The following is a 70763-nucleotide window of genomic DNA, read 5'->3' as shown; positions in this document are numbered from 1 at the left end:
ATTTATAATAGTGAGGAAAACATGCTCTCATGCACATTGCTCCGGTCAAGAATTGGATGAACCAGTGAATCGGTGGAGGGGATTACTTGTTAGTATGATAATTATAATTATATCTCGTTCGCAAAGCAAAAGAGAAGTCGACAGTCCTGCTCTTTACGAAGAAATAAAACTCTCCGATTCGGGTGACATGAGAAATATATAAGGATATTCAGCCGCTCTTGCTATGAAAAGCATTTGTCACATTTTAATCCATATAAATAATTATTAAATTCATAATAGAAGAGAACTAAAATTCAAACGTGGAATGGGGCGTTGGAGGAATTTTCCTGGTAATTTCTTGAATGTGTCACTTGTACGTTTTATATTTTAGTTCAGACGTCGAATGTCTGTGAGTTGCTAAGCAGACGACAACTACTTTTGCTTTATCAGTTTCGTTTCGACCTTAACTTAGATGATTGATAAGTCCTTCAAGCATCTTTCAGTTTTTAAATATCAATATCATCGAATCATAATTTTTTTCTTTACTCAATATGTATCAATTTTACCATATCATTTTAACAAACCTAATTTTTATAAGTTGACTCTCAAAATTGTGAATATATTCAAACAAATATAAAAATAAGTGAAAATTATGTATATGTTGTGTATACATTTTTTTTAGAGACAATGTCAAAACTCAACAAAGAGCGAACAATTAAAATACGACAACATGTCGCATTATATTTTGACATTAATTTTAGCAACCTATTAAATTTTATATTAGGTTGGATTTAATATACAAAACAAAAATGTGGGAATCATAACATATAAATATATCTGCATGATACACAATGGCAATGAAATTTCATGGTATAGATTTTACTAAGATTTGAAGATGTGTAATAGAAGCCATGAAGTCGATAATTAAGCTTTTACTGCAGGAACATGGATCAATATTGTTGCATATAAGTATGACGAATATCGTGCCAGTATCGACTTTGACACTACCTCCACCGCTAAATCTTCTGATCACAGGAACTTTCTCTATTAAAACAGAATTTAGTTGCTTAGAATGAGAATCACATTTGTCAAGCATTTTATAAGTGATGCGCTCGAAATTAGAAACTAACACTGGCAGACAAGTAAAACTCGGGTGTACAGTATCTAAAAGAAAACTTTGATAAGATTGTAAATCGGGTCTAGATCTTAAACATACGTATTTTAGTAGCATATGTTGGGCGACAAAATTATCTCATTCTATGATTTTTTACGGATTATCATTTGTATGTTCTCAACCAGTTATCTTGGAAATTAGTGTGAAAAACAACGTGCACAAGGATGATCATGTCTCTTGGTGGTGCAGTCACCACCTGGATAACCGTCAGGAACGCATTCATACAGAACTTGGAAACTCATTACAAGCCCCTATATTATCCTTCATGTACGGGGCAACTCGACACGAGTAATGCTAAAGAACCTAAATTCAGTATTCTTCCCAAATGATGTGGCGTTGATGACATGTCAGTTTGAGATGTTTTAATTGGAGAGATTATTGTGAATTTCTGCAATTATATTATGTAATGTAGTAATCAGGAGTATAATTAGATATTTCGCTGGTATTTTGATTAGTAGAATTTGCTCTGATGAGGTCATTTAATATACATGAATAGATAAGCTAATATGAAGTATTAGCAATGGAATGCAATAAGCATTCCTTGATGATTTCAGCCTTCTCTTCATTCTTATTCCCTTCTCCCCTCAACCTCTGCAGATAAAGTTTTTTACTAAAAAAACGAAAGGAAAAAAACGGAGTTCGGAGAAGAAAAAAGAGGAAGAACGTAGTTAACAGAAGCTGTCGTCGACAAGCTCACAGAACTCGGAGAAATCAATAAGCCCGTCCCTGTTTCGATCATAAATTTTAATCATCTTCCGACATTCAGTTTCCGAGAATTCTTTTAAGCCCAGCCTCTTGAGGACTCTGGCTAACTCATTTTGGTCTATATAGCCATCACTATTCTCATCAAACAAATCAAAAGCTTGCTTGACTTCCCCTAGGCTTGGCTCATTCGCATTGAACATATTTGCGATATCATGTGAAGTAAATATTTCTGGTAACTTCATGTCACAATTTGGCTCCCAGGAAAGTCCTAATCTTTTAATTACCATCTCAACTTCTTCACGTAATATCCACTTGGTGTCTTGATGATCATGATCCTCGTCTTTAGAGCGAGGATTCAAGATCATTTTTCGGACCTGGGAATTAGTCCCCTTGGCGGAATAACATTTCCACCTGACAGAGAGGAAGTCTAGTGAGGGCTGAACTACAGACGAATAGAAGTCGTCGTATAGTTCTATTAAACAACATAGAACCATAAACAATACGCCAATGCTGACAAGCGATGTGAGGCTAGCTGACTTGATTCCCATCAAGATTATCCCCCCAACCGAAACTGGATCACTCATGTTTGTTAAATGCTGGTTCGAGAAAGGAGAGCTGTACAAAAGTGAGTGAGCTAAGAATGAGTATACAGAACTCTTTGTGCTAATGTAAGAGATGTGGATTATGGTATTGCATTGTAGCATTTATATATAGATGTAGGAGTTGTTAAATGGCTTTTGAAACGTTATTTAAAGCTCCATGAAAATGCATAGCAAATCAGACAGTCAGAGTTGCATAAAGCATCTAGCTTTCTCTTTAAGCCGCACATATTAGTACTATATCTTCTTTGTGAAGCAAGCAGAAGTCTACGGTCCCTGTTTTTTATGAAGAAATCAATACTGATCAAATATTTTCGGGTATTTCAAAGTCGGGCAGACATATTTTTTGGGTATAAATCAGTAGTTTACTTAACAAAATAAGATAAATTAAATGTTTGATCTTTGTATATAGGAGTACTAAAAAAAAGAACTAAATCCAAGCAAGAAATGGGACAGTCTGCAGAATTTTCCTGGCAATTTCGTGTATGTGTCACTTGTAGATTTTAAACTTAGCTCTACATCAGATGTCTAGGAATTTCTCTGCCCATAATTGCTTCTTTTTACCAATTCCACCAAAAACAAAATTTATAGATAAATATGTATATTTTTCACCATTTCAATGGTACAAAACTCTTGTCTGAAATTAGAGTCAGTCTCGCTATATAGTGACATGCAGTAAGATTCCACATCATCTGTTAGTATATTAAAATAATATGTTTTATTTATAATAATAATAACATGTCATTTTTAAAATATAGTCAGTATAGCCAGTAATATCGAGACGAAATGTGTTACATCTAATTTAGTGAACATCATTGGAGATATTGCTTTTATAATTGTAATTTTCCATTTAATATACAAAACAAAAATGTTGCTGTCACAAAGTGAATATACCCGCATGGCGCATGCTGCACAATTACAAGGAAGCTTCATGGTAAAGAATATGATATTGTCATGTCATCTTTGTGTTCTCTCGAAGAGAAAGGGATCAGTGTGTAATCCGTGTATAGCATTGACATTAACTCCGTTGAGTCTTCCATTTCGCATTGCTGGATGAGGTAACAATGATGCTGTAATGCTAAAGGCCTAGATTCCATTTCCATTTATATGAAACTCATATGAAACATACCAGTAACTAATTGGCCAAAGAACCTAATCACCTTTTTCCCACAGACAAAATGAATTGAGTCGACGAAACAATAACTTTGGGTGTTTATATGTCATCGGATATAAATTAATCTATAGCAGTTTTTCAAGTCCAGCATGAAACAATTCATACCTTCACCGCTCTTAATGCAAGTTGCAATCTGTATTAGTCTTCTGCTTATGCATTCGATGAAATTTTCAGGATGAAGATATGCCTTCTTATTTACAGAGTTTTTGACAAATGTTTAATAAATAGTCTATGATGAAATGAACTCGGCCTTTTTTGAAAGATAATTTAAGAGAAATGAAATGCATCAGACAGGTGTGTATGTTTATAACCTAGATAGTGCTTTGTAGCAGAAGAACTGAATGTAATACTACTGTGCTGCTGTATACTTGAATTTGTGGTTGTCCAGGTTGGCATATGAATCTCTGTGAACTATCTGTATATGGCAAGGTCGTCGACTGCAAGACGATGAGCTGTAGAGTTCAGTAAAGGATTGCTGTTGTAGTTGTTTGTAGTAAAAGAGCCGTAATTGTTATGAGTAGATTTATCGAAATGATTCTGCAAAACAGCATCCAGTTAGCATTCTAGTTGTTATATGAGTCTGGTGAAAAATTAATCTGGACCATGACCATGATCAGTTTTATTTATGTATCACATCATGTAAAGATTTCCAACTTACTATCCCAAGTATTTAAACGTTAAAAACACAAAGTAGGTTTATCCTCAGACGAGCTGCCTAAATCGTGCTGATACGGGAATGTTGTGTACCTAATGGTTAAATGTTGATCAGAACGACTTTAAGATTATTGATATGATTGCCAGTACATTTTCTACTTGGCTCATACGTCAAATGTCTAGGAGTCGCTCTGCCCATAATCTTTTTATCGCTTGCCACACAATTACAAGGAAATTTCATGGTATAGAATGTAATAAGATCTAAAAGAGAAGACCAGCAAGTCACTAAGCTTTTATCGGATCCCATGCATGTCAACTTTTTGTTTTCTCAAAGTAAAGAACCAGATTGGTGTGTATTTCGGTGTATAGCATAACATTACTTGTGTGCTTCAGCATTGACATCAACTTCATTTAGAGGGCGTTTGGTTTATGGTTAATGAGCCCGGTTACAGGAATCGGAACCTCGAACCCATCTGTTGGTGTTTAGATTAGCAATTTTGTGCCTCGTTTTATTGTCATCCCTTCCTCATTCTGCTATTGGCTACATGAAGAGTTATAAAAGTATGACTTGGACAGAGATACATTGAACTGCCTAACATCATTTGGATTGAGTTCCTGTCCTTGTGATCATATTTCGATATTAAGGTCTTCGATTTCCATATATCTAATACTCATAAGAAATATACCAGTAACTAATCGGTGAATGAACTTTATAACCATTTTTGCCACAGACAAGAATGAATTGAGACAACGAAACAATAAATTTTGGGTATGCAATTGCATCCGTATGAGTCATTTATTCATTGGATGTTACATTTACGCATGTGAATTACTCACCAATCTCTACTAGTGTCAGACTAATTTCCATACTGTCATAGTATAATCCAATCTAAGTAGATAGCAGCATACTTACATCTAGAAAATGTAAACTAATACAAGCTTCTGAGCAGACCAGGACACAGATTAAGTATCTGAGAAGGTCTTTTTACATATATTTGCAACAAGCCTCTAAAGAAGTGTATGATTATATGCTATGATCTCTCCACATATGTTATCAGATATAAATCAATCTTTGGGCAGTTTTACAAGTCCGGCATGGAACGATACCTTCACTGTTTTTAAATTTTAATGCAAGTTGCAATGTCAGTAGGTATTCTGCTTATGCATTCGATGACATGTTTATACTGAAGATATATGTTTTTATTCTTCTGATCTTTCATCTATGTGCCTAGAACAGAACAATATTGGAATAGCACATTTTAGGAATTATAAGATTATGACTGTATCCTCCTGATAAGCTGGATTTTGGTTCACATTTTAGGAATTATAAGATTATGACTGTATACCGAGACATCTAATTTAACCAAACAGTCCATGATAAAATGAACTTGACCTCCTTGAAGGATCACTAGATAGAAATAACATGCATCAGACAGGTGTGGTATGTTCATCTTGTGCAGTTGTGCTGTTAAGTACTTGAATTTGTGGTTCCAGGCCGGCATTTGAATCTTGGTGAACTATCTATATATCGCAATGTTGTCGACGACAAGATGATAACTTGTAGAATTCAGTACAGTAAAACCTTACTGTTGAAGTTGTTCATAGTAAAAACAACAGCAAATTCATGAATGCTGATCTTTTGAAATGGTTCTGCAATATAGCATACTTATTTTCCCAACATTCCGGAGCCCTGTCTAGACTCTACTGATACGGGAATGTTGTGCACACTTAGCAGGCTCTTAATCAGAAAGACCTTAAAAGTCAAAATATTAGAACATCATAATTCACTGATGAGTGATTATAATAACCTATCATTAACCTAAATGAATACAAGTGATTTGTACTTGAAGGAATTGACTTTGTGCCCATGGTGTAGCCAAAATGGATTACTTGTCATCAACCAACCATTATGTTCCCTTTCTGCCCATGTAAGTGTCTCTCCACCATTAGGCCCAAGTAAAAAAAGCAGTTCAATTGGATTCTCAACTGACTTTTACTCAAATAATTCTTTAACTTATACTTTCACAGCCACTTTTTCTTCCAATAACTTTTTAAACACTTATTATTCCCACAACCCACAAAGGAAGAAAATATCTACTTGCATGATTAATTTGATTGACCTTAAAAACATGGTCAACAAATAAGTTTGACCAGATTAGTTGTATATTGGAGTTGTTGAATTGATAGGGAAATGTACGTGTCAAATAAATATATAAGTGATGAGTTTGAGAAGAATGTTTTGTCCCCTTGTTTATCGAAATTTTATTGTAGAAATTTGCTAATGGTTAAGTGGTGGGCTCATGAGATAAACCATAGTCCTGGTTTACTAGAAAAGATGCAACTGATAGATTGATATTTACAAGTATTCAGAAGCATGCTTTATTTCTAAAAGAAAAAAGAGGAAAAAGCGAGTGGGTGATTTCTTATTGCTGTAGCCTTGTAGGTGGCTATCTTCTCTGATAAATAATACTTGGGCGGTCAGGATGAGCGACAATTAATGAATTTAAGATTCAGCTCAACTAAATTTTTTAAGATAGCAGAACCGTAGCATGACATAAAACAAAACATAAAATTGTCATTAAATTGATTAAATTTTAATTCCCTCTGTCTAGCAGGTTCTTTATGACACTTTTTAACACACATTTTGAGACTCCTACAAAATATTGTTTCGTAAAAAAAATTAAAATATTTTTTCCTGAATAAAAATTTGATGTTTAGATTGTTTATTAAAAATAATAAAAAAAACGTTATGAATTATATTTCATAGGACCCCAAAGTACGTGCAAACAGTGAACGTAAACAACCTGACAACGATGGACTATATAATATAATATACCATAGGATTATTTTTATTTTATTTCTTGGCAGTGGGGTAAATATACCATCGGACTTCACTGATAGCTTATGGCTTATGCTGTTATACATGAGAAATTGAGAAGAGGATAACAAAAAAATCCACAACAATGGGCTCTCTCATTTCCATGCAAGGTGACATGTGGTCCTCCAGAGGCTATAAATCCACGGCTGCAAATGATCTACAATTAAAATAGATGTGCTAAAGGAAAAGATGTATATCCACATACAATGACAGTCAAGATTATTCCTCTGTTGCTCAACACACAAACAAAGCTACAAATCCTGATATTTCTTTTAAAGTGTGGCCAAGATTTACTCTTATTCAACTTGAACATATTCCAACCAACTCTGAAGCTACACCCCATGGATGATAAAGCAGAGTTTTGGCATTTGCATTGAAGTGGGTAGCTTTTTGCCTTTTTCAAAGGGCAAAAAAGATGGAAAAGTGGAAGAAAATGAAATGGAAAAACAGATGCAAAACACTGAGTCAATTTCATGACCTACCCATATCACAATTGGAGAAGCAACTAGTTGTGGCTCATATTGTTCATCACAACAAAATATCTATGGTGTTTCTTCCCTCTTTCAACATGGTACACATATTGTTAGTCCAAGAATCAAGATGAGAAAGTTTTGCAGAATATATCTAAGTAGATTCACATGGGACAACAGTTTTTGTTTCTATTGGATCAACTGGTTAAATCTCATTCTTGAGAATCCTAATTGAATAACATAGAAATTTTCAGTAGAGCCATTAACGGAACTTGATATTGAGAAAATGATATAGTCTGCAGTCCCAAAAATAGGCTTCCGGGTGAAGGAAATGATCAGGTTCGGACCCCTCCTAACAGCATAAGGTTTCATCAAAAGACATATAATATGATCGTTACTATTGAAAGGTCTCTGGTATCTTCAGTCTCTGCTGGTGTAACATTTTTCATAACAGACTATTAGCCCCTGGAAGACGAACAAGAACAACGCCCTACCTTTTAAAGTTTCTGAACATGTAATGGTTGCATTTCTGTTTATACAAGTAACATGCTTTCGAATTCTTAAGAAATACTAAAACAAGACATGGGTACTATAACACAGATATTCATTATTGATCATTTCATCAAGGAAACTGAATTTTACATCATTGAACATCTGGAACATGGAGCTTAAAAAATTTGTAGCTCTTGTTACTCCTAGTGTCAGTAAGTTTTGACACGCGCACACAAAGTTTAGTTTAGACATAGTCTTCTGAGATATGTACATCAAAAACTAAAAAAGTAGAATACTCACCAAAGTAGAGAAGGTTATTTTTTGTATTAAACAGGAAACATGAGCTGATTTCCTCCGCAACCTGCAGGAACCACTTGCTACGCTCCACAGCATAAATTTAAAAAAAATCTTCTGCAGTAGATTTTTGTGTGCTGGGCCTTGATATCAGCGTTTATCTTCATTGATGGACGTAATTATCTCTGAACAAATCCACCGGACTGATACAGACATATGTGTATACTGATGACAACATTGTTTAAACATGCAAGATTAGACCCTCTCTTGGAATCTGAGGGACCTTGACATAGCTGCAGGGTTAGCATTTAAAATTGGCGATGGTTTAAGTACGTTATTCTTTTCATCTTTCTTTGGTTGAAAGGCTTTGCTAATAGAGTCATTCTTTATTCCAAGACTAGCAAATATTGAACCCTTTGCTGTTTCATCAAGGTCATCAATCCTCAAACTTTTTGGAACTAAAACAGATCTTTCAGAATCATTCTGTTTGCAGTGTTCACTGTCTTCAACATTGATTGGTCTGAGCAAATCACCTTCCCTAGAATGCTTTCCTAATACTTGTGATTTTGAATCATAAATTGAAGCATCTTGGTGTGCTACCTGAGGTGGAGGCTGCAACCAAGGGATACTCCAAGAAGCTGGGACATTATAATTCCAGTAAGGTGTTGGATAGTATGGAAATGGAACTCCAGGAGGGTATATGGCTTGCATGGGAACTGTAGAGTTCCAGGGACAAGGCCAAGGTAGCGTCGGATGAAATGGAACTTGAGTGGGGAAACCTTGGATACCATGTACCTCCGGCTCTGCAGTTCCATCTTTCTTCCGTTCCATGTTTGAGTTCAATTTTTTGTTGGAAGATCTACTGGAGCAATCATCAACATGTTCTCCTCCTTTACAAGGGATTGCAACTCCTGGTTTCTGAAGCCCATTTTGTATACTGTTTGGAACCTTCTTCTCGGCAATAAAAACAGAAGACATGGATTCACCGAGGGATGAGTCTGCACCAAATGAGAGGACCGTTTCATTATTTTTTATTGCACCATTGTGTATTCCATTTGAAGGATCAATTCCAGCTGCACGGAGTGCTACAGATACAGTCATATGACGACAGTGTGAATCAGAACTCTTGTTCTTGCGACGACCAGCACCGACAGGCATGTTCCTCATTGTTCCTCCAGCAGTCCAGTATCTCTGGCAGCTCTTACAAAAGTGTCGGGGTTGGCTAACATTGTAATTGTTGTAATAACAAAACTTTGTGTCCATGCTGTTACATCGAGGACAAGGAAGAATCTTGTCTGGCTTCTTCAACGTCTTCTCTTGAGTGTCAGTTGCATCACTCTGCTCATTATCTGTATTTGGAGGTTTTAATGTTGCATTTTCTTCATTTATTGAGGGGGTTTTAGGGCTGTCACCTCCCCCTGTCGATCCTTTTGACTCATTTGTGATTGGCGATGCTTCTTTGTCTTGTGATTTTTCCTCACCTTTTTCTTCAACGAGAGCCTGGAATTCAGCAAGAATCAACATTAGTGGCCATAAAACTTGTTCTGAATCATACAGTAGCAAGAGTATGACACAATTGACAACTCACATGATTATTTTCTACTAGCTCGTAGCCGACCAGAACATTTAGCCATAATACCTACGACCTACCCTCGGACCTAACAAGACAATAGACAATTAGACATCCTTTTCTATCTAATAACTCACTTCGGACAAATTAAAGTTTTAAGATCTTCAATTTCTCAGACTGTATAACAATATTGATTATCCATCTTCACTAAAACAACTACTCTACTCTGTGGAGAATAGTGTAGTAGCAAGGTCAGCAAACAATCTATCATGATTTTGAGTGAGAGTAACAAGTAAATCCAGTTTCGTACAAGGATATCATTATCAATCTAACTTTGAACCTCCCAAAACAATGAACTCTGCAATTAAAAAGTTTGTGAACATAAAAACCACAAGATGTGAACAATTGGATATGACAACTAATGAAGAGAAAAATCAATTCAAACTATGTAACAACTACCAAGAACATCAATTCATAAGTTCCAACCAATTCATTTAATTTCACAATTCAACACTTACAACTTATGTAGTCCTCTAATATTCATCAAATTCAAACCAAAAAAAAACCCATAAACCCAAGTAAACTAATCTAGAATCAAGCCAAAAAATTGACTTTTATCAAATCAGCCAATCCAAGAAGATAAATCACATAACAAAACCAATAAAGAAATGTTACAACTACAAAACCCACTTAAAAAATCATACCTTTTCCCCATCTGATCCATCTTCCCCTCCCAAGCTCCCACCTTTACCCTCCCCTGACCGAACCCCGCCGGAATCTTGGCCGGAGCCGGCCGGAACTTTCTCAGCCTCCGTCAACACAATCTTTTTCCCAAACAGCTTAATACCCAGATCCTTCTCCTCCCCCATGTCTCCGAAAATATCTCCGAAAAAATCGCCGAAAAAATCTCGCCGGAAAATTATGACGGCGTGAGCCTATTATATAAAATATATATAAGTACTGTATATATAGAGAGGGAGAGATTTGTGTAAGTCTTTGCTGGCAGTGAGGGGAAGTAAGAAAATGATCCACTTGGAATCAATAAAAAGCACCACTACAAATGTGGATCCCACGTCAGCACAAGAGGGTTTTTTCTGAGCCACAAGTTTTTCGAGGTCTTTTTATGTGAGTTTACTTGTTTGCCCTTAGATGCTTTGTAAATATAAACTCATGGTGACAACTAGGTAGCTTTATACAGGTGGAGAGATTTGATTGGGTGGAGCGAGGGTATAATTGTACTTTAGGGGTTATATCCAGATCTTGAAAAAGGTGATTGGAGTATCTGGTATCCAATAGCTTTGCTATCATCTCCAGCCTGGCAGGATTCTGTTACACTGGATCACTGCTCTCTTTTTTCTCAATTTTTTAAAATTTTAACATTATAACCAAAAAAAATGGTACTCACTTTACCCTCTTAGATTCTTATCAGGCATTTTAAAAATTTTATAATTCATTTCCTCTCAAACAAAATTTAATATTTAACAATTTTTTATATATATTTTAAAATATGTGTCAGGTAATAAAAAGAATTGTGAAAGAAGTGAAAGGTACAACAGAAGTATTTGATAATATTCAAACCTTCGACATGAGAATAATATAATAACACCCATTATTGTTCATGCACGAACGTATTTAATCAAAGCATTTTGACGAATTTAATTTATTTTCTAAAATATAATTAAATTTTAGTAATTGTACATGAATTTGTTTTTATATTTGTTTTTATACTAGCTAATATAAGTTAAAAAGAGTAAAAAGGTGAAAAGAGGAAGAGTTTATAAATATAATGTGCAATATCAAAGTACTTATGAAAATATTATTATGTTTAAAGTTAAATTTTTGACTAATATGAAAGATTTAAAGAATTAATTTTCTTTTAAATAAGTTTAAACAGCTCACTATGAAGGTTCTTGGTCTCATAAATATATCAATATGACTATTCATGTTATTTTAAAAAAATCTCAATATATTTTGCAATTTTATTTAAATTATTATAAATAATAATACTTAAATAATAAATAAATATAAGGAGTTTACTAATACTTCCTTCGTTTCAAAATATATATCCACTTTAGAAGAAAAAAAATTGCTTCAAAATACTTGTCCACTTCAACTTTCAATACAAATTTATATTTACAAAATCAACTTTCCTTCACATATTTCAAATTTATATCTCCAAGATCAACTATATACTCCGTCCGTCTCCCTCAATTGTTTACATTGGAGGGGGACACGAAGACCAAGACAATGTATGAAAAATGAGTGAAATTAGATGAAAAGTGGGTAAAGTGGTGGGACTCATCAATATTTAATAGTAGATTTGAGATAATGGAGGAAAGTAATGAGTGTAATAGTAGTTTTTGTTGTTAAACATGAGATAGTGGGGGAAAATAGTGGGTGTAATGATGGAAAAAACTTACTATTTATTGTAGCGTAAAGAAATGAGAAGGACATCCCAAAATAGTAACTGTACAGAAATGAGAGGGACATCCCAAAATAGTAACCGTAAAGAAATGAGAGGGACAGGGAGTAGGGCCGCTCATGGGTTGTCCAACCCGTTCAAACCAACCCAACCCAACCTTGAACTAGGCCGACTAACCCGACCCATTCCAAACCATGGGTTAATTGGGTTGATTTTTGGTTGAGCTGTTTATAATGGGTTGGGTCGAAATATAATTTTTAAAAACCTTAAACCAACCCAACCCGGTCAAAATATATCTTTAACACTCCGATAGAATATTTTTGGTTGCTCACGGAACTATATTTACTTATTTGATGATAGACAGTGAGTGTAGTGCAATGTGCAGAAACAATTAGAAATAAAGTTTTGTAATTCAAAATCAAACGACTCACATTGCTAGTTCTTATGATTATATATCATGGCGGAAACATTATTTTTAATAGTTATTAGTGTATTAAGATTCAGTTGTCCACCTTAGTATGGAGAGAATATCTGCACTGTAAAAGCACCTGATATTTTGTATCGGTGCAATGTTCTATGTTATTGCTAATTGTACACAAAAATGGTGCAAAACATATTTTGGATTATGCTTATCTTGCAAATTTTTCAACCCGATCAACCCTACCCTAACCAACCCAACCCGTCATACAATTAGTAGGGTTGAGTTTCTAATTCTTTTTATGATTAATGGGTTAAATTTTTGTAACCCGTACTAAATGGGTTGGGTCGCTTGAATGGCCGAAACCGGCTCAATCCAGCCCATGTGCAGCCCTAACAGGGAGTACCACATATTAGGTTCAATTAATGTTTTTAATACACCTCTTTGTTCTCACAGTCTAATTTTTTTAAACTATGTGATTTTTTGAAAGTGGACACATAATTTGAAACGGAGGGAGTATCACTAAAACTAATTATCTATATTATTTTTAAAAAAGTGCAGCCATTGAAAAAACTTTATACTTGATGCAAATGAGAAAAGAAAAAAGTTTATAGGAGGTAATAAAAATTAGGAAAATTACTCAAAATATTACTTTCTTAAAAGTGTGTTTTAAGAATAATACCATATTAAATTTTATTTTCAAAATTTTTATTTTTCAAGTTTTATTTTTAAAAATATTAATTATAATTTTGACACTTCATAAGATATTATATAACACTTCTTTTAGAATATTATATTCATTAGAGATGAGCATTCAATCATGAGTTGAGATTAAAACTGAACTAAAATAATTGAAAATCAAAATATCATAAATTTAAGAATTGAGTCAGATCAATAAAAAAATTATTTGATTCGGTTCTATTTATAACTGATTCTCTTTATATTATATATATATATATATATATATATATATATATATATAAGTTCTATGGAGTACAAAAAAAATTGGAGTATTGGAGTACAAAGTTTGATAAAATGTAATCTAGTCATCTAAATTTCATTTTTTTTGTCCAATAATATTTGTAAATATTTGACAACCTGCCCATTATGTTCTGCAATATAACATCGTGATCAAATGGTAGAATAATTACTTTTATAAATCATAGGACTCTATGTTCTGCAATATAACTAATAAGCAGAACAATAATCTTAATACTTGTTAAAGTTGAAAGATATTAATAATTAATGGACAATTATGTGCAATACAACTTATAAATGATAGATTATATCAAAATTTAGATAATCAAAGATATTATATAGTATCAAACTAAAAAATTATGATTTGTACTCCAATACTCCAATGTTTTTATGTACTCCATAGAACTTAAGTCTATATATATATTATTATAATATATACATATATATGCGTAATATTTAATAATTTTAATCACATACATGACTAATTATATCAAAATTTTTATTAAAATAAATATATATTTTAAGAAAATACTCATACATGATATGGATCATAAATTAGTATATGTAGTGGTACTAAATTATATTAACAACTTTTAAATTATAAGGTCGATGCACGCTTTAATATATGTAGGGGTGGCAATATTGTACCCGACCCGACAACCCGACACGAATTCGACCCACAAAATACGAATTCGGGTTGGGGTTTTTCGGGTTCGGGTCGAATTCGGGTTGACCCAAAATCAACCCAGAAAAAACGGGTCATTTTCGGGTTGAATCCGGGTTACCCGAAATTACCCGAAAATTAATATATAATATAAATATTATATATATTCATATTATTTATATTATTTTTATTAAATTTATTAGTTAAATTTAATAAAAAATTATTTAATTTAATAAAAATTAATTTATTTAAATTAAAATAATATTTATTTTATTATTAAAAAATATTTTTATTAATAAATATTAATTTTCGGGTCGAGTTCGGGTTAACCGCGGGTAGTGCGGGTCGGGTTCGGGTTGGGTATTCTGACCCATTAAAATTTTGGGTGGGGTTCGAGTTGGATAAATTTTTTGACCCGCGGCTGTCAACCCGACCCGAAACCCGAAATTGCCAGCGCTAAATATATGTGAGAAATCAACGCTGATAAGTTCATTTGGAAAACCAGACTTTTTATGAGACATGTGTGGTTAGCGCTAATGGTGTCTTAACTTATCATTTCTCGACACGCATCTTGAACAATTGGACACGCTTTCATCTACCCTTGGGTAAAAGTATGAGATATTTTGTTAGTGCTGGCATCGTCTTTCGATGGCTCCCTCTCATTTCTAACCAATTTATTCAACCACTTTTCAAAACTAACCAGTTTTTTTTCGAGCTTTCAAAACTAACCAGTCTAAATGAGGCGAGAAAGAGCGACCCGAACGAAAACGATTTCTCCAACAGGGGTCGCGCTTTGAAAAAGCGACCCAAGCTTGAAAATCCCCCCTTGGGTCGCGTTTTCAAAGAGCTACCCAAGCTTGAAAATCCCCCCTTGGGGTCGCATTTTCAAAGAGCTACCCAAGCTCTTTGATATGTGCCCCATTTCTTTGAAACAACCCTAATTATAATATAATAATTTTTTTTTAAATAATATAATATTTTTATAATATTATATTATATAATGATATAATATAAAAAAATCATAAAATTCTTATACATTATTTGTGATATATTTTTTTTAAAAATAAAATCATTAATCGGATAATTCTTATACATTATTTGTGATATTATATTTTATATTATTATATTATGTAATGATATAATATAATATTATAGATTGTGATATTATATTTTTTAATTTAATTTAATTCGGAAATATTTTTTCCTTTATCTAATTTTTACCTAATGTTTATTTATTTACCTAATATTTATAGTTTATTAATTATTTATCTAATATTTAAAGTTTTATTTACCTAATATTAAAATGTGATGCAGAGAATTATTTTTTGAGGAGTGTGCAAATAATTTTGATTGTATGGTCACATCTAAGGCAGTAGGTTTTTTAGCTTTTTATTACAAAACATTGATTTAACACTGGACAAAGCTGTCAACTTCATTGAAATCATTCAATAATTCAATAAGCCAGCCTGTTGTTACTGCTCAAATATTCATTTTTTTGCTGAGAGGACGTTTTTCTGCAAATCCATTAAGTAGAGAAAGCAATCTGCATCAAATATTCAAGCCTGTTTTCACTGCTGAAAGATAACTTCTTTTGTGAGAGGACGATTCTGCAAATCCATTATTTGGAAAAATCAAATGCATCCACTATTGATGCATGTTTTTACTGCTGAAAGAATGACTTTTTTGGTGAGAGGACGATTCTGCAAATCCATTAAGTGAAGAAAGCAAATGCATCCACTGTTCAAGCACAGTGTTTTCTTTTGAATTGTGTCCTTATAAGCAGCATTTTGTGTTCTTCATTATGCACCAAAACCAAATCAGAAAAACAAACACTACATTGGCATGATACATACAATTTTAATTTATTATTTATAAATTAAATTTTTTCACACCATTTAGAATATTATTTCAAAGGGCGACCCATATTATTTATATTATAATATTTTATAATATAATTTATATAATGATATAATATAAAAATATTTTATATTATATAGTGATACATTATTTGTGATATTATATTTTATATTATTATATTATGTAATGATATAATATAATATTATAGATTGTAATATTATATTTTTTAATTTAATTTAATTCGGAAATATTTTTTCCTTTATCTAATTTTTACCTAATATTTTTTTATTTACCTAATATTTATAGTTTATTAATTATTTATCTAATATTTAAAGTTTTATTTACCTAATATTAAAATGTGATGCAGATAATTATTTTTTGAGGAGTGTGCAAATAATTTTGATTGTATGGTCACATCTAAGGCAGTAGGTTTTTTAGCTTTTTATTACAAAACATTGATTTAACACTGGACAAAGCTGCCAACTTCATTGAAATCATTCAATAATTCAATAAGCCAGCCTGTTGTTACTGCTCAAATATTAACTTTTTTGCTGAGAGGACGTTTTTCTGCAAATCCATTAAGTAGAGAAAGCAATCTGCATCAAATATTCAAGCCTGTTTTCACTGCTGAAAGATAACTTCTTTTGTGAGAGGACGATTCTGCAAATCCATTATTTGGAAAAATCAAATGCATCCACTATTCATGCATGTTTTTACTGCTGAAAGAATGACTTTTTTGGTGAGAGGACGATTCTGCAAATCCATTAAGTGAAGAAAGCAAATGCATCCACTGTTCAAGCACAGTGTTTTCTTTTGAATTGTGTCCTTATAAGCAGCATTTTGTGTTCTTCATTATGCACCAAAACCAAATCAGAAAAACAAACACTACAAACTCTCCCTCATATTATCAATCTGCCTTGTGAGAAAATCCTAGCCGAACACGAAAATCATAAAAAAACACACACTTCAAAAACAAAGATGGACGGATACGTAAACGTTAATTTCTTCTGGGGAGGTGAAATCATAAAACAAGATAACGATGTTCTCTACACCTTAGATCCGAAAGAAATGATGTATGTGAAATTGAGCAGCTCACTTGAAGAACTACGAGATATGGTGTTCGGGTTGATGCATATAAGTAGGCATCATTGGGATGTCAAGCTTAGTGTGAAATATCCTCGAATCGGGGTTAGTAACCTCGTTTCGGGGTTCTTTGTGAAGTCTGTTAAATCGGACGACGATGTTCGTAGGATGTTAAGTATCCCCGAGAGATTTCACTTGGGTGGAGACGTATCATTGTTTATCGAGGCCGAGAGTATTGCTCAACCCAGCCAACACTATGGAGGCGAGTATGGGGGAACTATGGACAAACCGGACAAACTGCTGCAGGTGGCCAAGTTTCAAATTATGTTGAAAACTACGGTGGGAGTTTTGGAGGCGATTATGGGGGAAACTATGGACAAAACCAGGGCATGCAAGGGTGGTCTAGCGGCTACAACTACGGGACGATTGGAGAGTATGGTGGTGGCTCGAGTAATACAGGTCGTTTTGTTGTTGAAGAGGTTGTGGACGAGGACGATTTGAGTGGTAGACAGTCATCACCGGCTCGTCAAACCCCGAAAAGAGGTGCAGCTATAGCTCTTGCACTGGAGAACGAGGAGGATGATGAAGAGTATGGCTCGGAAAGAGCCATAAGCAGCAGTGACGATTCGGAGTGGAATCTATCACAGGAGGATGTTCCGGAAAGTGAAGATTTTTCGGAGGTTGATTCCGATGAAGAAAGAGAGGGAAACATGCACTTGCAAACACAGGCATTGTCTATTCATGAACCTAGAGCTGCATGGTTTGGATCCCAGGATTACGAGCCTGTGATTGTGTCCAACGAGGACGCAGTTATGTCACTCGGGTTTGATCCCGCCACCGATGAGTTGACCGAAGGAGCTCTATTTGCTACCAAGGAAGTGCTCATAGTTGCTGTGAAACATGCACACATAAGTACAGATCGAAATTTCATCGTGGAGAAAAGCTCCACGCAAGTCTACAAAGTTAAATGTGTGGTTTCAAACTGCAAGTGGAAGCTAAGGGCCGCGAAGAAGAAGTCCCACGGCCTTTTTCAAATAACTAAATGTCCAGAGATTCACACATGCCTACTGGATAGACCCACGCAGGACCACCGCAAAATTTCAGCAAAAATGATTGGCTATGTGGTTGCTCCCTACGTAAGTCCTACAACCTTGGATATCATTATATGTCTAAATATTATCGTTTATTATTCATCGTTAATGTTAATATATTTTGTTTCAACAGATCTCCCAGACCCCTCAATTGAAGGTAAGCAACATCATCACAATGGTCAATGATGAGTACCACCATTTGGTTAGTTACTTGAAAGCATGGAGGGGGAAGATGGCCGCCATGGAAAGCGTTTATGGAAGCTGGAAGACAACCTACAACGAGCTCCCTCGGTTTCTTAATGTCATGGCCAGTACAAATGTCGGAAGCATAGTTGTGGTTGAGGTTGTTCCACATCATAAAGAGAGGGGTACATCGACATTTGTTCGTGCATTTTGGTGCCTAAAAGCAATGATTGATGGTTGGCAGTATGCACGGCCAGTTATTTCCATTGATGGTACATTTCTTAAGGGAAAGTATAATGGGAAATTGCTGGTCGCGGTGGGAGTCGACTCTAATAACCACCAATATCCCATATGCTTCGCCCTTGTTGATGAGGAAACAACTGAAAATTGGTCTTGGTTTCTACGTCTTTTACGTAGACATGTATGCCGAGATAGATTGGGGGTTTGTATTATATCTGACCGTGCGACGGGGATCCTTGCTGCAATGAATGACGAAGCGAGTGGTTTTACCCCGCCGATGGGCTATCACAGATTCTGCCTCCATCATGTTAGGAGCAACTTCTCCAAGGCATTCCCGGGAAAGGACCTTAAAATGTACATGTGGCTAGCCGGCAATACGCCACAGATTAGGAAATATGATGCCTACATGAAGAAGATTGGAGAGCTTTCGCCTCAAGGCTTGAGGTGGTTGCTAGGGATAAGTCCAGCCCTCTGGACTATTTGTCATGACACAGGCCACGCTCGTTTCGGCCAAGCTACCACAAACATCACGGAGAGCTTTAATGGTAACGTGCGCGTGGCTCGGCACCTACCTGTGACCGCAATGATTGAATTCATGTTTTATAAAACTGTTAGGACGGTCAATAAGGAGAGGAACGCAGTGCTTGAGGGCATTGGGGAGGGTCATGAACTTTGTCTAAGGACGAGAAATAAGTTGGAGAAGATTGCAGCCAAAGCTAACACACACCGGGTCGAGACATTTAATAGAGGAACCGGTTTGTTCTCCGTAAAGACGCAAAGGTACATGGTAAAAGGGTGCAATAAGGGCGGGAACACGCAGGTGGTTGACATAACTCAGCGTACATGCACTTGCGGGAAATGGGCTTGCCACCGCCTACCGTGTTCACATTTGATTGCTGCTTGCAACCACAATCACTTAAACTGGAAACAGTGGATTGGCCCCTTCCACTACAACTCTACTTTGTTGAAATTGTGGGAGCCAATGATATATCCATTACCAGCAACTGGGTATTGGGATATTGATTTGCCAGTGCAATGGAGAATGTTTGGAACTGTGGTACCGAACGAGGCCTTGCGAAAGAGAAAGCGTAAACGAGGAGAAAGGGGTCAATCCGTCAGAATACGCACGGAGATGGACAGTTCCCGTACAAGTCACAAATGTGGCCGCTGCAAGCAAGAAGGACACACTAGACGTAGTAGAAGGTGTCCATTGTACAATGTTGACCCTACTGTGTAATTTAATTGCCATTTTCTTTTTAGTCCTTGTTTTTAATTGTTAATATGTATTTTCCTTTTCAGTCCTTGTTTTTAATTGTTAATCTGTATTTTCCTTTTCAGTCCTTGATTTTTATTGTTACTCTGTATTTTTCTTTCGTTTTTTATTGTTAATCCAATTTTGTTAATTAATTTAATGTAATGGTGTTGAAGCAATAAATAAACTTAAAGGAAACAGAAGCATTCGGGACAAGATATTACACACTGGCAAAAGAAAGGCTGTAAAGAAAAGATTCTGCTCAGTTAAAGGACAATATATAATAAAGTAAAGGTGCTGTGAAAAGAAAGGCTGTATAGATTAGACTACACACTGGCAAACCATAGCAAGCATGTAAAGAAAAGATTCTGCTCAGTTAAAGGACTTGTCAATTCCAAAATTATTATCATATCCGGAAATATATTTACCTGAACAATACTCCATTGGCCTATAAATAGGCCTTCATTATGTGGTTAATACACATACATTCAACCAAACAAACACATAAAACACATCATTTTGTTACAATTCCGATGATATCATTGTCTTCAAGCTCTCTCGTTGCATCAAGCAACCACTTCTGTAATTGTGGTTTGAGGGCTAAAATACGAACTTGTTGGAATGATGAGATGATGGCTCAGAGATTTTACTGCTGCGGTTCTCCAATTGTAAGTAAAGTTTTGGAATATACAGCATATGTTTACATTCTTTGTGCTTAAAACTGTAAAATATTTAACTGCAGGCAAATAGCTGTTATTATTTCAAATGGATTGATGATGAGCCTTTGGAGGATGATGCTATAATTACTCGATTGAATGATGAGCGTCTACATCTACAGGCCACTCTTCACGCTTGTGAGACAAGGGTGCAAGAACTCGAGAATGCAATTATCCTGGAGAGAAGCAGGAAAATGCATAAGGCATTGACTTCCGTAGTAGGATTACTTTGTTTAATGATCGCATTGTTTGTGGCTTTTCTCGTGATTTAAATGTTGTGTCGTTAAATTTGTCGCAATTTGGTTTAAAGCACATGTAATGACATATTGTGCTTCAGTGCATGATCTAGTTTTTATTGTTAATCTGTATTTTTCTTTTCAGTCCTTGTTTTTTATTGTTGTTAATCCATTTTCGTTAATTAATTTAATGTAATGGTGTTAAAGCAATAAATAAACTTAAAAGAAACAGAAGCATTACATAAACTAAAACGAAATTACATATGATTAAAATGAGAACATAACTTAAGTTCTCAATCCTTGGTGATGTCCACAATATAGTCGGAACCATACTCTTCATAATCATCTTCATCATCCACAGCGTCAACATCTCCCCAAATTGCCCAATAATCAGCTTCATCACGTGCATCAAGTTTAGCCTGCAATGCATCGCATTCTTGCTTAATTCCAGCCATGTATCGATTGTAGCGAGCATCAGAAACTACTTTATCCAACGGACGAAGTCTGTCTTCTAAAAGTTTATCAACTTCAGGATAACGTCTCCCCTCGTCCTCAACCTCCTGCTCTGTCGGCACCCAATCTTTGCCGTTTCGGGCTCTCCTAGTAGAGAACTTGCGTTGCAAATAGTACGCATGATCCCGCTTGATCTTCAACGTCTGTGGTGGTTTGCTTTTAGGAGCTACTGCAGGTCGTTGGTTGTTTTGGTTGCTGCGCATCCCTCCCAACAATAGCTCTGGTTATTGTCTTCTATGTTGTTGCTGTTCCAGGCGTTTTTCGTAGCCAGGGGACATTGGCATTTTACCCTTTTCCATCTTGGTGCAGTTGAAGTGATGTTTTTTCGTAGTTCAAATGTGGAAACTGAGTTCAATGTATGTGTAGAAGACAGACTGGAGGACCTATTTATAAGACAGGTCGCCAACGAATTATTGTTAGGCAAAAATTGAAATCCAACTGTATTCATTAAATGCATGCTTTGATTTCTTTAAATGCATGCGTATTTTGATGGAAGATATGGTTCACATGTGTACAGTAATAAGCCTGACATTTTTAAAAGTTTGAAATAACAACTCTCTGCTGCAGTGTTGTTTCTTTGCAGTCTTCTTTTGCAGTGTTGTCTTTATTTTGTTTAAAGTGGTGAGAAGACAACTCATATTTACATTTTTGAAATGACAAGGGAAATTCAATACAGGCGTATACTGCTAAAATGACTACATCAGGCACTAAAGCACGATAGATAAATGTACAACAATTAAATCCGTGACATTAACTTGAAAATATGTCATTACAAGTGCTTCAAACCAAATTGCGACAAATTTAACAACACAACATTTAAAGAACAAGAAAACCAACTTAGACTGAAAGGTAGATAACAAACACGATGGTACTACGACCACTTATTCGTCCTCGGACGACATTACACTATCAGAATAATAATCCGGACTGGTGACCAGTGCAAGGTATTGTTGTTCCTTAAACCAGTCCCCTGCTTCCCGAAACATCCTAGCATCATCGTATAGGCTCTGACGCTGCAGACGCAGATGCATGCGATTCTCCTCTTCTCTCGCTCTGAATAGGGCGACCTCCATCTCCTGCGGCGTCTCTCGAGGCATAGTACGAGCCTTTTGTTTAGGAATTGGAATCCCAGCTAGTGCACAACGTTCCCTGCACACTTCAAGCGAACGCACACGCCACGTCCACTCATCCAACATGGTGGTAATCGACTGAGGGGAGTAGCGTAAATTAGGATTTAAAGAGTACCTAAACTCATCCTCACACCACCATTTCCTACCCATGGCAACAAACAGATCACCTGGTGTGTAACTCATGATTTATGTTGAACTATTTCTTGTGCGAGTTCTATGGTTGTGAGTGCATTGACAATATTGTATGTGAACCTATTTATAGGCACAGCATAACATTGCAACGAAATAATGCTCATATTCACATGATCAACAGTTGTATCTCATAATGCTGATATTCACATGATCAACAGTAGTATCTGATAATGCAGAGGGTCACATGGTGTACAGTAGGTCATAAAGTAAAGGTTCTGCAAAAGTAGTATCTGATAATGCAGAGGGTCACATGGTGTACAGTAGGTCATAAAGTAAAGGTTCTGCAAAAGTAAAGTGCCTCACTGTAAAGATTAGACTATACAAAGTTTCTCACTTTATAGATTAGACCCACGTTTTCATACTGCCAAACCATAGCATGCATTGAAAGAAAAGATTCAGCTCATTTAAAGGACTTGTCAATTCAAAAATTGACAAGTCCTTTAAATATATTCAGCTAAACAATAATCCATTCGCCTATAAATAGGTCTTCATTATGGTTGATACACATACAAGCAACTAAACAAACACAAAATTCACTCATCACTTAAGCTGAAAATGGATAAGGGCAAGGCACCAATGGATAAGGGGAAAGCACCAATGACCCCCGGCTGCGAAAAACGCCTCAAACAGCAACAAGATAGGAGACAGCCGGAGCTTGTGTTGGGAGGGATGCGCAACAACCGAAGCAACCAACCTAAACCAGCTCCTAAAAGCAAGGCACCACCGGTCGTGCAACAAAAGAAAACTCGGCCACCGTTGGGACGGATGCGCACTGACTTTGACATCAAGAAAATGATAGAGGAGACGAGAGAAGAGAGACGTCTCGAGGTTGAACATCAAAAGAACGTGAAAAAGTGGAACAAACTCTTCCGTTATATTTGCAGGTATGTTTATAGGAGGATTAGAAGGGGCAAAGATTGGGTGATGACGGAGGCGGAAGATGATATCCATAACAGAAAATTCCCTGAAGTTCACAAACTCTATTTTCAACGCCATCGTGAGATGGGTGAGATGGATATCCCATTTGGTGATTCTCGCAGGAGGTATTATGCGGCTAAAATCGATGAAGAGTGCGCCGCACTGCAGGCTAAACTCGAGGGAAGTCAGGAAGCCAGATTTTGGGCCGAGTGGGGAGATGTGGACAATGTAACTTATCAGTGCCGTCGAGTGCAAATGTCTACCCCGTGGGTCGATGAAGATGAAGTGGAAGGCGGTGTTGCTGATGATGGTGGAGACGATGATGCTCACGCTGAGGACGATGAAGATGATGATGAAGGATATGATTCCGACTATATTGTGGACCTCACTCAGGATTGAGAACTTATGTCATGTTCTCATTTTAATCATATGTAATTTCCTTTCAGTTTATGTAATGCTTCTGTTTCGTTTAAGTTTATGTAATGCGAATTACCTTTTAAGTACAATCTATATGAGCTTAAATATTTAAATATGACAATCTATAATATTATATTATATCATTACATAATATAATAATATAAAATATAATATCACAAATAATGTATCACTATATAATATAAAATATTTTTATATTATATCATTATATAAATAATATTATAAAATATTATAATATAAATACTTACTAAAACTTGAATTAAATATATAAATATATATATATATATCACTATATAATATAAAATATTTTTATATTATATCATTATATAAATTATATTATAAAATATTATAATATAAATAATATGGGTCGCCCTTTGAAATAATATTTTCTGATTTTTGATTTTTTTTTTAAAAAACAACCCATATGGGTCGCTCTTTGAAAGCGCGACCCATACTTATATATTTATGTTTGGGTCGCTCTTTCAAAGCGCGACCCTTACTGGAATATTTTTTTGGTTTGGGTCGCGTTAAATCAATGTTTTGTAATAAAAAGCTAAAAAACCTACTGCCTTAGATGTGACCATACAATCAAAATTATTTGCACACTCCTCAAAAAATAATTCTCTGCATCACATTTTAATATTAGGTAAATAAAACTTTAAATATTAGATAAATAATTAATAAACTATAAATATTAGGTAAATAAAAAAACATTAGGTAAAAATTAGATAAAGGAAAAAATATTTCCGAATTAAATTTAATTAAAAAATATAATATTACAATCTATAATATTATATTATATCATTACATAATATAATAATATAAAATATAATATCACAAATAATGTATAAGAATTATCCGATTAATGATTTTATTTTTTAAAAAAATATATCACAAATAATGTATACGAATTTTATGATTTTTTTATATTATATCATTATATAATATAATATTATAAAAATATTATATTATTTAAAAAAAAATTATTATATTATAATTAGGGTTGTTTCAAAGAAATGGGGCACATATCAAAGAGCTTGGGTAGCTCTTTGAAAATGCGACCCCAAGGGGGGATTTTCAAGCTTGGGTAGCTCTTTGAAAACGCGACCCAAGGGGGGATTTTCAAGCTTGGGTCGCTTTTTCAAAGCGCGACCCCTGTTGGAGAAATCGTTTTCGTTCGGGTCGCTCTTTCTCGCCTCATTTAGACCGGTTAGTTTTGAAAGCTCGAAAAAAAACTGGTTAGTTTTGAAAAGTGGTTGAATAGAGTGGTTAGAAATGAGAGGGAGCCGTCTTTCGATAACTTATTTAAATGAGTGAAAATGCTTTTGCCTTTGAGTGAAAATGCTTTTCACCCTATTTTTGAATTAGCGGTTAGCTGATTAAATTAAATATTTTGATTAGAAACTGATGTTTTGACTAACGGATTGAATTAAATGTTTCTCAGCAAACTATTTAATAAATAGCTGATTGATCAGTTTTTTCTGACACAAATCAAAATTTCTAACCCAAAAACCTCTTCAAAATATTTTTTCAAGATTAGCTTTTTGGATCTAAACCTCTAATTGAATCTGGTAACTATCGAACATTAATTTTAGCAGATTCTGGTGGTCAAACCTTTAAAACGCCTCAAACCTCTAATTTTGACCCAAACTTCTAACTTCCAACTTCCAAACAAGGTCTTTGTCTTTTAAACACGTACTAATATGCTTTTTCTATGATGTACTCATAGCACACGGTAAATATAAAATTGATAAATTTATCTTGTTTTTATTGGTTTACTTTTTTAATAATGATATACTTCATACATTAACAACAATCACATCAATCAAAATACAACAAATCGATATATTTTAATACTTAACATGTGTCATGGACACAAACTAGCCAAACTATTAATATTATGATGTTTTACGTAAAAAGTTTTGAATTCAATTTCTAATTTACATGTCAGAATCTAATAATTTGGATTTTTTAATTTTATAATTTTTAAAATCTTCTTAAAAAATTATATATAAAATTTTAGTATTATATTAATAACTTCCATACACCATAAATTGCAAATACCAAAAAAATTATTCAAATAAATATATTAAATATTATTTTTCACTTATAAATAATTTCTTATACACAAGTAGTCACATATAAATAATAAGTACTTCGTTAAGTAAAACAGCTCCGGCATATATTTGCGGATTTTTAGAATTGCTACATACAAAGTAGATGTATTCTCGATTCAAATAAAATAATCATAAGAAATTAAAAAAAATTCGAAAGAACAAATATTTATCTCAACCTAAGTTATTTACTAATAATATTTCCTTGAGATACATATTGTATATTGAAAATTTTAATTAAATATTGTCACGTGTTTTCAACTGTAGCCTTAACGTTTTTTCCTTTCGGTTGGGCTTAACGCCTTTTCCTTTAACTTTTTATCTATCCGCCTTTTCATTTTGTCTAATTGGATATACTTGTACTTGTGAATTTGTCAATATATTCTTCGTTAGTGAACTTATTTAATTCAAGATAAATTAACTTTTCAATTGAATTATAGCAAATAGGATGGTCGATTGACACGTATAAATGAGTATAAATTAATCGAAGGACGAGTAACTTGTGATACGGACATTTTGTCATTTATTTTGAAAAGTTGGTTTAACTTATTAAATTTTTTAACATATATGGTGGATGAATAATACAGATGTTGAATGACAAGATTAACCGACCAGATAAGTGTTAATTAACTAATTTATTTAACTAATCAAAATCAGATGACCAAGATTCCACAGAGGCCATAATCCGCGTATAAAAGAGCAGAGCAACCTAGAATCGATAGAATTTTTCTAATGTGAGGTGATAAATGGAATAATGTACTTTAATCAATTAAAACAGCCTCATGTCTTTGATAATTATTTATAATTTTTTAAATCTCAAATATTTCGTTGTTCTTTAATATAGATTTATATTTACTACCTAATTTTACATCAGACACTCCATTATTTTCACTTTTGATGAGATGAAAATTAATTGTTTTATTTTAGTTTGAAATATAAGATATTACTCCCTCTGTCCCATTTTAACTGATGTTTGACTTTTTAACACGTATATTGAGGTGCAAAAAAATAATATCTACACTCAATTAAAAAATTTAATTCTTATATCAAATAAAAGTTTAGATTCTGAACTTTTATTTGATATAAATTTTATAAAGAATAATTATGTTTAGATGTGATTTTTTTAACACCTTAAAATACGTGTAAAAAAGTCAAAAGCAGTTAAAATGGGACGGAGGGAGTATATACAAGAAACTTTTGATGAGATGAAAATTAATTGTTTTATTTTAGTTTGAAATATAAGATATTATTATATACAAGAACCGTTTAGCATGATTTAAAAAGAAGAGAATTACATGGGTAATCCGTAAGGCTTGTATCAGATATGGCACGGTGGTGAATATCATAAGAGCTCACTTTTCACGATATAAAATTGTTCATGTTTTGGGATCATTTGTTGATCCAATATCGGTTGATGTAACTGATAATTCTATTAAATTTTTCGCTTTTCGTAAAAAAAAAAGAGAAGAGGTCGATGTGAGCGGTCAGGATCCAACTTAGATAAATTCTTAACTACTTTGTCCAATCTGCTCTTTTTTTTTTTTGACAAAGGGAAAATTTCATTACTTCGAACGATCAAACAAAAGAGTCTCCAACAAACAGTTTGGAGGAGATGTAAAATCAACATGATCATAAACAGCACAAGGAAATCGAGCTAACAAATGAGCTGCCTTGTTTGCTTGTTTTCTAACAAATCTAACTGAGGTACGCGGCATGTTCTGTAACTTTGAGCAGCATTCCCCGATAACTTCCCCCACCTCTAATAAGTTCAGAACCTGACTATTGATGGCAGTAGCCGTTAACATAGAGTCTGTCTCGACCTGCACTATTTCCTCCTGCAACTGCATATTCACCATCCATGACAGGGCCTCTTTGACTCCAATAGCTTCTGCTTCGAACACGGACTCAGTGGTCGGCAGCTTCATCGTTCTTCCTGCTACAAAAGAACCATGGTGGTCTCGAATTAGCATACCAAGAGAAAATGAATCTGCTCCAGGAAAGAGAGAAGCATCAACATTAACTCTAAGAACACCTTCCTCGGGAGGGATCCATTTCAACTCTTTCTTCTGGCTTGGCTTCTCTGTATGCTGAGATGTAGTTATATGCACTCGCTTCGCCTCCTTCCATTCCTTTACTACATTAAGACTCCCCTCCATAGCAGTTCCAGGAGTTACATATTTATTATCCCATACCTTCTTGTTTCTCCAGAACCATATCCCCCACAGGACGATGCAAACCAAGGTCACTTCTGCATCTGGAGCACTAGAAAGTTTATCGAGAAGCCATTCCTCCACCCTCTCCACTGTGCTCATATCATATCTAAGCCCGACCTTGTCCCAACACTGCATGGCAAAGTCGCACTCGAAGAAAACATGAGCCATATGTTCAACATCTTTGTCACACATTGGACACATCCAGGGAACTAACACACCTTTACTACTAAGCCTCCGCCGTACTGGAATCACATTTCTACAGAACCGCCATACAAAGATTTTAATTTTATGAGGAAGAAGCAGACGCCATATCTTTCCCCACCCTTCTCGTTGAGAGATGTTGCTAGTGCCAATATTGAGAGCTTGCCACAAATGGTACCCTGCTTTAGCAGAGTAAACGCCATTAGTTGAGTGCGCCCAAACAACTCTATCTCGAATATCTCCATTAGGAACCTGAATTGCCAATATTGCTTTAGCATCCTCTTCCAGGAATTGCTGCTGCACTCTAGTAACATCCCACAGTTTAGAGTTGGGATAGAAAAGACTTGAAACTAACTCACTCCGCCCTTCATACACATGACTATTCTCCACCCGAAAATCTGTTTTCCTCCTCAGCCAAGCATCTTTAACTGCCACAATATCATTACCATCTCCTACTATCCACCTGAATCCCGAATATAATGCCTCCTTAGCAGACCATAAACCTGACCAAATAAAGCTGGGGTCTTGGCCTTTCTTGGCCTTCAAAACATTAGAACATGGAAAGTATCTTGCCTTGTACAAGCGAGAAACAAGAGCATTCGGATTCTGCAGGAAGTTCCACACATGTTTGCCTAACAAAGCAATGTTAAAACCATGTAGGTTTCGAAAACCTAACCCTCCTTGTCGCTTAGACATACTAACATTGTTCCACGACAGCCAATTAATCCCTCTCCTCCCTCCTGTACCAGAGCTCCACCAATAATTATTATACATTCTTTCCAACTCCTGACACATGGTTTTAGGAAGCAAAAAGCAGGACATGCAGTAAGACGGAATTGATTGAGCAACATTGCGAATTAGGATGGTCTTACCTGCTCGAGAAATAGGTTTCCCATGCCAACTTTGAATTCTCTTGCTAGCTCTTTCCTTCAGAAAACCAAACACTCTCTTCTTCGATCTCCCCACCAAAGATGGAAGCCCTAGGTAGTTGCTATCTGTAATGCCATTATGTACTCCCAACACATCACAAAGATCCTGTTGCAGACTTCTGCCGACATTGGCACTGAAAAAGACCCCTGATTTCTGATAGTTCACAGCTTGGCCCGACAACTTTTCATACTCGTTTAATAGACCTTTAATTGTCCTTACTTCCTCCATCGAAGCTTTAAAAAATAGAAAAGAGTCATCTGCAAAGAGGAGGTGCGAGATAACAGGTGCTGAGTGGCTGACCTTACATCCACTAATAAGACCATCTAAAGAAGCTTGATCCAGCATATTAGAAAGACTTTCCACACATAGAAGAAAGAGATAAGGGGAAAGAGGGTCCCCTTGTCTCAAGCCGCGCTTAGGAATCACTGGTCCAAGCACAGTTCCATTAAAACAGAAGTTATACGATACAGTTTGCACGCATAACATCATCCAACCAATCCACTTTTCACAGAAACCTACAGCTCGCATACGGTTTCGCAAAAAAGCCCAACTGACCCTATCATAAGCTTTGCTGATATCGAGTTTGAGGGCAATCTCTCCTTCATTACCACGGTTCTTCCTCTTCATATGGTGAATAAGTTCGAAAGCAACCAAAACGTTATCCGTGATGCTTCTGTTTGCCACAAATGCTGACTGATTCTCTGAGATGACTGAAGGAAGGACTTCTTTTAAGCGATTAGCCAAGACTTTAGCTAAAATCTTGTAAAGCACATTGCACAAGGCTATAGGCCTCAGATCTTTCATAGCACTCGCATTTTCTTTTTTCGGAATAAGAACCACATTCGTGTTATTCAACTCGCTTGGAAAAGAATTCACCTCTAGCCAGTCTTTACAACAATTAAAAACTTCACGACCCAAGATAGACCAAAAAGTCTGAAAGAAAGCCGGATTAAGACCATCTGGGCCCGATGCTTTGTCGGGGTGCATTTGCTTTATGGCTTCGGTAAACTCCTCATACGTGACTTGCTCAGTCAGCTTCGCATTTTGAGTCGCAGTGATAGTGCGAGGACTAGTAACATTATCAGTACAATCATCACCGATTTCTCCTGCAAATACCCCGGTGAAGTAACTGCTGACAATGTCACACATACCCTCATGATCATCCACTCGAACTCCCTGATCATTGATAAGATACGAGACCTTATTACTTCTTTTCCTAGCTGAAGCATTAGCATGGAAAAATTTAGTATTCTCATCACCCTCCGCAAGCCAGAAAATTTTTGCCCTTTGCTTCCAATATAGTTCTTCGTGTAAGAGAAGATCATTCAGCTTGCTTTTCTCCGTCAAGTATTCCTTCACCCCATCTGCGTCGTCACGATCAAAAAGTCTTTCTATAACAACTTTTTGTTGCTTCACCTTTTCTCGAAACTTATGAAAAAAAGTCCTCCCCCATCTGGCCATAAACGAGGAAATAGACATAAGCTTAGGTAGGAAGTGAATGGCTGGTAAACCTCCCCAGTTTTCAGAGACATCTTTGATGAACGAAGGCTCACGAAGCCAAGTATTCTCAAATCTAAATCTGAACTCTTTTTTAGACCTTGAGATACGCAATAAATCTAGTTGTATGGGGTCATGATCTGATCTGGAAGTATGAATAACATTAAGGTTACATAAAGGAAATTTAGACCACCATTGAGCTGTAGCAAAAGCTCTGTCCAAACGTTCTCGAACCCAACCAGAGGTACCTCTTCCTCTCTCCCACGTGAATTTGCCACCTTTCAGGTCTAATTCTGTGAGATGACAGTCTTCAATCACTCTTCTAAACCCTTCAAGGAGACCTGGAGGGTGAGGCACATTACCTTTTTTGTCATCAACGTACAATAAGTCATTGAAGTCTCCCCATATGCACCAGGGAAGCGCAGACAGACTTGCTAATCTGCGAATAAAGTCCCAAGCATCTTTCCTTCTACTACGATCCGGAAAGCCATAGTAACACGAGAGGCGCCAAGAATCTACATTATTTTCCGACAACACCACGTCAATATGGTGCCTAGAATACCCTGAAACCCTACACTGCACTTTATTCTTCCAAAGAATAGCTAAACCTCCACTGTGCCCAACACAATCAACAGCGAAGCAATTATCAAAACCTAATTTTATTCGAAGCTCCTCCATCCTACCGGCTGAAGAAAAAGTTTCAATTAAAAACAAAAAAGCGGGATTACGATCCTTGATGAGATCGTCAAGAACACGAACTGTACAGGAGTTCCCAAGCCCCCGACAGTTCCAGCTTAACCAATTCATTGCTGCTGGCTAGCTTGCTGTGCAAGCTGAGCCAAAAATTGAGTGTGGGACTCTGTACAATCAACATTAGAAAGCACAGACTCCATTGGAACAGTCTCCTTGTTAAACCCAGTGGAAATAAACCCATGGGCCTCGCTTCTACGCCTTTTCCTCTCTTCCAGATTGAGCCCATCTAATTCATCTTCCTCCGGCCCATAATTATTAAAAGAATTCACATTCCCCCCTTCGACATTTGAATTTGAAATATTGCCAACTGTATCACCCGAAACATCCGCCAAATCAGCATTACAATCCCGCTCATTCCCTGCCGCACTACCTGCCTGCTTAGATTTCGGGATAGACTCCTCCGAAAACTGTTAGGAATCATCACTATAGCAGGACCTATTAGAAAAAGAATACCAGACCAGAAAAAATTATCAGAAAACATTTAAAATTTTATGACATCCCCGATTTTAAAATTGCACTACATCTACGATTTACGAGAAGCCGTATGTCCTATTATATAATCACGGTGTTTTCATTACTCTGATAATGTGGGACTTCAGTTTATGTAGACTCTGCATCATAATATCTCATCCTATCTCGTTATTAGTTTTGTTGATTAAATTTGTGCTAGAAACCTCACATTGAGGAAAAAATACAGTCTAGCCATAACTTTTTGGAACAAGGAGTAGGACTCCCTTGAGATTGAGTTCCAAAATGACATTTAAATAATGTTGAAACCCACATGTTCTAACTTCTGGTTGAGCTTAACTATCAGAAATAAGTACATGTTTTTTGAAAGGGTGTGAGTTCCTGACATACGTATAATGTAACATATTATCAGCGGTTTTTTCCGCCGGATGACACTAACTCAAGATTTCTAATAAAAATGCACATAACTATTAAATCTTTCAGTAGAAAAATCACTCATTATTGTTATCATTGGGTGGTTTTTCCGATGAATGTATGCTGCTTAGAGTATCTCCAACCTTTGAAATCCCTTAGCTAAAAGGTGAGCTCGCATACTAAAAATAAAAAAATTTAGCCAACAGCTCGATAAACTCAACTCCAGCCATACCTAACTGTTGTATATAATTTTAGCCAACCTCCTATGGATGGCTAAATTTGTCGAACCTCTACAGTTTTGTAAGAAATTTGTAATAAAATGCTATTTTTAAATTATAGTCAGCCAATATAGTCAATAACATTGAAGCAAAATGTCTTAAATGTTGGAGATGCTCTTGTAATAGATTGTTGTGGACCATTACCTTTTCTAAAAAAAAACACCAAAATAAGTACTCTTTCGTGATCCTAAATTTTTGGACACCCTAGACACAAGTGTTGTTCACCTATATTCAGGATCATCCCTCGATGACTGAGGTGTTTTGGTGTTCCTTCACTCCAGAAAACTGCCCTGACAATCTTAATGTGTTAGTAGTGCAGTAGAAGCCCAAAGTTAACAACTCCTACCTCGTTTAGTATAATCTATTCTCATAGTTGAATGAGTATGAACCAAGTAATCAGCTAGCTAGGCATTTATAACATGAAATTGGAGTCCTAGGTCACTAAGCACTATCAGATATTAGCTAGTGTTGGAGTTTTCAAGGCCAAGCCATTAAGAAGATTGCAGATTTCCTGTATGTCAACAAGACTTTAATCTGTTACCATTCCATTAATTTGCTGGTAAAGTAGCAACTAAGTGCATTATACTACAATCAAGCTTTTCTAAGATGATTATTTAGGTTTAATTCACTTATTTTGGAGATTAAAGTTCCCACTGTAATACTCTATACTTGACTTTTATGTATAAACTGCACTCCTCATTCCCCTGTCATCTTCCACTTAAAGATAGTGTTCATCTTTTTGCTCTCAAATTGACTTAATTTAAGCCATCATTATGTCTTCCACTTAATTCCGTAAATTGCACCGAAATTTGTTAATCCCTTTTGACTTTAGGTGATCACATTGTTAACAAATGCATGCATCTGTATATAAGTGGATCACTAGTTGGCTACTTGGCTTTAAGCAAATGTCACAGATGAAGGAAACTGTGTTTGCTACAAGAATGGGAGGCGGATTTCTTCGGCTTTTGGTGGTGCTACTAGCATTTTCTCAGCTTCTCAGCTTGAATGCTGTTCCTGTCACAAGTAATTACTTGAATTACTGTTCTGACATCTTTCGGTCTTGTTAATTTTCTTGATCATGATGATCAGTGCTTTAATTTTTCTATTTTTGGTGTTCAGGAACGCGAAGTCTTATGCACGACCTTGGCCATGTTGTTTCGGAGGATAATCAGGTACATTACACACCTTATTTAGTTATTTTCCGACTCATGACACGTTCTGATATTGATGAAATCATCTGTTTGATGATAACCAGGTACACAAAGGAGAAAAAAGAGGTGTAATTGGAAGAATGAACATCGAGCTCAACGACTATCCAGGATCCGGAGCTAACAACAGGCATACCCCGAGAAGAGGAGGCTGCATCGAGTGTTGAATGTCTTGTGATGAAGCACTAGTGTGTAGCAAAATATGTGTACTGGTAGCTATAATCAAAATTCATTGTAATGCCTGCTAGAACATTTAGATCAGACCTTGACGTCTGGGCAAAATCAGGAAGCGTTTAGATTGTATGATAATGATGAGACCCCGTGGATAATCGATATCTATATATTTAGTCATTTTCTTTTGTGTCACTCGTCTAAGCAGGATATATCGGGTATGTTTGGTTTGATTTGATTTGGCTCGGGTCTTTACAAGTTAAACTTGTTAGCCGTTTGACTTGTGGTTTTGTAACAGAAGACAAATTTTTGCAGGGTCTAATGTTGTGAATTTGAGTGTAAAAGAGTAGATGTTTATATCCCACATCGAGAAGATTAGTGGAAATGAGAGAGCGCTACAATATTAAAGGGTGACTTGGGCTTGGGTGAAAAGCATGATCCTTCAGGCAGATATTGGGATGTGATGAGTGGTCAGAATAGTGCATATTTTGCATTATGGGTGCTTAGCCCAAAGCCTGTTACGACAATATAGGCACTCTCATATTGAACCAATCTGATCCCTGCCCCATCTTTGAAGCTTAGTACAAATTTTTTATATTTTTGACTTTTTAAATTATATATATTCCACGTTTTCTCAACTTCAAATTGAATTTAACTTTGATGAATTTTAATATTCTGATAAATTAGTTTGAACTTTTTTTTTCTATTGAATAAAAATTTACAATCTAAAATTTTATAAAAAAGGTTAAACAAGTTATGAAATTATATTTATATTCGTTTTAAAAAGATATATAAAGAAATGAGAGGAAACATAAAAAAATTGTAAAGAAATGAGAGGAATTATAAATCCGATTGATTTTTCAATTGGTTAGTTCTTAATAGAGGTCCATTTTTAGTTAATTTCTATTTCTTAGAAATGGTGGACTTCTTGTAATTTTTACTGATATATTTTTGTCCTAAGATTAAAAAACAGAAAAAATAATTTATAGTCGCGTTAAAAAGATGTAAGATGCGCGATGTTTTTTTTGAAAAAAATGCGCGATGTTGTATGTTAATACTTGTCGCCTCTAAAAGAGTAAGATTAATATTTAATGCAAGTTGTGAGCCAAGCCAAATTCATTACAAATCAATCCTTATTCACACACACAAAATCATGCCACTTCCCTCCTTGCACACAAGGTAAACATTGAAGTCGAAACGTAAATTGTGGACAAAAATTCTCAGGTGGTAGATGGAGCATCAGCTGGTGCTGGAGACGGACCATTGTTCTCATTAACCCGTTTAAACCCAAGCTTTTTAATGATCTCATCAGCAATGAGCTCATTAGCGCTGTCTGACGGGTGGTACTCGTCCCAGAACAGATACTTGCTTCTGTCTTTGCACAATGTCGACGCAGGAACGCAGGTCAGGGCTGGCCTAATTCGTCCGAATGAGCAGCATGGTGAATCAGAGTTGTCGAATCCTACAATACGAGAAAATGCAAGGAATACTATTTAGTCTTTAGACAATGAATATGTGCAACTAAATCCTAGGCAGACCAGGGTGTCCTGTAATACGTCTTTTGAAGAATATGTGCAACTAAAGCTTTTTTTTGTGTTGAGAAGTTGACACACCGTATTTTTTAGGATTTTTTATGACATTGTTGACAACATCATAACCGTCTCCAAATCTGTAGGTTGCATTTGGGAGGCTTTTTGACAAATTTTCGAGAAGATTGCTTGCAGCCTTGTTGAAAGCAAGAGCCAAGTTATTGGTTTTCTCTTGGCATTCACCGTTACCAGATATACTCAGAACTCTCTGAAGCGGAATGCAGCCCATAGGTCCTAATCCGAATACCATCAGCTGTCGTGCCCCCAGCGTATGCAAGACCTTGATTCATGGAAATTGTAAAGTTTATATTTGCTTCAACTTATAGTGTAACAAACATATGGTTTTTAAGATTGAGCTTACCTTTAGCTGTGCTCCAAGCGTCTCCATTAAATAATCGATGAAGCCTTCATCGTTGTATGTCCATGAATCGCGGTAAATAGGCATCAAGTAGTTATTGATAAAGTCGTTGCTTCCCAGAGCTACCACATATTGCGATTCCTGGAAGAATTTCTCTGCTGCTGCTGTCCCCAATTTGGCTTTCATTAATTCCTGTGTTCCTTGAAACAGCTCGATTTGCTTGTAGAGTGAGAACCTTTGTATCTGCATTAATTTTGTGTTACCTATATTCGGCTCTTTATCTCCGGTTTAGAAATATCAGTCAAATATCTTGTTTTTAACAACTTACAAATAAACCACCGGTTTCATTCAGGATTCCCCCACCTCCAGAGGCAAAATTCACACCGTTTTCCAGGATCACGTCTTCTGTTAAAGACGGATCAAGAAAAGCCGGTGGCCTAGGAAGCCCCATCTTATCCCCTGCATTCAGAACCAACTGAATGTAAACCACAATGTTACAAAATAAATGTATTATGTTCCTACGAAAATCCTAGGCAGGCCAGTGTGTCCTGTAATACGTCTTTTCACCAAAATAAATGTATTATGTAATATGGACAAGTGCATTGCATACCTATAATATCAGAGACAGTTCGACCATTAGTGAACCTGCCATTAGGCGTGCCATTTCCAAAATCAATGCCATACCAGGGGAGGTTAGCCTTCGCTAGGCTCCTGGAGAGTCTGTCATTGTTACCGACATCTGACAACGAGTCCCCAAAGATGAACTGCACAACTTTGCAATTGTAACCATCAATGCTAATCACTAACAAAGTCACAACAAATGCAAGCTTTACCATCAAAGTCATGCTCAAATTGCTAATAAAACCCGAAAATGCTTAGCCAATAGAGGAACTGAATATGGAATGTTACTAATTCAAGGCTGGATTTAAAGCATGTAGAAAATGTGAATGTTATGTTGAGGAGGTTGGGACTTGATCAACATGAGAGATTGCTCAAAAAGAGACAGAGAGTTTGATAAACCAACTGCCACTGAGTCTAACCTACTGGAGCTAACTTTGATTTTGGCCTTTTTCTGATCACATGTAAGAAATTTGTGTAACAAATTTAAAAATATATTTACATGCAGTAAAATCAAGATGAATTACACTGCAACCAAAACAAAAGTTAGATTGTTTGTTGTGGTAAGTTGCCAACTGATCAGTTACACTTGTTAATTTTAAAGCAAAAAGAATACAAGTTTTATTGTAGGTGAGGGTGGGTGGTATCAGCACTCCCCATGTTCTTTACTGGAACTGCTACAACTTAAAAACTAAAAACTGTTCAGCAGCCGGGAATCGCTATTGACATCAACTAGTTGAGAAACCGCGCGTTGCGGCGGCCTATAAAAAGTATATTAATGATTCAATATTAATATTTGTAAAATGCTAATACTAATATATAAAATATTAAAATTGGACTATAATTCATGGTAAAAAAAAATGAAAATAAATTTCTACACGTAATTAACAATTTAAAGCACGACGAATCTTAATTTTATTTGTGTTTTTTTAAAAAGGTAATCATGTTTTACATTGTCACCTTCCTCCAATTTTTTTTCGATTGATTGTGCACAAAAACATTTAACTTAAATCCGTGAGATAACAGTCTATAACTACCCTTACTTGTAACAATAATACTGTATGAACAGTCTTCACTTAAAAGTTGCTTGAACGGAGAAAACAGATAATGATGAATAATATTTTTCCGTGTACAATGTAAATCATATAAAAAATTAACAACAACAAACATGTCCGATGAACAATAGAAAATATTATAAAAGAATAACCAACAAACATACATCACTAATAGTTAATTTATTGATATCATCCATCAATATCATGTCAAGACTATATTTTTCTCTCGTGTTTGAATTTGTCGATTCCCACATAATGATCTATAACTACTTTTCCTTGAAACAACATTTATTTCGTATAAACATTTAAGGGTTAATTATCTAGTTGGTCACTGAAGTGGGCTTAATGTATCAAATTGGTCACTGAACTCAAAACGGTATCAAGATGTTCACTGAAGTGGCCATAAATATCAAACAAGTCACTTGAAATATAAGTTCAAGCACTAAAAATATTATTTATAAAGTTTTACACATTATTTTTGAATGTTACCAAAACCAAGGAAAAGGTTATGACTTCTAATATTTATGATAATATATTTAGATTTTATCAAGTTTATTTAATATTTATTTTTAATTAAAACAAAAAAAAACTATATGATAAAATATAAACAATAAATAAACTTGATAAAATCTAAATATATTATCATAAATATTAGAAGTCATAACCTTTTCCTTGGTTTTGGTAACATTCAAAAATAATGTGTAAAACTTTATAAATAATATTTTTAGTGCTTGAACTTATATTTCAAGTGACTTGTTTGATATTTATGGCCACTTCAGTGACCATCTTGATACCGTTTTGAGTTCAGTGACCAATTTGATACATTAAGCCCACTTCAGTGACCAACTTGATAATTAACCCAAACATTTAATACTGTATAAACAGCATTCACTTATCATTGTAGAAGAACGGCACCACCGAGTTGGAAATCGAGCAAGAAAATTATCACCAGAAAGAGGTAGGGTTGTGGTATAGAGAGAGAGTAGGTTGTGTTTAGATGATCCAAAACCCTACAAGGCTACAACCTACATGGGTATTTATAAGTGTAGAAAAACTTGTGTGTTACTCTTTTCCATAATTAAATAACCCGAAACAAAATCAGATTAAAACTTTCAAGCTGCTATATTCCATAAATAATCTGAAACAAAATCAAATTCTGAAACTTGCGAAAATTTCAGAAAATTAGAAAAATAGAACAGAGCGATGTGAGAGGCGCCACCTACACGCCCCTCGCTTCTCCTTTATACAGAAACAAAATCAGATTAAAACTTTCAAGCTACTATGTTCCATAAATAATCTGAAACAAAATCAGATCCTGAAACTTGCTTCTAATATATCCGAAACTAAAAAAAGTAGTTCTAATTTTTGATATTTTTTATCCAAAAATTTCAGTTATATAGAAACAAAATCAGATTAAAACTTTCAAGCTACTATATTCCATAAATAATCTGAAATAAAATCAGATTCTTGAACTTGCTTCTAATATATCTGAAACTAAAAAAAGTAGCTCTAATTATTGATATTTTTTATCCAAAAATTTCAGAAAATTAGAAAAATAGAACGGAGCGATGTGAGAAGCGCCACCTACACGCCCCTCGCTTCTCCTTTATATAAGTATATTGATGATTGACATTGTTACTGCGGATTCTTTATGCTAAATGATTAAAATATAATATTAAGATATTAACATTAAAAAATAAGGTAATCTTATTTAAGATATTGACTCTGCATCGACTATAGTCCAGAAACTCAAAAGGCTAAAAACTACTTCTTCTGTCCCTCTCATTTTTTTACTGTTTTTTACACTGCTCGACACACACTTTAATGCGCATATAAAATATAGTTATATAACTTATTTTTTAAATTTTTTTAGTATAAAAATATAACCATCAAATTTTTATTCAGAAGAAAAAAAAAGTTCAAAATAATTTATCAAACTACGTTTTACTAGAGTATAAGAATGCGTGCCGAGCACTCGTTACCCGATGTAAACAAATGAGGGGACATAGGGAGTAATTTCAATAAAGAAGCATGGAATAGTGGCAACGTAGGCAATAATGTGAAGGACCTTCAGGTAGCTCTAGGGATGACAGTTTTACCCGACCCGATGGATACCCGATCCGTTCCGACCCGATTGGGTCTACCCGAACCCGATTTTTTTGGATCTGGATCTTATTTTTAGACCCGAAAGAGTTTGGATCTGGATCTGGATCTCAGGTATTCCGAACCGAGACCCGACCCGAAACCCGAAACCCGATTTAAACCCGATCCGAACCCGAAACCCGATAAAACCCGATACAAAATATTATATATATATATATATATATATATATATATATATATATATATATATTTGTGTATATTATGTGTTTAATGTAAAGTATACATATTGAAATATTATGAATTATTAGGTATGAATATTAACATTTTACTTAATTTTATATGCCCAATATAGAATTATTATTCATTTCATCAATATTTTTCTCAGTTATTGTGCATTAAAAAATCTAAATATAATAAAAATATAAAATATAAATGATAAGTTGAATGATTGTATACAATTAAGTTAACATGTTTCACGTGTTTATTGTATTAGACGAAACTTGTAAAACCCTTTTTTATGTTCCTAAATTTTAAAAAAATCAATCATCACATTTTTTTTATAGATATATATAATTTTTATTTTTATCTAATTTTATTTTTTAAATACCCGAATTAGATCCGAACCCGAACCGAAACCCGAAAAAAGCCGACGGATCGGATCTGGATCTTCATTTTCCAGACCCGGACCCGAACCCGAACCGACCCGAAATATAATGGATCGGATCTGGATCTTAAGAAACCCGATCCGACCCGACCCGTTGCCATCCCTAGGTAGCTCCGGACTGTGATATATCTGTTTAATGAGAATCGAAATTCAGAGGGAGTAAAATTGGCGAGCGTCAGGCATTAGGGAACCTGCTGCCCCTAGGCATGCCATTCCAAAATAAATGCAATAGCAGGAAGGAAAGGAAAAAACTAAAAACAATTGTTCCGCAGCCGGGAATCGAACCCGGAGAACCAATCTCCCGCTATCCTCAATTTACATTGCTACTGCGGATTTTTTATGCTAAAAGATTAAAAAATAATGTTAAAATATTAACTTCATAAGACAAGTGACTTTTTTGCGAGCTGCATAAATACATGAATCATAATACCTTTTTTTCTGAGAAAGTACATGTATGACTAACTCTTAAACGGAGACATTTTTCTTTTTAAGTTTTATCACATTGTTCTCAAAAATAAAAAGTTTTATCATATGAGGGCGCACAAAAATGTTGTTCGACACAAAAACGAGGTTCCTACAAATTTTTCCCCAGCCGGGGATCGAACACGAAGCACCAATCTCCCACAAATCAATCGAGGTTTGACATTGCTACTGCGGATTCTTTGTGTCAACTCATTAAAATAATAATATTAAAATATTAATTTTAGGAAATAAGTGATTTCTTTACGAGCTGCATAAATAAATGTATCATTATACTTTTTTCCGAAAAGTACATGTATTACCGACTCTCAGCCAAAGAAGTTTTAGGGTGAGTGTCTTTTATAACCACTTTACACAGAATGCTGTATAAAATGATCATGTGCGAGAAGAGTGCCCTAAATGATCACTCACGCATTCACTGTATGCATGTAGAAAACAAAAAAAATATGCATTTGTGATATGTGTATCTGGTATTGAATGATCACATTCACGCATTCTCCACATGGGTATGCCACCAGTCATGTGGCCCACCTGTCATTCTACGGTATTTGCATGCTTTCTCATTTGGTTAACTGTTACATGTCTTTGCTTAAAATAATACAACACAGCTCGGAGGCAATTGAGCAGAGTGAATGCGCATTTGCTCTATGCGTATTCTTTACATTTTTAAAACAAAGTGCACACGCATGTGTAAGATGCGTATTTGAGTGGGTAAAATGAACACTTTTTCCGTATACGGTTATTTTGGGCACATGACCCCTGAAAAAGAGTTATTTCTGGCATTTTCTTGAAGTTTTATCACATTGTTTAAAGAAAAAAATAATAATTTTATCATGTAAAGACACACACTTGTTATTAAGATCTAAATTTTATTTAATATTAATGATAAAATAAAGTAAACGAGATAAATTAAAATTTTATTATAATTAACATGTTTTCAGGACAAACATCGAAATTCAAAAAATAACATAAAAATGTCAGTATAACAAAGAAGTTATATATATAAATATTATAATTTTATATATGTTAACATTACATCTAAATATTTTTTATTTAATTATTTATAAATTACAATTTTATTATCCGTAACAAAACCCCGCATCCAGATGCCGGGACTCGAACTATTCTGGACTCACTTGGAGTAGGATGATAGAAAATCTGATCCGATGTATACTCAATACATTTCGATTCAATTGAATTTTACCAAATCAAATATTTTAAATTTTGATTATTTTCTAAATTTGAATGTGTTAGATTTGGATATTAGGTATTAGGTGCAGCAAGGCTCGAATGTTGAGGAGGAGTGATGATATTTATAAGTTATTGATATTTTTTTTTTGCCACATAAGTTATTGGTATTTGATAATACAAATTTATAAATTAATAGTTTCTTTTCGAACAAGACGAAACCTTCAAAGCCGCAAGCAAGAAGATGACGCGTCACCTTCTCAGTCACAAGCACACATGCAGACGCAGTATTGAACTTCACCACAGTATCACTTGAATAACCCAAACGAAATCTATCCCCATTATCCACACCCCATCTCCACCGTCCACCTGTACAATCCAACGGTCTATAACCCCAAGTATCAGAAACCATATCCAACAAAACAATAAAAACACGACGCAACACACTCCCACCACAAACACTACACAATGGCCGCTTCAATCGCCCTCAAGACCTTCACCGGCCTCCGTCAATCCTCGCCGGAAACCACCGTGCAGTCCCACCGACCCACTACCCTCTCCTACCGCCCCCTCCGCATCTCCGCCGGTAAATTCAGCCCCAAAGTCACTGGCCGAAATCTTCGCGTTGCTGTTATAGGTGGTGGCCCAGCTGGCGGCGCAGCCGCCGAAACTCTCGCGAAGGGCGGCATTGAGACTTTCTTAATCGAGCGCAAGATGGACAACTGCAAGCCGTGCGGCGGCGCGATCCCGTTGTGTATGGTGGGCGAGTTTGACCTGCCGTTGGATATCATTGACCGGCGAGTCACGAAGATGAAAATGATCTCACCTTCGAATGTCGCGGTTGATATTGGGCGGACTCTAAAGCCGCACGAGTACATAGGAATGGTTCGCCGAGAAATTCTCGACGATTATCTTCGCACCCGAGCTTCTGACTCGGGTGCGAAGGTAATCAACGGCTTATTCCTCAAGATGGATAAGCCAGTGGCGAAGACAGCTCCGTATGTGATTCACTACACATCTTATGACGGGAAGTCTGGGGTGGCCGGGAAGCGAGAATCTCTGGAAGTGGACGCCATAATTGGCGCCGACGGAGCCAACTCCCGCGTCGCGAAACAAATCGGCGCGGGAGATTACGAGTACGCCATTGCGTTTCAGGAGAGAATTAAAATTCCTGATGATAAGATGACGTATTACGAAGATCTCGCTGAGATGTACGTTGGTGATGACGTGTCGCCTGATTTTTACGGGTGGGTTTTCCCGAAATGTGACCACGTAGCGGTTGGGACGGGGACGGTGACTCACAAGGGTGATATCAAGAAGTTCCAGCTGGCAACTAGGTTGAGAGCGAAGGATAAGATCTTGGGAGGGAAAATTATTCGGGTTGAGGCTCACCCGATTCCCGAGCACCCGCGCCCGAAGAGGCTATCCGACCGTGTCGCCCTGGTGGGCGATGCGGCTGGATACGTTACAAAATGTTCGGGTGAGGGGATTTATTTTGCGGCCAAGAGTGGGAGAATGTGTGCCGAGGCAATAGTGGAGGGATCGGAGAATGGGAAGAGGATGGTTGATGAGGCGGATTTGAGGAAGTACTTGGAGAAATGGGATAAAGCGTATTGGCCGACTTACAAGGTGCTTGATATATTGCAGAAGGTGTTTTACAGGTCGAATCCGGCCCGGGAGGCGTTTGTGGAGATGTGTGCTGATGAGTATGTGCAGAAGATGACGTTTGATAGTTATTTGTACAAGAAGGTTGCCCCGGGGAATCCATTGGAGGATATCAAGCTGGCTGTGAATACTATTGGGAGCTTGGTCAGGGCTAATGCTCTTAGGAGAGAAATGGACAAGATTAGTGTATGAACGACTTGATTTTTCCCAGCATTGTTGTTTTTATGTGTTTTTAAGATGACAATTGCAGTCTCAGTGTATTATATTTTCACTCTTGTATAACTCGTTTCAATCAAGCAACTTCTGCAGTATGGAATGTGTAGGATGAAAGTATGAGTAAATTGCATTTTCTCTTGATCAAGATACATTTTTGAATATCATGCTACAGAACATAAAACAAATTACAAATGAATGATTGGTGAAGTAAAATGTGCAGACCATCTAGTAGGGGCGAGGAACAGGTGGGATGGCAGCAGCTGCTGGAGCATTGGAAGTGTAGACGAAAGCTGGAATCGAGTACAGGTTCATTGTCTTGAGTAGTCTTGGAGAACGAAGATTCGTCCCGGTTTTGCCCTTGTTCACATCAGTTGGAATGTTGCAGCTCTTCAATGGCGATTTCTCAAGAAAAACCTTGCATTTTGTCAGCCTCCATCCCTGTTCAAGCTCTGCAGGTGACAATGTAGCGAAGTAATAACCTTTTGCATCAGCTGGCTTACTCAGTATAGAGAATGGAGCTGTTTCGTATCCTTTTTTGTCCACAGCTAGGCATGTTAGTCTCGCTATGGCATCTGCAATGTATCAGTCAATCATTTAAGTAACTAGAGATCAAGTAGAAATATTAATAGGATCAAAGTTACAAATAACTGGCATATGTACCTTTGATCGGAATGAGTTGAGAGCCTGTTTTGCAATAAATAATCCCTTGAATGCCGATCACCTTTGTTAAAATCTTTTCTGAGCTTGATTTCAGGGAACTCTGGTCATTATCAGTAGCCGAAACAAGCACCATTGAGACGAGAAGCACGGAAAATGCAAGTGACAAGCTCCTGCCGGATGCAGCCATTCTGAATTGCTTATGTAAGAACTTGAGTATGTGCCTGTGTACTTGTTTATGCTTTGAGTTATGTTGTGAATTTTAGGCCTACTGAAGGACCTTTTTATAAGGAAATTGTTAAACCAAATATGTCTTCGTATCTGATATGGCTTGCCACTAATTAGGCATTGGAAAATCATACGAGTGCCTAAGTGCATTACTTGTTTCCACGATGTATATGGTACTATAGCAACTGCTAATAATACATTCTAGATGTTCAACGAAGGTGGTCGAGAAATATGGTGGATAGTATAAATGTTTCCAATTGATTTGAAATATTATTTTTCAAATTTCTTTAAAATTTCTTTTTCTGAATAATAATATATTATCAAAACTTTTATTCAGTTAAAAATAATATTTTTAACTATCCGGTCAAAACACTTAAAAGTGTGTGCCAAAAGTCAAAGCGTCATATAAAAAAACAGAGGGAGTATATGTTTGGGAGCGTAGTCTCTCCCTCAGTGTCAATGGTAATGGATCCGATAACTCCAATAGCGGAATAACAATACCCAAAGGGGGAGGTTCACGCACTGCCGAGTTGATCAGTCCAAAACATATGGCTATTGAAGGATACAAGGTTCAAAGTGAGATGGTGATCGAGGGTTTTGATCGGTTGATCACGGGACGGGAAGAGAGAAAAGAATCAAGAGGGTGTTCACCTGAGCCTGAACTTTGTGGTATGGCAAAATGTGCATTTATATTTTTTAGCAATATGGTTTCCCGCTATGTTTGTAGTACTTAGTTTTTTTAAACTTTTTGTAGATGGGACTTATGAAGATGTAATTGTGACTGCATTGAAAGGTTCTGCAAATAATGATTTTGCGATAAGAATGCTTATTAGAATCTAAAATGTTTGTGCAGGTTTGTGGTTTCAGGCTTCAGGATTTTCTTTCATTTAAAAAGCTAAATATACTAATTACAGTGGTTGGCTAGATGTAATTAATTTGTAAGTGCACTTTTCGTGTGTCTCAATGTAGTTTGCTTATATAGTGTTGTAGAGCATATGTGGGTGGTAATGCTTTTGATCATTTCATATTATTATTTTAGACAGGTATAAATTTTCCATGCCTGAGATAAAAGATGTTATAGAAATACCTGTTTTTGTTTTTGTACCCCTGCACATGGAGTTTTGTATTGAATATCCTTGTATTCTCCTTTCCCTTTTATTTTATACTATTAATTTCATTTCTTGTATATGATTGGTGAGCACCTGTCTGGTTATATATTATCGGAGGAAGAATCTTTGTGTATTTGCATGTGAGAAGCACGGTTGTATCTGAGTATTGGTTATACTTTGAATTCAGTTAATCAGTTTAGCACTATAGCTCGTAACTTATGATTTGTGGGATTCTAAGAAGAGGCGTTTCAGACATCATCATCAAACATCGTTGCTAAATTTTGCATCTTGTCATAGGTTGGAGGGGAGAAGATGTATGAGAAAGCACAGAGAGCTAGGTGAAAGGATTGAACTTGCAGCACGAAGGATTTCAATTTTCCAGTTTGACGTGGAGCGAAGTTTAGACGACAGGTAGGCAAAAGTTTTTGTTAAAGCTATAATAATATTGTTGTATAATGCATGTGCTCCCTATGCTTAAAAATGTCTGGATAATCTAATTTTAACATAAACATTCCTGAGAGTAGTTTTATGAAGAGGAAGATAAATAAGTAATAATTAATGTTCGATTAGGAAGAACACATGCCATCAAACTCCCGTGCAAAAGAATAAAGTATTACTCTTTAGTGATCCTCAACTCACTTAACTTGTCCTATCTTGCCTCAATTTTAAATCTAATATATAGATTTGTGGAATTTAGTCTAGCTTACGGAGTGATTAGAATAAGCTAAATGCATGAATAAGTGTATTAATCTGGAAGGCTTCAACTGGCTGTGTTTCGTAACTGTGAGGCTTGCCCTGCAGTCTACTGTGTAATAGGTCCGGTAATATGTATGTATGTAATTGTGCTTATTGTACACTTTATCTTTTTAACTGTGAAAGTGGTATCTACAGAGTACTGATGTCCAGTAGTGTTCTTTTTCGTGATAAATTGTGAATCCTTGATTTGATTACTAATACTGTCTTCTTTCTTGCATGTACACCAGCAATTCCAGTTCTGTCGATGTAAGTGGAATTATCTTTTGAACTCTTCGGTTATTTCCTCTCTAGAACTTATTAGTTTCTGCCCATGGAATATTGATGCGCTTTTTCTAATTTTATTAAGTGTTGTGAATCATAAAACAATTTTACTCTCTAGAATTTTACTTCTAGATGAAAGTAATGGGATGGATGTGTGAGTATTCTCAAATCTCTCAGACAAGTGTTTCTTTGTGAGTAAAAGTACCTGGTGCCATTTAAGCACTGGTTGGGAGGTTTAAGCTTTAAGCAACACACCTTAAATGAGAAGTCTCATATGACTGAAAATATTACATTAATACTGTTTGGCTATAATTCGTAAATATTGTTTGTCATAAATATGTTCTTGATTGTATTGTCCACTACATTATTATTAGTTAGCAAATTTTGAAAAACTTGTTGGCATGGAAGATGCTACATTACTCAAATTCATGTTCACAGTAGATAAATTTAGGGATCACATGTCCAAAGTGAAAATTTTACATTATGTTCTTTCTATAATTATTTAATTTTAGGTCAGTTTCTTTACTACTTTCCACTTACTCATCTGATTACAATCATTACGGCATTATAGTTTATTATGATATTCCAGAGGTGTTCCCTTTTGTCAATTTTACTGTGTGTTCAAGTGAATGTTAATTACAATCACTATGATAATATTGTTTTGAATGTGTGTTGACTGGTGCCTATAGGTTTTTGACGAGGCTTTTGACTGAGGATTTACCACGATGATTTGTTCGTCCAAAGAAGATTATTTTGGATTTCCAGAAGGGAAAAGCAGCTGGTCCCCTTCCTACTGATTTTAGGTCTGGAGAAGTACAAGAAGGCAACAAGGGCTATGCGGGGGAATTATCCGTTACCCTTGTAGATGCTAGAAAGCTCTTTTATGTTTTTCCTGGTACCAGTTGTTTTTCAATTTGAACTTTTTTTTACAATTAGAAGTTAAGACAACTTCCTCTTTTTCTGTCTGAGCTGAATGAATTCCTGTTTGCTACACTTACCGAAAATCCTAGGATAAATTCAGCTTAATCTAGATAGTGTGTGTGATGAAACATTGAGATAACGATGTCCATTACTTCATCACTGCAAAGTGCAAAGGCTGATCAGATAATCTGGCACTTATAGACACTTAGGATGACTCTTGTGTCCTGCTTTTATAATATATTAATATTTATATTTACTATCCTTCAGGAAAGACAGACCCGTATGTTATTCTAAAATTGGGAGATCAAGTCATAAGTAGTAAAAAGAACAGTCAGACAACTGTCATTAGTTCTCCTGGTGAGCCAATATGGAATCAGGTGACGTTTCTTGTCATTTAGCCTTCATGCATTGTTAAACTTGCGCAAATTTAGTCGTCAAGCTTCAGCTTTACTCTTACATCTAACAAAACCTTACTTGAGCATGACTTTTCTATGCTGTTTACAAACCCTAGAAAAGTAAAGATGTATATACAAGTGAATGACTCCCTTGGCTTTGCACATTTTAGTATAGGAACCGGGGAGGTAAACTTCTACTCTTGTACATGTGAAGCAAATGGTTTCTTGAAACAGTTTGATGTGTAATTTAGTGACCTTAGAATAGTTTTAATATATTTAAACCTCAAAATTAATTTAATAGTCTTGACATTTGTAATCTACTTATATATATATATATTAAAGAAGAACTAGGGGCAAAAATTGCCAAGAAATTGAACGTGAATTTACATATAAACCCCTCAAACACATACAATTACAAACATGCCATACCTTGATCTCTATGTCTCAGACTTTTTAACCATTAGCACAACCACGAAACCTGATCAAAAAGAGCACCATCGAGGATACATATGTGTGATACTAGGCAGACTAAGTTCAATTCTTCATTTTGTCGGTCAGATGTTTCCCTCACATCAGAAAGTTTAGGGTTACATCCCTGGGTTCGGTCTTTGTTGGATAGCTACCAAGGAAGGTGTTGACATGATTTGATTGATAAATGTCGAGGTTTTAGTTGAATATTGTTTATGTCTGTCATACTAGCTTTACTTGATTTGTGATTTTGGCGTTTTATTCTTTACAGCTTTACTCTTTCAAGCAGGAATTCTGGTGGTCGAAGGAGCAGAAGAAATGTATGGATCACAATTTGTGCATACTGTAACTGATTAATTATGACGATAGAGTAAATCACATGTTTAAATGATCAAACAATCTAATGTATGTTCAAATGCAGAGCTCAGAGTCATCGGGGACATTGGGTGGACGGTAGTGGAAGAAGAAGCATCATAGAGTTTCCTCTCAGAGACCATTTAATCTTAAGACAGAGGTTTGTTCACCGAATAGCATACATACTCGTGTGTATTGATTGAGTTTTTTCTTCCATTTTTTTGTTGCTAATTAATTGCTTTTAAATTTAACAAATATGATTCTATTATTGGCGTTAATAGTATATAATATTCTACCAGTATGTCCCATCTACTGATTATAGATCCCTTGGTAAATCACCCTTTTAGCATTATTGCACAACAGAATTGACGTGCTTTAGATGACATCTAACAGGTATATAGACTTTGTAGTGGAAGAATTAGAGTTTCTTTTGAAAATTTGGATTATGCTTCATGATGGAAGTGAAGATCCTTGGAGAAAATAGAGTTTGTACCATTTCTGTTGTGTGCTTAAAATTAGCGTCCCCCGGACGGGGTTAAAGATTATTCCAGCAACATACATACACAAACTACATAAAATCCTAATGCAAACCTGTAGGTTTAACAGAAGTGCAAATATTATGCAGCTATGATCAGCTACTCTGTGGACCATGATATAGATTGTCATGGTTTAGTGAAAGAGATGAAGAACTATTTTGTTGAGTCCCCTAGGGCTAGAAGCACATAAGCTTCAAGCATGCATTGTTCCACTAAATACTCTTTTTCTTTCTTCTGCATTAATATTTTCGTTTTGGAAATAATTATTGTCTGATCTTTTCTCTGCTTTTTATCTTTAGTGATGTTTGAAGACTTGAGAGATGAGAGAGTATTGTTTGTTGCTGTTGAAAGCCGATGTATTGACAAGTATATATAGCTACAAAGGAAAAGGCCAAGTCATGAAGTGGGGCCCAGAGGAGATACTAAAAATTCTGTGAATACAGAAATGAGAAAGTAGAACAAATGATTGATTGTGTAGAGTAAGCAGGATTGATCAAAATCCCCTTTTTACAAACCTGTATATTAGTAGGTGTCGTTACTGCTGACAACTGATGGGGAATTCATGTTCGTGTGAAATGTTCTGTCCATTTAACATAATGTTAACAAATACAGTTAACAAATACAGCTTCGCCAATATAACAACAGCTCTCTATTTTAAATAAAATTACCACAACGCCCATGCCTTGCACGGGCTTCTACGCTAGTTTCTAACTAAATTTTAACTTGTAAATTTGTAAATATGAATTTTTCACTTTATGTGGGCTGGTTACGGTCCACAACTCCGGTTACAATTATATAGCAAAAATGTTGAAAAACATGTTCATATTATCGAGAATTGTGTAAAAAATAAAATCAAAGTGGCATAATATTACTTTCTGTGATTTAAAATAATAGTCGTTTTAATCTTTTACGTAATTTGGCCAATAAAACAAATAAAATATTCCCTCCGTCTTTGTCTAATTATCCGGTTTTGAGTTTTAATATTTAAATTTATCATTTTTGACCAAAGGTTATGGTTATTTTAGAGAAACAAATAAAAAATTTGGACAAGCAAATAATATAATTTGAATTGCACTTTCCATTTTTTTCAAAGAAACGAATCTTAGTCTCATGTTTTGATCTTTCAAACCAAAATCATCCGCAGTAGCACTGTCAAACTTTGGACACTCTGACAGCAAGCTGTCAACACAATTAGCGGGAGATTGGTTCTCCGGGTTCGAGTCCCGGCAGCGGAACTCTTTTTGTTTTTGTTTGGGATTAAAATTTGGTCCATTTTTTTTACTTGTAGTAAAAGTTCTAATTTGGAACCATGAATTTTTTGGGCTCGTTAGAGCATCTCCAACCATCGAAAGCCCTTGGTTAAAAGGTGAGTTGGCATACTTAAAATAAAAAAATTTAGACAACAGCTCAAAAAACTCAACTCCAACCATACTGAGCTGTTGTTTATAAATTTAGCCAACCTCCTATGGATGGCTAAATTTGTCGAACCTCTACAGTTCTGTAAGAAATTTGTAGAAAAATTACACATCATTCATTACCATATTGAATTGATATATTCTATTTTAACAATCTAAAATATTAATAACATACTGTTTTTAAATTATAAACAACCAATATAGCCTATACCATTGAAGCAAAATGTCTTACAGGTTCAGCAAATTTTACATAATGTCTTAGAGCATCTCCAATCATACAAAGCTCTTTGCTAAAAAATGAGTTGGCATTCCAAAATTAAAAAATATAGCCAACGTCCTGAAAAAATAGCACTCCAACCACACTAATCTGTTGTCTATAATTTTAGCCAACCTCCTATGGATGGCTATATTTGTCGAACCTCTACAGGTCTGTAAGAAATCTGTAGGAAGATTACACATCATTTATTACCATATTAAACTGATATATTCTATTTTAACAATTTAAAATATTAATAACTTACTATTTTTAAATTATAGCCAACCAGTATACCCAATACTATTGAAGCAAAATGTCTTACAGGTTCAGCAAATTTTACATAATATCTTACAGGTCCAATTTAGCCAACGAATATAGCCAACACCGTTGGAGATGCTCTTACAGGTCTCATTTAACCAACGATTATAGCCAATACCGTTGGAGATGCTCTTACAGTCCACAACTCCGGTTGCATTTATGTATCATTTTTAAATCATTTGTTTATCTGATGTTATTTAATCTTGACAATCGATCAATGCACGAAACCGAGAAGCCTACAGCTCTCTAATTAGCGAGGTAAAGTGTTCGGATGGCAACAAGAAGTTGCGAGACGTGTGCAGATTACCGAGAATTGTGTGAATAAAATCAAATATTACTTTTTTTTATAAAAACAATGATTATTTTGAACTTTTTCACGTATTTGGGAAGGGAGAAAATAAAATATTTTAAATACAATTTTTTAAAAAGAATTCAAATAAAAATGAAATATCTATATTTTCGAATTTTTTTATAAAACATCATATATTTTTCTTGCATTTTCATTTATATATAAATAAAATAAAATAACCGTTATTGGGACCCAAATCGACTGAATGAAAACAGTATCATCTCATTTTATTTAATTTCATCTTGCTTTACCGCTCATAAGTTAATGACGTATAAACTCCAATTACAGTCATAAGTCATGTGGGCGCGTCACCGTCAAAACTCCAATTACATTTATATATCAAAGTTTTCTTCCGTAATTATTTAAATCTTATTGTAACTTATATCTGCAGAGTAATTTGTTACTCCTCCGTCCGTCGCCTGAGTAGTTTATATACACTGCACGTATTTTGAAACTCTTAAAAAGTATAATTCTATAATTTTTTTTAAATTTTTTTTCTTAAATTGAAGTTTAATATCAAACTTTTATTCAGAGAAAAAAATTTAAAAAACATATTATAAAACTATAATTTAAATAAATATGAAAAACGTGCCAAAAAGTAACGTAAAAAATAAGGAGTCAGAGAGAGTAATTTCTAAAATGCTTGCACAAAAAATCCGCCGACATAAATTAAACTTTGCTGATAGGAAGAAAAATACTTTGAGCATATTCATATTTGTCCCATTTATATGCTTAAATAACAGCCGTTAAATCAGTGGCGTTAAAATCGAGGCGAGTCAGAGTATTTTAGTCACCGAGTTCGATTTATAATATTTCACCCAGCAGATTCGATTTGTTTAGTCGATATCTTCAAGGCTCCACTTCACCACTCCGACTCCATTTCTCCCATCTTCATTCGCTCTAATCAAAGGTACATCTAACACATATAATCTTTTATTTGAGATCTCAATTAATAAATTAATGAATTAACGATGTTTAATTTTTTGTTAATTTCTGTTTATGTATGATAATCTAGGTTGATGAATTTGAATTGTTGATGCTTAATTCAGCTGATTTCGTGAATTAAGTGATTTTGTTGATGTTGAATTTTGTGTTTTCTGTGAAATATTGATACGTGAGGTGATGTGGATTAGTGTATTTGTTGCGTTGCTGAAATTTGAATATACGGAGATTGTGAGAATCGGCTTTGTTTAGTGAATTTGCAGCTTACTTATTGATGTAATTGAGTTCGATATGCTGTGGATTAAGGATTTTTAGCGCGGTTTCTGTTTTGTTGTGGTGCTTATGAGAATCGGCTTTGTTTAGTGAATTTGCAGCTTACATTTTGATGTCATTGAGTTCAGTATGCTGTAGATTAAGGATTTTGTGTGTGGTTTCTGTTTTGTTGTGGTGCTTATGTTTATTTTGCTAGTGAATTTGTGATAGTACAACTGATTTTGTTTCTGGTAGAATGTATAGTTAATTTAGCTCACTCCTGGTGGTGGCTCTATTCTGGTTAATCATAAAGGTTTGTATATTTGATTGCTTGTGATGAGGCCACATTTTTGTGCACATTTTCTCGATATCACGATAACAAGCGACTATACTTGTTCTAATCTGCGATCAAACCCTTCTGTTTGTCTCTGCCAGTTCACAATGGAATCCGATTTGTGTCATATTCTTTGCATTCACTGTTCTGGTTTCCACATTCAGCTCTGTAACAATTTATTTTGCTTTTATAATTAATTTATGATTTATTTAATTAATCTGTTGAGGTTTGGGATATTACTATCTTATTTGTTTCACTTGGGAGCTAATATCTTTGCACTGACTCTGGATCATTTTCTCCGTCTTGATACCAAGTCTACTATCCATAGTTCCATACAATTTGCACCAGATTGAAAGTGATGTTGCATACGCTGTTTGGCTTTTGCATCTTCCTGTTTATAACTTATATATTTTTTTTGCTAATTTGGTGTGTTGCATATGTAGTTGTGTCTTAATAGTTATTGAGTTTGAAACCTTTTGCCAGGTAAGGGGTACTTCCTCGAGTGACTTCATGAACAGCAGCTTTATATCATAATGAGTCTTATTTGATATTATGATAAATGGATATCCCATTGGTTACATCTGCTTTCTGGGAAGTTGACCAACAATGTTTCTCGCCAAGTTATTTTTACCTACCTCAAGTTAAGAACAATTAACACCAAAGGAATTCTACCTAGTGTTGCAAACCCTAACTGAAACTTTTCTTAACAAAGAGACTAGCATATTGGTTCTTTATGTAACATGTGATCTTTATAGGCTTTAATGTTTCTTATAACCTCCTTTCATCTGAATGACTCGTAGAAGTACCTTACTATGTGTGCAATTAAAAATGAGAAGATTAAATCTTCATTGAGTTGATCTATTTAATATTTATTTTACTTCACTGGTTCATTCAGTTGTCCAACTCTGATTATAGCTTTGGGGTCTCTTTGAGGATAGAGGTACTAGCCCTATTATTATTTGGTTCCCCATCAGTGTGACTCGAAGAGCCTTATTTGTTCCATGAGCAGTAGCCAGTTGCTTGTCTTATCATATTTCACTTGCCAAGTTTGGTTTATATTTATGTGGCGACCAGCTTAGCTCACCTGTTTCCGGGTTTTGTTGTACATATTTTGATGTAGTTGTTCCTATCTTTTGAATGAATAGATATTTATTTTGATGTGGAGCATCAAAGATGTTCTTAGTATTCTCAATTATGATATGTTGTCCATCAGTATAACATCATTAAACAGTATTCAATAATTAAACTAAGCCATACTTATTATCTCTTTTCAGATGGCAGCAGCAACAGCAAGTACCTTTTCTGTGGGATCAACATTACAATGTGGCTCCAAAATGAGTCCACTTTCACAGTCAAAGGCCACAAGTGCACAATTTAACTTCAACAACAAGCTCAGAAGTTACAGTGGCCTCAAGGTTGCTACAGCATTTAGCTTGGAGTCAGAGTCTGCCTTCTCAGGCAAGGACAGCAGGGCTGCTCTCCAAGCCTCATTTGCTTGCAAAGCACAAAATCAGAGCCAGAGATATTCAGCTAACAATCAGATCAGTTCCTCTTTCAAAGTAGCAGTTCTTGGAGCAGCAGGTGGTATAGGCCAGCCATTGGCGCTTCTCATTAAAATGTCTCCACTAGTTTCGACCTTGCATCTCTATGATATAGCAAACGTGAAGGGAGTTGCAGCTGATCTTAGTCACTGCAACACACCCTCTCAAGTATTGGATTTCACAGGAACTCCGGAACTGGCTGCTGCATTAAAAGGCGTAGATGTGGTTGTCATACCCGCAGGTGTTCCAAGGAAGCCTGGTATGACACGAGATGACCTCTTCAACATCAATGCTAACATAGTGAAAACCTTGGTCGAGGCTGTTGCTGACAATTGTCCAGATGCTTTCATCCATATAATCAGCAATCCAGTCAACTCTACTGTACCAATTGCTGCAGAAGTGTTGAGGCAGAAAGGTGTTTATGATCCCAAAAAGCTCTTTGGCGTGACGACTCTAGATGTTGTCAGGGCTAACACTTTCGTTGCTCAAAAGAAGAACCTGAAGCTTATTGATGTTGATGTTCCAGTAATTGGAGGACATGCTGGAATCACTATTCTCCCTTTGCTGTCAAAGACAAAACCATCTGTGAGTTTCACTGACAAAGAAGTAGAAGAGCTTACAGTCAGGATTCAGAATGCTGGAACAGAAGTTGTGGATGCCAAGGCTGGCGCAGGATCTGCTACCCTGTCAATGGCATATGCTGCTGCAAGATTTGTCGAGTCCTCCCTTCGTGCTCTTGATGGAGATGGTGATGTCTATGAGTGTGCGTTTGTCCAGTCTGAACTGACCGAGCTTCCTTATTTTGCATCAAGAATTAAGCTTGGAAAGAAAGGGGTTGAAGCCATCATTTCATCTGATCTCCAAGGACTGACAGAATATGAACAAAAGGCGCTGGAGGCCCTCAAACCTGAGCTGAAGGCCAGCATCGAGAAAGGGGTTGCTTTTGCACAAAAGCAAGCCATAGCTGCTTAAAGTTGACGAGCAAAGCAATCAGAGAGATAAAGACATACTATGTTAGGCATATCGATATAAATTCGTTAGTGCAATGACATTATCATTTTTGTAGACTATGGATTTTCAGTTTCCTGGTTACAATATTATGCGGATGGGCTCCTAGGCTGAAGAGTGAATGCATGTTTTAGAATTTTGTTCTCATTGACAATTATCTGTACTAGCAAGTATAACATTACCAGTGCTTTGTAGCATTAAACATCTGGAGCATTCTATATAATAAATTTACCTCAATCACAAGATTTCCTGTTTTTTTAATGCAAAGCTTTCTTCTTTTTCTTAAAAAATTAATAAATAAATAAATATCTGCTACGTATATATCAGCTGTCCATTTCAGTTAAAAGAAACAAATCTTGCATTTTGCTAATAGACCAGAAGTTCTCTTGTTTTGCAGTCTCAATAACTCTAATTTTCAAACTATTGACATATCCGCAACATCTGCTTTACCACTATGTTGTAACAGATGTCGCGAAATCTGGATTTGCGGATGCATTTTGCACAATATGTTTCAAAAACTATCTCCCGTATAAGGCTACCAATATCCATTGCAGGAGCAATGCCCTTCCCGGAAATGATGAAAGCAGGCGCGATCTCTGATCACCACCTCACGGTTATAAACCCCTGAAAATATTTCTGCAAACTTATGGCAGTCAGCGCAGGTCCTTAGGTTCTTTGCAACTCTAATCTTTGTACCAGGTGGAGTCGCGAGAACTCCAAAAGCAATTGCCAACTTCTCACTATGATAAGAAAACCGAAACTGATTTCCTGCAGCATCCACATTATGCAACTCGGTTGTTATTTCAGTAACATAACCAGCAATCTTCAGTTGTTTTTCTATCTCTTCAAGGGTATCATAGATCTCTTTCTTTCTTGGATGCAAGATATCATCGGCAACAAAAGAATGCACATCTCCTTTCAGTTCAATTGTACAAGAAGCAGGGGTAGTTCTAATTCCTTTCACCCTCATCAATCTCCTAACTTCTGAAACCTTTTCATGGTCACCTGCTGAAGAATATATATTCAGAAGTAGTAGATAATCTCCTGCTTTCCAAGCCTTGAGCTCAATCACCTGTCCGACTACACGTTCTCCAAGTTCTGCATGACCATGAACTTTACAAGCACCCAGTAAAGTCCTCCACAGAGCTGCATCTGGTTTGATACTCATAGAAAGTATAAGATTATAAGCCTCTTCAAGCAGACCTGCTCGACCCATCAGATCAACTACACATCCATAGTGATGAATATTAGGCGTTATTCCAAAGTCTTTGCTCATACTATTGAAAAACACCCGACCTTCATCAAGCAGGCCAGAGCGACTACAAGCAGAAAGTACACCAGTAAATGTTTGCTCATCAGGCATAACACCCGTCTTCTGCATATCCCCAAACGCTTCAATAGCTTCTCTTCCAAATCCATTACTAGCCAAACCTGATATCATTGCACTCCACGAAACAACGCTTTTATTATCCATCCCCTTAAAAACTTCATAAGCCTTCTCCATTTCTCCACACCTAGAATACATTGCTATAAGAGAATTACTAACATTCTTCATTTTTTCATACCCGTGTTCCCTAACATAATTATGAACTCTCTCACCAAACTCAATTACTCCTAAATTCGAACACGCCTGCAGAACAAGCAAACATGTAACATCATCCGGTCTCGACCCACATTCCGCCCTCTCCATCCTATCAAACACATCCAATGCATCCCGCGTACGCCCATTCCTCATACAACAAGAAATCAACACATTCCACACCACAGTATCCCTCCTAGCAATTTCATCAAACACCTTACAAGCATCACCAACTACCCGAAAACTCGAATAAAAATCCATCAAACCAGTCATCAAAAGACAATCCGAGTGACACCCAGCTCTCAAAACCCAACCATGAATCTGTAACCCACCAAACAACGAAGACCCTTTAACACAAGCCTTAGTAACAAACGAACAAGTCATAGAGTCTGGCCTTACATTCTTTCGCAACATTTCTCGAAACAAAACAAAACCCTCAACTGGGTTTATGCTCATTGAGTAAGCTCTAATAATGGCATTATAATGAGAAACATTGGGTTTCTTCACCTGATCAAAAATTTGGCGAGAATATGCTAAATCAAACGATAGAGAACTTAATAAACGAGATAACAAAGAAAATGAAACAGTGGGGTTTTGAATAAAAGAAGTATAAATGAGATGAGCATGTAACTGAAGTAATTGTTTTTTCCGAATTGAAGGTGATTTTATGATTGAAATGATGGTTTTTTCAGTGTTTGTTGATTGGTTAATCATTGCTTGCAAGGATTGAGTAATCATCACTACTGTCTTCAGCTATAATCAAAACGAGAATGAACTAAGCATACACATTAGTATTTTTTCTAATTTGATAAATCTCGGGAATGAGATAGAGTCGAATCGAAAATATGGGAAGATAGATGATATAAACTTGATTATTTGAGCTATCGTACTGGTTTTTTTTATTGGGTGCAAAAATATAAAATGTTCCTGCAATCAAAATAATTTAGAAATTACTACAAAAATACTGTAATGATTTTTTGTCATAAACTGATGAGAAAGTCTGTTTTTATTTGACAAAATATGATGTTCTTGATTTATGGTACTGAGACCACTGTATTGAATCATTACTGGCTCTGCAGTTCATATCAGAAAATTACTTGGGATACAACTGGATTTCGGGTACATGTAGAAGTTACCATGTTGCAGATTTCACATCATTTCATTTCGACGATATGTAATGCTAAGGTAGTCCGGGATCCTCAGTAACTTGTGTTTGTAGGAGATGCCTCAGAATCCAGAAAGAGTGATTCCATCTCCAAGTCATCGACATTGAGATCCCCCGGGAATGTCAAATGATCACTTGTAAAGTCTGCACCGATGTAACGGCCAGTGCTGCTGGAAGAAGATCGATCATCAGCAGGAGAGTAAGTACGGCTGCTACTGTTATCATCTGTGAGCATCAGCAGATCTTCTTGTCCAACATTGATGGCAGACTTTCTCTTCTTGTAATTGGCCTTGAAACAAGCCTGTCGGAGCCTCTTTGTTTTGTCCTCCAGTTTAACATCTGGTTCTGCTTCTATCCGCCTTTGCTCTTGCTCCAGTAGCTCAATTGCTTCCTTCAGCTTCTCATTGTTGGCTGCATCTCCTTCTCGATTCCCTATTTCCTGCCACCAAATTGAAATTAGTTGTCAACACGACAATTTAACAATGCTGTGCAGGTATCTAAATTTATGTACTGGTTTGATTATTCAACTGTTAAACACTTCCTTCGCAAACTTGATTGGACTGGTATTGTGCCTAACGACGCAATCTTACCAAAGAGCAACGGAAGTACCACTATCCCACTTATTATAACAGGGTCGCGCTCTAGAACAGTTTTAGCGTGAGAACACGTGAGAATAATTGTTCACAACAACTCAGTGTGGGCCTTCTCATATTTAAAATATCTCCTAAACAGAATATAGTCTTACATCACAACTCTCTTTATAACACTATTAGGTATGTTAAAAACATTTAACAATTTTAAAGAAATCATTTTATTATTCTAAAATACTATTATTCAAAAAAGTATCTTATATACCAGTTCACTCCTTTAGAAGCAAAATTCATGTTTGAACTCTTGAAAACATCATAAACGATTACTAGAAAGGTACCTGGACATTGTTAATGAGCGATTGGAGGCTCATTAGCTTCCGGTGTGGCCATCTTCTAATGCCGAGGTCTCTGCACCTTCTCTTAAGATATGTCAAACCGACATTCATCTCCATGGCTGCCTGTGTAATGGGCATGTAGAAGTACCCTGATATCTCTTCTCTCGTTAACATCTTCGAAGAACTTCCACACCCTTTCTGTTTTCCCACGGCAGATCTGCAACTTCTAGCCTTGTATTGTTCCTCCTCTCCATTCACCACCATACTTTTGTCACACAATAGTAAAGGTTGTTGCACCTGGCCTTGACCGCGAAAAATATCCATCATCTCATCATCTTTCCATTCCCCTAATCCACTTCCACGAGGAACCAGAGGACCACAAAAAAACTCATCTGGATATACAAACACATATATCAAAATCAGAATTAATCACCCCATAAACCTGCATTACACAAAACACACACAGACACACTTTGCTGGAACCATGGTGACCTTAAGAAAACTCATTCGGATATACAAATACATATCTCGAAATCAAGAACTCACTCCTCACTTTAATAAACCAACATTACACACACAACATGAGCAACATGAAGATGATCATCACCTTTGACAGGACTGCTTGGCCTTGGAACCAGATCATCCCAAGAAAAAGAATCGTTATTGTCTGGTAATGGTATACCATAGGTACTCGAATCGTACCCCGAAAACCCACTTGAAATAACAACAATAACAACGAAATCAGTCAGTTTAATCTTAACCAAGTACTTGTGCACATAAAAAAAATTATTTAAATTATTCATGAGTCTTATGATATAAAAAATAAAAATTACCTGCAATCTAGAGAAGGGAGGGTGAAGATATCTTCACCAGCACTAGCAGCAGCTTCAGAATCTGACCATGCTTTGGTAGAGTGAGCTGCCATGTTTTCTATATTGTGATTTCAAGCGAAGAAAAAAGAAATAAACCAACGTACTTAAATAGAATATGAAAGGGATTGGCTGTGAAATCAATAATGAAAGCAATTAATTATATGGGATAGTCTTTAGTAGAGTAGCAGAGTAATCAGTAACTTAAAGTATAGTATTTGATTATTGAGGTGTAAATTCTGATGATCATTATCGGTTAAAAACCAAGGTGCCTCTTCATTCAACAAACTGCCTATATACGGTAATGTACAAACACGGAGAGAGTTTATATATTCATGCACAGATTTAATAATTCGGTTTTTCTATGGTGTGCCCATGTGCACACAATAGACACTAAATTCTATGAGTTTGGAGCATTTTTATTGGCCATCTAATCATAAATAAAGATGGCCCCCTGCATTTACATCAAGTCCATCAATTAAAATCCACCAATCTCATCAAATTTAGTGTATAATGTGTGCTCATGGGCACACACTAGAAAGACCCTAATTACTCAATGCCTATGTATCCTCTCGAACATTATATAGCATTCTGTCGTCAAATATAATTTTCGAATGCTGTATATATTTGAGCCTAGTTTTTCTAGAGTATATACCGTAATAGTGCCGAAAATTGATTCGGACTATTCGATATATCTATTTATATTCGGCTCGAAAATATAATAAATATATCATATCTATTTTAAAATGATCCAAATATGACATGAAGATTGAACCTCGATTAAATATAAATCCGAATGTGAGAAATCATATATTTCCGCTCGATCGGATTAAGTCTCGTATTATTTTTTATTGAATGATCCTAACCCGACTATCCAAACACTCAGATATGATTCATCAATTCGTGTCGAATTCGAACTCCATAAATTACATTTTTAATCATATAAATAAATAATCCTCCTTTTATAATTTTTAATTGTCTTATTTAAATTTAAATTATAATAAAATATAATTTATTATCACGCATTAATATATATGTTAATAAACAAACCTTCGGATTCATTAATGGTGCAAGACCAGCACGAATGGGATACCAGCAGACGACTCGTGGTTTTGGAGTAAAGAAAAACTTGGCCAGCAGACGGTTCATCAGCAATGAGGTATATATGGAAGAAAATGTGGAATCTCAAAATCCCATTAAAGTAAAAAGAAAAAGAAAGTAACTTTTTATGGAGAGCTATGACAGGGAGTTTATCTACGAAGGATTAGCTTATTGCGAGAAAGGCTGCAGTATGAAACAGTGGTGCACATATTGGTCATTCAAGCCATTAGGTGTTCTTCTATCAATATTTAGGAAGAGTAGTAGATGAATGCAAAAGGCTGTTACTTAAATGAGGAGATCACAGAACTTCTCTAAATTTTGGGAGAGCCGTGTTATGGGTGACCTTATGCACGGTTCAGTGAGCACTTGTGTATGTGTTTTAATATTTTGTATTTTTCGTATTTTGGGTATTTGGAGGTGGAACACTTGTATTCGCAGATTTATTAATTTTGTGTACTTAATTTTAAATTCGTATTCGATCTGAAATATTTCGTGTATTTTTTGTGCACTTTTCGTGTAATGTAAATATATTAATATAAATTTTATAAAAAATATTCTTAAAATATATTTTTATGTGTGTTTTTACTAAATATAAATAATATATTTATGCTTATATATAATTATATACAAAATTATTAATGTATATATAATATATATCTATTGCATATATAATATATATATCTACAATCTACATATACATATAAATATATATTTTTACATAATTATATATTTGATATATTATAACATATAAGTAATAAAAATTATATACAAATATTTTGTGTACTTTCGTGTATACATAATGAAATCCTTATTTGTGTAATTTCATGTTCATGAACTTTTGTGCTTAATGTGTCGAAAATTAAAATTTTTATCATTTTTTTCGTGTCGTTTCGTATTAGTATGTCACGTGTCAAATAATAAAATCGATGATTAATCATTAATCAATCCTTGTTTCATAGATTGCGAAACTGATTAATATTTGATTATTTAAAAATTAGCCGATTAATCCTTGTTTCATGATTTCACCGATTAAGGCTGATTCCCGTTTTTACAATATTTATATAAACACACTAAATAATATGAGATGTCCAATTTCACCTCACTATTTTATTTTATTTTGAAGTAATGAGTAAGAAAGGTTCCCTGGATAACTCTTTCCGTCATTTTTATGTAATTTGTTTACATTTTAATTTAAGATATATAAAAGATACTTCTACCTGATATTTTCCCTATTTCTTCTTTTATAATTAAAAACTATAACTAAAAACTTTAATTTGTATTTTATATGGGAAGAATCTAAGGGATGAAGTATATTTCTTGTATATTTTAAATTATGTATAAAAAGGTAAAATGATATACAAAATATAATGAATGAGGTATTTAATTGTTGAAGATACCAAATTAAGCAAGTTGCCTAAGTTTAAAAATAAATTTATGAATTCGTTCTATTCCCACATTTCCTCTTATTTTTCTATATACAAGTTGGGTTAAAAACAAACTGAAATCCTGCAAAAAAAAAACTGAAATGAAAACCGGATAAACTAGTGAAATATCGATATACTATTAATTTAAATTTTTGAATAAAAATATATAACTAAACTTAATTTCTAAAGAAATTTAATTAAAAATAATTTTTTTGAAAAAACAGTCAAAGCGACGGGTACAGAGCTACGAAGAGGGATAAAAGCAGCGGAATGTACTGGTTTTTAGGTCCGAGAAATGAAGGATAGTAGTGAAGTGTAATGACTATTTTTATCATTACAACTTTATCATTTTTAAAAGTATTCGTAGCCCCAAATAGGAAAAACATCCCAAAATAGAATGAACAAATGGCTGGACCAGTAATTTTTCAGTCTCCTTCCTGACCACTTACAACTTTACTCAAGACGGATAGAATTGAGTAATGATATGGATATTGATGCGACTGAATAGTAAACTGTCATTGTAGTGTTTGTGTACGGCTTAAAAACGTAGTTTTTGGGTTTATAAATTAGAAATATTTATTCATATCTGTGTGTAAAAAGTCAAAAATCACTTATAAAAAGTTGGGAATAATAATTTTTGTTTTAAGATTTCTGCTTATTTCCCAAACACTTTAATCACTCATAAATCTTAATTTGCTTCTAAATTCTACCCCGTTTTTTTATTTTAAGCAAGAAGCACTTATTTTAAAGTTCACCCAAACGGCCACGTTATTTCTGGTATAAGTTACTCCCTCCGTCCCTATTTATCTGTCCACTTTGGAAGTAAAAATTTGTCCCTATTTATCTGTCCATTTATACTTTCAAGACTAATTTAATAATAGTTTTTCAAATATATCTCCATAATTTCAATTTTCAAAGCTTGACTTATTTAAAACTTGGTTGAATTCATGTTTTCAAGACATAAAGTAGGGGTATTCCACCATTTTCAAGATATTAATTAGAGGTATTTAACGAAAAAGTTCATACAATCAATTTTTTCTTGGTATGTGTTTTTTTCCCCAAAATGGACAGATAAAAAGGGACGGAGGGAGTACTTATCTTTGTTGCGCGCACTTGATATGCGCCAGTTACTAAAACTGGAATTTTCTCTCATTTTTCAGAGGAAATTAAATACTTCTGCCCCTGTGCTTTTCTAGCTAAGTTGACCATTAATATTAGATATCTTGAAATAAGGCTTTTTGCTTAAAGAGCTCGAGGTCTCGCAGTAGTACTTATCTGATGTATAGTTACTGTCCATCAAGCTGTCTCATGTATACAAGATATGTCAATTCCTGTGCTTTATTTTGTGTGACTATCTTGTTTATTCTCGAAAATGATACTGCATTTTACAGGTTTCTCAGAACTTTGCTTTCTGCCATCCTGTATGGTTAGCCATTTGAGAGTGGGGATTTCATTTCAAATCTAAGTATTTGATGAAATGATATATTTGAATATGAAAAAAGTGGAGTTTTATATGTAATCCACAATATTCAGATACTAGTGTATTAATCACTTCATCTCAATCATTTTTTTAATTTAAAATATACATAATAATATGACATAATTCAATTAATCTGTACGATTCCACGTGATGTAAGCTCTAACCCATTACCTTTTCTAGTTTTTATTTATAAGTTATTAGACCTTTTTAATTAAAAAGTTGATATGTGATAATAATAATCGTAACTTTCAAAAAAAAAAATAATAATTGTAACTATTCCCGTTCGAATACGAGAATCTACGCAAAAAGAAAAAATCAAACGAACTTGCAGGAGGCACTAGGCAAGAGGCGCTAGGCAGCACGGATCTAAAAACAAAATCTTGAAAATATCAAGTAAATTTTCGAAAAACACTTATATATTTTTATATTTTAAAATAATTTAATAAAATTTAGAATGAATAAAAAATATAAAAAAAAATTTTGGAGACACATGTTCATGTACGTCTCGCTAAATCCGCTAAATCCGCCAGAAAGGAAGGAGGAGTATATATAACACAGATTTGTTCGGACCTACCTGAGTCGGCCCTACGTCGATGTCGAAGTTCAAGAATAAGTTTTGGGCTTGGGTACGTATTTGCTGGATGATGTTGAGCCCATTGCCATACGAAGTAAACTCATAAAGTTTTTTTTTTGAAGAAAGTGAACTCGTAGGTTTTCTTGGACTGGATCAGCTGGGAATCACTGTGGCCCGTGGGCTTGAGGCCTAGTCGTTGAGATACTCCTGGGCCCCAAACAGGAGAACGAAATATACTCAAATATCTTGAAAATTTTATTTCTTATTTTATATAAATATTTATATGATTATATAGACATTCATATAGTTTTGTCATTTAAACTGTACAAGTAAATTTCTATCCCTACTCATTTGTATTTATACATATTAATTATCGAAACTAAGATATTAAATCTAAATATAAGGGGCTGTTTGGCTTAACTTAAAAAAAGTTGCTTCTTGCTTAAAATAGATAAGTGGATTATAAGTGATAAGTGATAACATATTTTTAAGTTAGTTGAGTGTTTGGGTAATGCGATTTATAAGTGTAGAATGTTTGATGATTTGTACACAATAACAAAATAAGCTGGAGAACAGAAAAGAAGTTGGCCAGACCAACTTCTTGTTTCAGTGCTTAAACTCCTAAAATAAGCCTTCCGGCTTATTTACCCAAACACCATCACAGAAGCTGAAGCAAACTTATAGTGAAAAGAAGCCACTTAAAATCTGCGCCAAACACCCATAATATCTTTTTCTGAACATATTAAATCTAAAATTTTGATATGAATACATCCGTCTACATGAGCAAGTCTGGTTAGTCAGTGAATTTTTTTCCGTTTGATTGCTAGTTCTTTGATTGTTCTTGCTTTTTCATTGATTTTCTTAATAAATCTCCTTCTTCGGGGAAAGTTTTCTTAGATCTATAATACCGAAACTTTTGATTTTCGTTCTTATTCGCTTCCAGAGGCTTTTTTAGATTTGTGAGGGGATCGATTATCTCCTGCGCGCTGTGGTGCAGATCTAAGTGTTTTGGTTTGTTTTGATTATAGTTTGATTTCTCTCCTTGGTGAAAGTGTGTGATTTTTCTCTCCTTTTGTGAGAGTGGTTTGGATTTATCCATAAAACCTTTCGGGAATTGCATTTGTGGTTGATAGCTCATACGGAGTTTTTGGAAAAGATGGTGAAGACAGAATAAGGATCAATACATGTACTATCGTCAATTTCAACATCGCTTATTTGTCTCATCTTGGTATGAAGACATGCATGTTAATTTTTTTTTATGTTTGTTCGACTCGATCATTCTTGTAGATGCCGTATGACTATTGTTTATTGAATTATTTCCTTTTGTTCAGAAAAAAAAAGATCGTGAAAAAACAATCTTTAGATAATCATATTTCTTAGACGTACTAAATACAACTCCATGAATGTTTATCGTTAAATTTTGATAAATTTGACTATAAAAAAGTTAAAACAAAATTATTATTCTGAGATATAGGGTGTATATTTTAATATAAACACAGCTTAAAATAAAAATGAAAAAACTCAATTTACACGGCTGCATTTATCATTTCGATTCTTTCAAACTTCATGTGAATCAGGCAATCAGCTAAATCGAATAAAAATTACTCGTACCATTCAGACGAGCACGTGGAAAGAAATAATAGGACTCGTTGCCTTGCAATTATTTTTAAAAAGGGGACGTTAAAGAAGGGAAAAAACAATGGAAAGCGAAGGGTACAGAAAAGCAACTGGGAGAGCGCAGTGCAGTGCAGGGCGCAGAATTAAAATGCACGCACGGTTTCCTCTGCGCTTCATCCTGTACGTGGGGGACTTATTTACTGACTCGCACAGTCACATGCAGTACAACTTGTCTTCTCGATTCAATTATTCTCCTTTTTGCCGGAGAATTTAACTGTGTTTGGGGTAGTGTTCTAAAAGTCGGCGATTAATCGGGATTAATCGTTGATTAAGCTCCATCTCGATTAAGCGTTAATCGGGTTAAAAATCGTTTTTTAGTTAAAAATCGGTACAATCGGTCAAAAGTCGGTAAAAATTCGGTCAATTATAATTTTTTTTAAAAAAATTGAATTTTATTTTGGAAATTTAAAATTAATTTCATTAAATTAAAAAATAAAAAAGATGTAGATTTTTGTGTGAAAACTTAAAAAAAACATATATTATTTTCTTAATGGTATATTATTTTATTTTTAGTTAAGTTTGTTGATGATATTAGTTATATATATGATAAAAAATATGTTTCTGATATATAAATTTATCCTATTTTGATTTTATAAAATATATTTGACATAATAGTTTTTTTTTTGAAATTATATTTGACATAATAGTTATATATAAGTTTATACATAATATTTAATTATTCCGATTAATTGTCCGATTAATCATTCCGATTAATCCCCGATTATCCGATTAATCCCTAGACAGTACCTTCACCGACTAAGTCTGATTTCCGCTTTTTACAACACTAGTTTGGGGTAATTATTTAATTCCTTAAAAAAATTTAAATCATTTTTTTTGGAATAGCCAGAAATTTATCATTTTTATTTCTTCTAAAATTATCTTTTTTCTTAATTTTAAAAGTGGAAAATAGTTTCTTTGGTTATATATTTAAAGAATTATTTAATACTTTGTTATGATGAATAATATAAACTCTGTGACTGTATTAGGTAGGGCCGTGGTGTTACCGTATGCATACGGCACATATACACCGGTGTATAACTGGAAGTGGCCTCTTTTGATTGATTACAACCGGTTTTCTAAAAATGCCCGATATAACCGATAAATCCCCGATTAATCCTCTGCAAGGTCGGTCACCGATCTGATTTTTGAAATCCGATTAATCCTTATATATATTTCATAATCGAAGTATATGTGATAAATTATTAAAATTAAAATACTATATTACTTTAAATATGAATAATTATAGAGTTTATGAATATAGTAAATATATTAGTTACTAAATAGCTAATATAATAATAACTAAATATTAAATAATATTTTAGTATTAAAATAAACCCGATTTTAACTCCGATTAATCCTTTCGATTAATCCCCAATTTTCGATTAATCCTCGAATCAGTAGCTCAACCGATTAGGTCCGATTCCCGATTTATGTGACACTGATTACAACAACTTACAAGTAATTGATGGCTTGAGGCTCGAGTCAGTAACCAAAAATGTGTACTCTTTTTCTTCCTTTTTTTTTCTATATATAATAAAACTAGTTGAGAATCGCGCGTTGCGACGGTCTATAAAAACTATATTAATTGTTTAAAAAAAGAAAAAACTATATTAATAATCTAATATTAATATTTGTAGAGTGCAATAATTTTGTGGCTGTTTATAAAAAATATATTAATAATTAAAAATTAATATTTGTATGATAAAATAAATTTAATGTTATAAAAATCTTGATGTAATACCAAAACTAATATATAAAATTGCATAATTGGACTATAATTCATGATGAAAAAATGAAAATAAATTTCTACACCTAATTAACAATTTAAAGCACGACGAATCTTAATTTTTGTGTGTTTTTTTTCAGAAAAGTAATCATGTTCTTACATTGTCATCTTTCTCCAATTATTTTTGATTGATTGTGCACAAAAACATGTAACTTATATTCGTGAGATAGCAGTCTATAACTATCCTTGCGTGTAAGAACCTTTATTTTTTAATACTGTATAAACAGCCTTCACTTAAAAAGTGTTCGAACGAAGCAAACAGATAATGCATGAATAATATTTTCCTGTACACAAAGTAAATCATATAAAAATTAACAACAACAAACATGTCTGATGAACAAAACAAATATTATAAAAGAACAAACAACAAACATACATCACTAATACTTAATTTATTGATATCATCCATCAATATCATGTCAAGACTATATTATTCTCCCGTGTTTGGATTTGTCGACTCCCACAAAGTGGTCTATAACTACCTTTACTTGTAACAACCTTTATTTTTCTTAATACCGTATAAACAGCCTTCACTTATTGTTGAAGAAGAACGGCACCACCGAGTTAGAAATCGAGCAAAAGAACTATCACCAGAGAGAGGCGGGGTTGTGGTATTGAGAGAGAGTAAGTTGTGTTTAGATGATCCAAAACCCTACAACCTATAGGGATATTTATAGGTGCAGAGAAATTTGTCTGCTACTCTTTCCCATAATTAAATAATTTGAAACAAAATCAGATTATAACATTCAAGCTGCTATATTCCATAAATAATCTGAAACAAAATCAGATTCTGAAACTTGCTTCTAATATATCCGAAACTAAAAAAAGCAATTCTAATTTTTGATATTTTTATCCGAAAATTCCAAAAAATTAGAAAAATAGAACGGAGCGATGTGAGAGGCGCCATCTACACGCCCCTCGCTTCTCCATAAATAATCTGAAACAAAATCAGATTCTAAAACTTACTTCTAATATATCCAAAACTAGAATAGGTAGTTCTAATTTTTGATATTTTTCATCCGAAAATTCCAGAAATTATGAAAATAGAACGGAGCGATGTGAGAGGCGCCATCTACACGCCCCTCGCTTCTCCTTTATATAAAAACGAAATCAGATTAAAAATTTTAAGTTACTGTATTCCATAAATAATCTAAAATAAAATTAGATTCTGAAACTTATTCTAATATATCCGAAACTAAAAAAAGGTAGTTCTATCGCTTCTCTTTTATATAGAAACAAAATCAGATTAAAACTTTCAAGTAATATGAAACTTGCTTCCAATATATCCAAAACTGAAAAAAGTAGTTTTAATTTTTAATATTTTTCATCCAAAAATTCCAGAAAATTAGTAAAATAGAACAGAGCGATGTGCGCCACCTACACGCCCCCTCGCTTCTCCTTTATATAAGTATATTGATTGATAGTACTCTATGATTCAATGTTAATAAAAAACGTGCTTGAATCTCAATGATCCTATTATTTCATTACATATTCAGTCGAAATTATTTCATTATCACTTGCTTTGATGTAGATTTTACTATGTAACAGTATATATATACTTTTAAATTTTAAATTTTCCTTGC

The 70763-nt window shown here is 34.9% G+C and overlaps 10 protein-coding genes and 1 non-coding gene across 11 annotated transcripts; 5 read left to right on the top strand and 6 right to left on the bottom strand.

Moving 5' to 3' along the window:
• Window positions 1-1821: 1821 nt before the first annotated feature.
• LOC108195480 (probable calcium-binding protein CML45) lies at window positions 1822-2442 on the bottom strand. Its single transcript, XM_017362444.2, has one exon. The coding sequence runs from the start codon at window positions 2440-2442 to the stop codon at window positions 1822-1824; it is 621 nt and encodes a 206-aa protein (XP_017217933.2).
• Window positions 2443-8220: 5778 nt separating this feature from the next.
• Window positions 8221-11006, bottom strand: LOC108193137 (cyclic dof factor 1). The gene is made up of 2 exons (XM_017359659.2): window positions 10694-11006; window positions 8221-9919 (listed from the first exon to the last, which is right to left on the bottom strand). The coding sequence occupies exons 1-2, from the start codon at window positions 10856-10858 to the stop codon at window positions 8675-8677; spliced, it is 1410 nt and encodes a 469-aa protein (XP_017215148.1). The 5' UTR covers window positions 10859-11006; the 3' UTR covers window positions 8221-8674.
• Window positions 11007-17050: 6044 nt separating this feature from the next.
• On the top strand, window positions 17051-20255 carry LOC135147732 (uncharacterized). Its single transcript, XM_064081011.1, has 2 exons — window positions 17051-18547; window positions 18636-20255. Exons 1-2 carry the CDS (start codon window positions 17801-17803, stop codon window positions 20160-20162), a joined length of 2274 nt encoding a protein of 757 aa, XP_063937081.1. The 5' UTR covers window positions 17051-17800; the 3' UTR covers window positions 20163-20255.
• Window positions 20256-34023: 13768 nt separating this feature from the next.
• Window positions 34024-34759, top strand: LOC108195450 (uncharacterized). Its single transcript, XM_017362414.2, has 3 exons — window positions 34024-34208; window positions 34305-34357; window positions 34441-34759. The coding sequence occupies exons 1-3, from the start codon at window positions 34037-34039 to the stop codon at window positions 34558-34560; spliced, it is 345 nt and encodes a 114-aa protein (XP_017217903.2). The 5' UTR covers window positions 34024-34036; the 3' UTR covers window positions 34561-34759.
• A 260-nt stretch (window positions 34760-35019) lies between these two features.
• LOC135148118 (small nucleolar RNA Z279/snoR105/snoR108) lies at window positions 35020-35125 on the top strand. Its single transcript, XR_010286011.1, has one exon. It is a non-coding gene; the product is annotated as a small nucleolar RNA Z279/snoR105/snoR108 (small nucleolar RNA).
• Window positions 35126-35662: 537 nt separating this feature from the next.
• On the bottom strand, window positions 35663-37484 carry LOC108195309 (GDSL esterase/lipase At1g74460). Its single transcript, XM_017362266.2, has 5 exons — window positions 37122-37484; window positions 36840-36970; window positions 36515-36754; window positions 36178-36433; window positions 35663-36026 (listed from the first exon to the last, which is right to left on the bottom strand). Exons 1-5 carry the CDS (start codon window positions 37354-37356, stop codon window positions 35785-35787), a joined length of 1104 nt encoding a protein of 367 aa, XP_017217755.1. The 5' UTR covers window positions 37357-37484; the 3' UTR covers window positions 35663-35784.
• A 5539-nt stretch (window positions 37485-43023) lies between these two features.
• Window positions 43024-44595, top strand: LOC108195887 (geranylgeranyl diphosphate reductase, chloroplastic). The gene has a single exon (XM_017362897.2). It carries the CDS (start codon window positions 43088-43090, stop codon window positions 44474-44476), a length of 1389 nt encoding a protein of 462 aa, XP_017218386.1. The 5' UTR covers window positions 43024-43087; the 3' UTR covers window positions 44477-44595.
• On the bottom strand, window positions 44329-45507 carry LOC108195014 (protein SEED AND ROOT HAIR PROTECTIVE PROTEIN-like). The gene is made up of 2 exons (XM_064081031.1): window positions 45161-45507; window positions 44329-45072 (listed from the first exon to the last, which is right to left on the bottom strand). The coding sequence occupies exons 1-2, from the start codon at window positions 45345-45347 to the stop codon at window positions 44726-44728; spliced, it is 534 nt and encodes a 177-aa protein (XP_063937101.1). The 5' UTR covers window positions 45348-45507; the 3' UTR covers window positions 44329-44725.
• Window positions 45508-53249: 7742 nt separating this feature from the next.
• LOC108196463 (malate dehydrogenase, chloroplastic) lies at window positions 53250-56841 on the top strand. The gene is made up of 2 exons (XM_017363760.2): window positions 53250-53433; window positions 55326-56841. Exon 2 carries the CDS (start codon window positions 55326-55328, stop codon window positions 56562-56564), a length of 1239 nt encoding a protein of 412 aa, XP_017219249.1. The 5' UTR covers window positions 53250-53433; the 3' UTR covers window positions 56565-56841.
• Window positions 56842-56940: 99 nt separating this feature from the next.
• Window positions 56941-59035, bottom strand: LOC108196462 (pentatricopeptide repeat-containing protein At3g47530). The gene has a single exon (XM_017363759.2). It carries the CDS (start codon window positions 58915-58917, stop codon window positions 57136-57138), a length of 1782 nt encoding a protein of 593 aa, XP_017219248.1. The 5' UTR covers window positions 58918-59035; the 3' UTR covers window positions 56941-57135.
• A 131-nt stretch (window positions 59036-59166) lies between these two features.
• LOC108196464 (uncharacterized) lies at window positions 59167-61307 on the bottom strand. Its single transcript, XM_017363761.2, has 4 exons — window positions 61103-61307; window positions 60877-60983; window positions 60273-60661; window positions 59167-59783 (listed from the first exon to the last, which is right to left on the bottom strand). Exons 1-4 carry the CDS (start codon window positions 61192-61194, stop codon window positions 59379-59381), a joined length of 993 nt encoding a protein of 330 aa, XP_017219250.1. The 5' UTR covers window positions 61195-61307; the 3' UTR covers window positions 59167-59378.
• Window positions 61308-70763: the final 9456 nt, after the last annotated feature.

Source organism: Daucus carota, chromosome 7 (genome assembly GCF_001625215.2).
Source record: "Daucus carota subsp. sativus chromosome 7, DH1 v3.0, whole genome shotgun sequence".
NCBI lineage: Eukaryota > Viridiplantae > Streptophyta > Magnoliopsida > Apiales > Apiaceae > Daucus > Daucus carota.
Note: the sequence above shows the minus strand (reverse complement) of the source record. Positions and strands in the feature narration are given on the sequence as shown.

What these genes read in the sequence shown, in the direction of transcription:
- LOC135147732 (XM_064081011.1), top strand. Translation starts at nt 17,801, where the DNA reads ATGCAAGGGTGGTCTAGCGGCTACAACTACGGGACGATTGGAGAGTAT. An exon ending in GCTATGTGGTTGCTCCCTAC is followed by an intron (nt 18,548 to 18,635) that starts GTAAGTCCTACA and finishes TTGTTTCAACAG; the next exon opens with ATCTCCCAGACCCCTCAATT.
- LOC108196464 (XM_017363761.2), bottom strand. Translation starts at nt 61,194, where the DNA reads ATGGCAGCTCACTCTACCAAAGCATGGTCAGATTCTGAAGCTGCTGCT. An exon ending in GCCAAGCAGTCCTGTCAAAG is followed by an intron (nt 60,662 to 60,876) that starts GTGATGATCATC and finishes TTGTATATCCAG; the next exon opens with ATGAGTTTTTTTGTGGTCCT. An exon ending in CGCTCATTAACAATGTCCAG is followed by an intron (nt 59,784 to 60,272) that starts GTACCTTTCTAG and finishes ATTTGGTGGCAG; the next exon opens with GAAATAGGGAATCGAGAAGG.
- LOC108196462 (XM_017363759.2), bottom strand. Translation starts at nt 58,917, where the DNA reads ATGATTACTCAATCCTTGCAAGCAATGATTAACCAATCAACAAACACT.
- LOC108193137 (XM_017359659.2), bottom strand. Translation starts at nt 10,858, where the DNA reads ATGGGGGAGGAGAAGGATCTGGGTATTAAGCTGTTTGGGAAAAAGATT. An exon ending in ATGGATCAGATGGGGAAAAG is followed by an intron (nt 9,920 to 10,693) that starts GTATGATTTTTT and finishes GCTGAATTCCAG; the next exon opens with GCTCTCGTTGAAGAAAAAGG.
- LOC108195450 (XM_017362414.2), top strand. Translation starts at nt 34,037, where the DNA reads ATGCATGCATCTGTATATAAGTGGATCACTAGTTGGCTACTTGGCTTT. An exon ending in GAATGCTGTTCCTGTCACAA is followed by an intron (nt 34,209 to 34,304) that starts GTAATTACTTGA and finishes TTTGGTGTTCAG; the next exon opens with GAACGCGAAGTCTTATGCAC. An exon ending in TTGTTTCGGAGGATAATCAG is followed by an intron (nt 34,358 to 34,440) that starts GTACATTACACA and finishes GATGATAACCAG; the next exon opens with GTACACAAAGGAGAAAAAAG.
- LOC108196463 (XM_017363760.2), top strand. Translation starts at nt 55,326, where the DNA reads ATGGCAGCAGCAACAGCAAGTACCTTTTCTGTGGGATCAACATTACAA.
- LOC108195014 (XM_064081031.1), bottom strand. Translation starts at nt 45,347, where the DNA reads ATGGCTGCATCCGGCAGGAGCTTGTCACTTGCATTTTCCGTGCTTCTC. An exon ending in TCAACTCATTCCGATCAAAG is followed by an intron (nt 45,073 to 45,160) that starts GTACATATGCCA and finishes GATACATTGCAG; the next exon opens with ATGCCATAGCGAGACTAACA.
- LOC108195309 (XM_017362266.2), bottom strand. Translation starts at nt 37,356, where the DNA reads ATGACTTTGATGGTAAAGCTTGCATTTGTTGTGACTTTGTTAGTGATT. An exon ending in CGCTTGGAGCACAGCTAAAG is followed by an intron (nt 36,434 to 36,514) that starts GTAAGCTCAATC and finishes CCATGAATCAAG; the next exon opens with GTCTTGCATACGCTGGGGGC. An exon ending in AAAAAATCCTAAAAAATACG is followed by an intron (nt 36,027 to 36,177) that starts GTGTGTCAACTT and finishes CTCGTATTGTAG; the next exon opens with GATTCGACAACTCTGATTCA.
- LOC108195887 (XM_017362897.2), top strand. Translation starts at nt 43,088, where the DNA reads ATGGCCGCTTCAATCGCCCTCAAGACCTTCACCGGCCTCCGTCAATCC.
- LOC108195480 (XM_017362444.2), bottom strand. Translation starts at nt 2,442, where the DNA reads ATGAGTGATCCAGTTTCGGTTGGGGGGATAATCTTGATGGGAATCAAG.